The sequence below is a fragment of the Humulus lupulus genome, chromosome 3, assembly GCF_963169125.1.
Source record: "Humulus lupulus chromosome 3, drHumLupu1.1, whole genome shotgun sequence".
NCBI lineage: Eukaryota > Viridiplantae > Streptophyta > Magnoliopsida > Rosales > Cannabaceae > Humulus > Humulus lupulus.
Window position 1 is genome coordinate 140386518 of NC_084795.1, and position 72089 is coordinate 140458606.

The following is a 72089-nucleotide window of genomic DNA, read 5'->3' on the forward strand; positions in this document are numbered from 1 at the left end:
TTAGGTCGCAGAATATAAAGCCCGTTTTCCAAACATGCAATACACAATTATGATCCATTGAAAGAAATAGATATATTAAAACTTGTGAAAGTCATAACAAATCGTTCTAATTGCAACATGGAAACTGAAATTAAATTTCTACTAAAATCTGGAATAAAAAATACATCTTTTAAAATTAAAAATTTATTTCCGAACTTCAGACGAGCTCTTCCTCTAGCTTGGACCGCAACGAACGCTCCATTCCCAACTCTAAGCTTTAAGCCGCCTTCGTTCACTTCCTCCCACGATTCAAGAAGCTGTAAAGAGTTATGAACATGGTTAGTAGATCCAGAATCAATAATCCATACAGAGTTATCATTCTCTAAAACACATGTTTCTAAGATAAATGAACTATAATCATTACCTTTGTTTTTATCTGCTAGAAACTTGGGGCAATCTTGTTTCCAATGCCCCTTTTCTTTGCAATGAAAACATTTACCTTTACTTTTCTTGTTTTTCTTGTTTTTCCCCTTAGGCGTCTGTGCACTTGGTTGTGCACTCGCCTTTGCAGCTTTTGCAGGCTTGGGGATATTTTTTTGCCCACCTTTCCTCTTGTTTCCATCTTTTGAAGATGAAGCTTGGTTAGCTTCAGCCTTAGTTGGATCAACAGCAGTTGTAGTAGTTGTCTTCTTTTCTCCTCCCTTACTAGGTCCACCCATGATAGACTCAAAAGTCTGAAGCTCATTCATGAGCTGCATCAGACCATAGTTGAGTTTATTCAACACATAGTTGGTGGTGAATGGAAGGAAAGCTGGAGAAAGACTGTTGAGGATTAAGCCAACTTGAGTTTCCTCATCTATTATGGCTCCGTGCAGTTCAGCTTCTTGAAAGTAGTTTGTCATATTGATCAGGTGATCACGAACATGTTGAGAAGGTGCCATTCGAGCATTGGCATATTTCTTGGTGGCCTCAAAACGAGTCAGCGCTGACTTGGCACCAAACATGTCTTGGAGCTGATCCATGATTTCGTAGGCTGTCTCGACATTCTCCATCTTTGTCTTAAGAGTGTCGACCATACTAGTCAACATGTAGTACCGCGCCTTGTTGTTAGCCGCCTGCCAACGCTCATACTTGTCCCTCACAGACTTGGTAGCTCCTTCAGCTAGAACTTCCAGGGATTCCTCAGTCATGAAGAACTTGGAGTTGTCACCTATCAACACAATGTTGATGTTTTGCTTCCATTTAAGGAAGTTTTCTCCAGTGAGTTTCTCCATCGAAAGTTGAGAAAGGATGGGAGTAGACACAGCCATAACTCAAAACTACAAATTACCAATAAAATAGAAATCAATCACATTTGCTCAATAAAACTTGTATTCACACAAAGTTCAAGAAATAGCACAACATATACCAAAAATATGTAAGATATGAGAAAAAAATACCAAAAACTATCATATCTCTATTTCTTTAGGTTTTTAACTAATCTATGATATCCTTGTTCCGGTTGGCGAGAGTCAAAAATACCACTAGTTAAATAGAGTTGTAAACTCATTTAATAATGGACACCATTATTAACAACCTACTATTCGATCAAAATAAGAAAACAAAATCTCTTATTTTATGAGCTAGACCCACGGTTTCAATAATCATAGATTTAGTCCTAGTAGTCACCGTAGGGGTGAGTCTAGTAGAATTTGACCTATAATTATCTATCTTTCGAAATCTAACCTTGTCAAAATAACTAATGAACACCTTCCGTAGGGGGACGAATCAAAGCGCCTCGCGGCCCCATTAAGCTATTGACTATGTTAAACCAACGGTGGAGATCGAATAAAATTCTTAAAATAAGCTCATTATAAAATTAAAATTAGTATTTTTATTATTTATTTTTAGAAAATTAATGACTATGGTTTTCCAAAAAAAAATTAAACAAATTAAAATTTTTAAAACGAAAGTCCTATAATTTCTTATTAATTCTAAAGTGTCACATTGAAACAAATTCAATTAATTTAGAATTAATTTGTTGCTAATCAATATTTAGGTTTAACTAATATAATGAACCTATACAATTAAGTCCAACTCAGGTAAATGGGTCTTAACAATTGGGCTTATATGGAGAAGGGCTGGCTCCAGTATGTCGTTCCCACTACAAAGGCCCCCTATCTTCCCTACAAGGTCCAAAAGACAGGAATTTAAACCTTCGTTTTATTAATTGATTATGCCCATTATAGTCATTCATAGCAAATGGGCCTTCACAAGTGGAATCACCCACAAGAGAGGAATTTAAACTTTACATTTTCTAATGGACCCAAATAAAACCTATCATTTTATGAATATTTTATTTGGCAAAATACCATATATCTAACAAACATATGGGCCACTATATGCATCTAAGCCCAATTGCAAAAATACCAGATATAGTGCAAACAGACATGTTATAATTGGATGGGCCTAATCATGTTACTATATGAGCAATTCTATGAATTTATGCAAAAATACCACAATTTATTTCATTTGCAAAAATACCACAATTAATTATCTAGAATTTATCAAAAAAATTCAAATTAATTAAATTTTTACAAAAAATAAGTCAATTTAAATGAAATTTATCAACAATTAACAATAGTTAATTTAAATTTCATTTATCAACAATCAACTTGGTTTTAGGTTAATTTGAAAAAAAATATATTAATTTTATTTAAATAGGATTTATCAACAATTAACCAAAGTTAATTTAAATCCCATTTATTAAAAAATTTATTTTATTAATTGGCTGAAAAAAATGATATTTTTCAAAATTTAACGAATTTAAATTTTAAAATCAATATCTAAACTATTTTAAAAAAATATCTTGTGTTTTTACAACTATTATCTAATATTTTAACCATTTAAAAATAATAAAATACAAATAGTTTTAACAACCCTAAAATATCTCAAATAGTTAAACAAATTCAAATATCTATAAAAATATCTAACTAACAATATTCAAATTTTAAAAAATTTAAATATTAAAAACTATAGAATAAAAAGATATTTATATTTTCAAATAAAGATTTAATAAAACAAAATCAAGAATTTAAATGAAAATATCTTAAATATCTGATATCATAATTCTAATATTTTAATATATTAAAAGATTTAAAATTAAGTTGTTAGTCTAATTTTAAATTTGAATTTGAATCTTTGTAGAAAATATCTAATTATTTAAATCTCAACTAACCAAAATATCTTCTTTTAAAAAAAAAAAAATGATGAAACAAAAAAAATATTTTTGGTTTCAATTATAAATAATTTATTTCTACAAATTTTAATTTAAAATAAAATTTTGATGAATAGTACCCGTGGTATTGTTCAACGTGTGCATGCGTGCGGCTACGCGCGGGCGTGCGCGTGGTGGCGCGCGCGGGTGGTGCGGGTGACGCGGGGGCGCGCGCGCATGGGCAGCCAGGCTAAATTTTTTCCAAAAAAATTTTTTGAGCAATTTTTCAAACCAAAACCATTTTCTAATTAGTTTTTAACATGTTTTACACAAAATAAAGCATATATAAAAATTAATAGCATAGAAAACACAACAAAATAACCTAAAAATTGCTAAAATTCACATAAAATCAATATACTCATAAAAACATGAAATCCATCCAATTATTCAAACATATCAAATAATCCAATTTTAAACATGTTCATGCATGAAAATAAAGATTAACCTGTCTCTGAGGCTAGTTGTTGGAAAAACTTATACAGGATCTTTATTTATTTTCATGTATATCTAATATTAAACAAATTAATACGAGATAGCCTAAAACATGTTTCTAAAATTGAATTCAAAAAGAAACAAATAATATCATACTTACAATATACGCAGCGGAATTAAAGAGTCCTTCCTTCAGTTTCTCTAACTCTTGTATCCTTTCTGTCGCAGAGTATTATTAAGAAACTGAACCGATCTTCTATTTTCTTCACAATCTTCCAATGTATCCTTAGAACCACCTAGACTAGTGTGGGCAATTCTCAACACATGAGATAGATATAGAGAGAAGAAGAGAAAAAAATAACAAAGAGGCTTAGAAAATGACTTGTGTTTAGAGAGAATCTAAAACTATCAGAAAATCTGACTTAAGACTTATCAAACTTCTTTTTGACTTCTCTATAAGCACTCCTTTTATAGACTCAATTAGGCCATTTAATTTAATTAAAAAATCAATAAAATAATAGATATTTTGAAGCCCTAGGTCGAAATTATCATGGGCTATAGGCCCGTGAAATTTCTCATTTGATTATAAGCCCATTGAACTTAAAATCAAGGCCTGTATTATTTTCTATTGATTTAATTAATTAAATAATTATTTAAATTCTTTATCAAATTAATTATTTATAACTTGAACCTTGATTTAAACTTATTTATTAATTTAGATACCAATTTATCTTAATTAATAAATCTGCCATAATTTCTCTTTTCTTCTCAAAATTACACAACTCTGTGAAACTATCCAAAATTGACCTGGTCAACTTTGATAATTCTAATTGATGATTAAATCAATTAATTGAGACTATCTAGATGATTTTATCCAAGGTACAATGGGGACCATGGGCCTATGAAATCAAGCTCCAATAAGTTATCATAAATCTAACAAATAAATTTACTAACTTATTAATTCCTCGTGACTCCACTATAGACTTGGAATTCACTCTTGAATTCATAGAACGCTCTATAACAAATATAGATACGCTATTAATTATCCATTGTTACAACCATAATTGTCACTCAATCCTCTATAGACGGTCTACAATGAGATAGGACTAAAATACCGTTTTACCCCTCATTGTATTTTATCCTTAAAACACTTAGTTCCTTGTAAATGATATTTCAGTAAACTAATTTAATTACTAAAATGAGATCTCTATAATTTAACACCTTGAACCAAACTAAAAGGAAACCATCGTTTCACTTCTTCATCAGAAGCTATAGATGTTCATATATATGATTAACACTCCCACTCAATTATACTACCGAGTTCCCAAGATGTAAGTATGGGCTAGTCCGTAGGGTAAGCAGGTAACGAACAAGTCAAAGAACTCAAATAATACAATCAGTTAGAATACTAACCACTCAGAATTGAGATTGAATTGACCTATGGTCAACTATATGATATGACTAGAATAGATAATAACGGTATGTTTACTTATCTTATCAACTGTCAATATCAGTCCAGTCCGATGTAACAAATACATCTGATCTTATCTACTTTGCTAATGTTCTGGAAAGAACATAACACTGTAATGTGTAAGTAAATCATATCGTAGATTGGCAAGTCAGTGTAAATCATGTGCACTGACTAATCTTAGGACTAACTTATTTTGAACATATAATCATATTTATATTCCACTGTGATTACGTCACTATAAATAAGATTAGCTATATGCTCGAGATTTAATAGAAGTTTATATTAAACAAATAATCATGAAAATAAAACATGTGAGCAAAGTGATTGACCAAGTCAAAAAATGATTTCTATTCTTTTATTGATAATAAAATGAGATTACAAAGAATTTGGGTTTTAATTAGGGCATAAAACCCCAACAATATCCAAATATAATAAAATTATACATTTATTTAAATCAGTAAAAGGTCTTTACATGCTTTTAGGGCATTAATCCTAACAACGGAAGTCTTTCAAGCTACACAGGCTAAAGTGCCCTATCATAAGCCAAATCCTATTGGGAAAGATATAAGCAAGAGGGACACTAACAAGTTTTGTCGCTTCCATTACGATTATGGACATGACACCAACAACTGTAATCAACTCAAGGACAAAATTTAATTTTTCATTCGCCAAAATCGTCAGGTCATGAGAAAATATATTCATTGTCCTGTTGAACACATTCAGGTTGCAGGAACTTCTGATACACTAGCCCAACTACTACAACCAGTTCTGGTAGCTGGTCGACTAGATATGATTTGCAGAGGACCACACCTAGTTGGCAAAGGTAGAAAGGCCTTAGAGTGATTTGCCTGAACACTATGGCATGAACTAGGAGAAGAGGTGTTCGTCTTCGAGGAGCGTACTCCCAAAACACCTTGATACGAATGTAAACCTATTACATTCACCGAGGACAAAGTTGCACACGTCAAGTTCCCACACATTGATCCCTTGGAAATCGAAGCCCAAATTTCCAATTTGATTGTTGCACGAACTATGGTGGATCATGGTTCTTCAGTTAACATTCTTTTCAAGACCACTCTTGAAAGGCTGAAACTCTTTGTCCGAGACCTTGAGCTTTGCACTTAGACCTTGTATGGTTTTACTAGAAATAAATGACTTAAGTAGGGTCAGAAGTATGGACATGGCAGGCTAAGAAGACATCCAGCTCGAGGTACGAGCTTGAGTTGGCAGCTGTGACCCCTTATAAAGTCATCCACGCAATGTAAACGTGCATATATCAGACATCACATGTCTGATATATCCCTGAATTCTTGGACACGCAGCATAAACGTGCGTGTTCAAGCACCCACGACTGGGTTGGGCCGTGCGGCCCATTATCCCCCTTACCTATTGATTAGACAACACTTCATTTGTCAGGTTTTAGGAATTAATCATGAATGTCACAGAAGTGACATGATGGGTAAGAAGGTCACGGGATGGCCCCCCCTTGCCAACTCCCAGGTGCCCTCTCCTATAAATATGGAGACCCTGGGAGTTGCAAAGGGTTGGATTCTATGGTGTAGAGAAATACCCTGTAAAGAATACCAGAAAAACTAGCAATAATATTGGCTGGTGGAGTAGAAGGATTTTAACCTTCGAACCACCTAAAAAAGTATTCGTATCACCATTTTATTATAAGATCATTCATCTGTTACGGTTCATTACTTAGCACTAATCCCATTCTCTTATTATATTAATTACCTGTTGGCGAAGAACCGCATCAACAGTTTGGTGCTTTCGTTGAGAGCTTGTTAGATTGGTGCTATCGCAAATACCCAACCATGGTGGTCACTCGCTCAAGACACGGTAACGAGGCGGACCAACGTGATGGGCAGGAGGCCCATCATGCCGCCATCTCTGATAATCAGAACCCTGAGGTTCAACAGCGGCCGGGCAAGCAGCCAATAATGCCAAGATGACACTGGAAGTTCGGCTCCCCGGCCACCTAATCCGAACCCAGATTTCTACACGGCAGTGGATATGGAGAATGCACAGCTGAGGAGTCAGCTGGCGAAAGCTAACCAGCAGATTCAGGAGGTGTTGGCCTGACTACCCCTTCTTACAATCGACGCTAATGTCAGAAAGAGGCAAGGCGAAACTCATAAGTCCCGCCGAGGTAATCGGTCCAGGCCTAGCCAGTCGGCCATACCCCTGACGTCAAACTCTACTCCCTCATCACACCACCGAGAGACAACTTTTGAAGAACTACCCAGGGTCGAGCAACAGTACAGCCGATCGGTCCGAACTTTAACTCCCAGCTCACTTCCACCCTCGAGTGCGCCCAGGAGGGCCCGAGGGAATTTGCGAAGGAGATCCGGGGAGGGCTCACAACGACAGCCCGCCCCGATCAGCCGTCCTGCACCTCGCTCAGACTGCCAAATGCAAGACCCAGAGGTTGGCAGAGCCGAGCGACCCCGACCTAACCTAATCCGCCCTGACGGAACCAAGATTGCATCCCCGATCAGGCATCCTTCTTCACCGATAAGATATCCGTCTCCTCCTCAGCCAATTCGAGATATTCCAGCTCATGGGAGCAGTAGGAGAAATCCACCTTCCGCAGGGCCTTCCCATCGTAGCAGGGCGCTCAGAGAAGTCCCGGGTCCTCACCCCCAGAGGCGGGCTCCAAGCTTCTCAAATGGGAGCTATTGGACCGGAAGCCGCCAAAGTGACCTTTATGGCGGAGACCTACGCCAACGCTTGAGCTCGGCGCAAAGTCCTCAAGCCACCCCGAGGGACGACCTCCGAGATCGTCTAAACTCTCAAAGAGGAAACTCGGTAGGAAATGGTAGCCGTGCTTGCCCAAGGGAAGACCTATCCGAGGTACGCGATAGCAGGAACGTCCCATATAACCTATCTCAAGATAGGAGGGACAATAACCTGCCAAACGCGTACAATGGATCCGGAGCTGTGGAACAGCCCCAGAACAACCAAGGAAATTAGGACAAAACCCTTGAGCGCCTGGCTCAGATGGAGGAGATGATGAGGAAGCTCCTATCAGAAAAAGAAAAGGACGAATATGATTCTGGGGATGAACTCGAGCTCTTCGCCCCCAGCATAGTAGCAACGGCATATCCGCCCAGTTTCCGTATGCCACACTTGTCCAAATTCAACGGAGATGGAGATCCATCAGATCACCTGGGTATGTTCAATACCCTGATGATGGCCCACAACATTGGCCCCAAGCTAAGGTGTTTAATATTTCCCTCCACCTTGACTGGGCCGGCCAAACAGTGGTTCAAACAAAGTAAGAAACAGTCAATCATCTCGTGGAAAACTTTCTCTACGGACTTCAAGAGAGCATTCCGAGCTTCCCAGGCTGCCCGCGTCAAGGCCGACACCCTGGCCAACGTAAGGCAACAACCCGACGAGCCTCTGAAGGCTTACCTGAGCAGATTCACGAATATCGCTGCCTGGGCCAGAGACGCAAATGACAGCTCTAAGCTCATGGCTTTGAGAACTGGAATCCTCGTCGGAGGGGGACTCTGGAATGAGATACAAAGGAAGGGAGTCAGATCCGTAAACGAATTCCTAAATAGGGTTCAGGGGTGGATCAACCTGGAGGAGGCGCAAGCCTCTGCTGTGGGAACCAGCCAGGCCCCTGAGCAGCCCGCTGGAGTGGGAACAGAGGTCGTGAGAGCGACCCAGACCATTACACAGAATAACCTGTTTGGTGGAGGCAAGAGAAAGGGGAGCAGCGAGGCCAACCAACACGGCCCAAAGAAGAACAAGTCTATAGAAAAATTTAAGTCGGTCTACGTGACTTATACGGAGCTCACACACCCTAGGGAGAACATCTTCCTAGCAAATTCTGCTCACCTCCCCTGGAAGAAGTCGGAGCCGTTAAAGCACCAGAAGGGAAAGCGAGACCCTTCCAAGTTTTGTCGGTTCCACAACGGGGTTGGCCACAATTCCGATGACTGTAGACACCTGAAGGATGAGATCGAGACTCTCATCCGAGCCGGACCCTTGGCTCAGTATGTGCAAAATAGGGTTCCCGCAAGCCGTCCAGCTCTGGAAGTCCCGGTCAGTCAGCCCGAGTCTCGGATAGATCAGGACGTCCCTCCTCCAGTGATAGGAGGAGAGATCTCCACAATCTCCGGAGGTCCTCATTTGGCTGGCACGAGCAAAGGTGCCCAAAAGAGGTACGTCAACGAACTTAAGGCTCATAATGGAGTGGAGTTCGTCCTCGAGCAGCATCTTCCAAAGCAGCAACGATTGGAGAGGCAACCAATCATTTTTATTGAAGAAGATGCCAGCCACATCCAGTCCCCTCATAACGACCCTCTGGTCGTAGCAGTGCAGCTCGCTAATCGGAGGGTTAGGAGGGTGCTGGTCGATAATGGGAGCTCAGTAAACCTACTATTCTGATCCACACTGGAGAAGATGGGTTTGTCTGTCGCCGAGCTGAAAGCAACCTCCATGATGCTTTATGGTTTCTCTAGAGATGGATCGACGGCAATAGGGACGATCGAGCTGGTGATCACTTTAGGAGAGGTACCTCGGCCAGTCTCAAAACTCCTCGTGTTCGTGGTCATCGACTGTCCCGCCGCGTACAATGCCATTTTAGGTCGACCTACACTTATAAGGTTCGAAGCCGTTACCTCCATCTGCCACCTCGCACTGAAATTCCCCTCTTCCACGGGGATATGCACGGTCCGTGGTGATCAACTCGCTGCCAGGGAATGCTACAGCATTTCCATGAAGGGAAAATTAAAACCCGGGCAGTTAACGATGACCATCCAGGGTGGAAATGAGGAATCTCAGGAACCTTTGCCTAATCCTAAGATTGAAAAACCTCAAAGTATCGAAGGGGAAAATATCATCCTAAGTGACAATATTGATCCCAGAATAGGCGAGGATAAGTTCGAGCTCCAAGCTATTGAAGAGCTCGAGGAGGTAAATATCGATCCACAGAACCCCTCGCAGATGGTTAAGCTCGGGAAAAACCTCTGTGACGAGAGGAAGGCGGAGCTGATCAAATTCCTGCATGAGAACCTGGATGTGTTCGCATGGTCTCACGAAGACCTGGTGGGGATCAGCCCGAGTGTCATCATGCACACCCTCCATTTGGATAAGAGCGTGCCAGAGAAATCTCAGAAACAAAGGTGCCTCAGAACAACCGAGCTGAAGCCCTGGAAGAGAAAGTAGCCCAGCTCAAAAAGTACGGCTTTATCTGCGAAGCTAAGTTCCCGGTCTGGGTCGCTAATCCTGTGTTGGCCCCGAAGCCCAACGGGAAATGGCGGACCTGCATCAATTTCTCCAATCTGAACAAAGCTTGCCCCAAAGACAGTTTCCCCTTGCCGAGGATTGACCAATTGGTAGACGCCACAGCGAACCAGGAGCACACTAGCTTCATGACCCCAACTAACGTCTATTGTTACAAGGACATGCCGTTCGGGCTAAAGAACGCCAGTGCTACATACCAGAGATTGGTGAATAGGATGTTTTCCAACCATATCGGGAAGAACATGGAAGTGTACATTGACGACATGCTGGTCAAGTCAAAAACTACCGATAACCATGTTTCCGACCTGGAGGAATGCTTCAAGATACTAAGAGAATACGGCATGAGGCTTAACCCGCAGAAGTGCACTTTCGGGGTCGCATCTGGAAAATTCCTAGGTTTCATTGTCAACACTAGAGGAATCGAGGCGAACCCCGATAAGATCAGGTCGCTGCTCGAGCTGCCCTCACCTCAGTCACGAAAGGACGTTCAAGGCCTGACAGGAAGGGTGGTAGCCCTTAATCGGTTTATTTCTAAATCCACCGACAAGTGCCTGCCATTCTACAACCTAGTCCGGGGGAATAAGAAGTTCGAGTGGACAGAGGAATGCGAACGTGCCTTCCTCGACCTGAAAGCACATCTAGCCAAGCCGCCCATATTTTCCAAACCAACGGCAGGAGAGCCTATTTTCCTTTACCTAGCTGTCACAGAAGATGTAGCTAGTGCCGTATTGGTCCAAGAAGAAGACCGGGTTCAAAAACCAGTCTATTACATCAGCAAGAGGCTTCTCAGAGCTGAGTCCCGATACCCGTTGATGGAAAAGATGGCATTCTGTCTCATCACGGCCTCCCAAAAGCTCAGGTCATATTTCCAATCCCACTCAATACATGTCATAACCAATCAACCTTTAAGGCAGGTTTTGCAAACACCTGAAGCATCGGGACATCTGTTGAAGTAGGCTATTGAGCTCAGCCAGTTCGAGATTTTGTACACTCCGCGAACTGCAATAAAAAGCCAAGCCCTGGCTAATTTTGTGGCGGAATGCACAGGATTCTAGGAAGATCCTGTGGAAGGTTTGCCCCAGGCCACCTCGGTCAAGGCATCATGGAAGGTCTTCGTAGATGGCTCATCTAACGAGAACGGCTCCGGGGCTGGAATCATTTTGATATCCCCAGAAGGACATAGATTCCACTCGGCGCTGAGATTTGAATTCAAGGCTTCCAACAATGAGGCTGAATACGAAGCTCTACTGGCTGGGCAAAGGGTGGCCCAGGAGCTGAAGGCCAGCTCCGTTCAGTGTTTCAACGATTCCCAGCTCGTGGTAAACCTAGTGCTAGGTGAATACCAGGCACGGGGAATCAAGATGGCTGCTTATCTGGCCAAGGTAAAAGTAGAGTTGTTTTCATTTGAACGGGGCTCAATCGAGCAGATACCTCGGGAGCAGAACGCCAACGCAAACGCCTTCGCCAAGCTCGCTACCTCTGGGGAGAGGGAGACTTTGGGGTTAGTACCGGTAGAGTTCCTGGAGAAACCAAGCATAGAAGAAGTCAGGGCAGAGGTCGAGATGATCGACGCCAGACCAACCTGGATGACCCCCATCCTCGAATATCTCACCGAAGGAAAGTTACCTGAAGAAAGTAATGACGCAAGGCGGGTACTTTACCAAGCTCCAAGGTATACGGTGGTAGATGGTCTATTATACTAGCGTGGGCACTCCCTGGCTCTCCTGCAATGTGTTCTGCCAGGCGAAGCAAAGACCATTTTGCAAGAGGTGCATGAGGGTTTTTGCGGAGATCACACTGGGGGCAAAGTTTGGCCCTGAAGATCTTAAGGCAAGGATATTATTGGCCCACTCTGTCAAAGGACTCGATCTCTTACGTCAAGAAATGTGACAAGTGCCAGCGATTCGCCACAGTTTCCCGAGCTCCCCTAGTCGAGCTGAAGATGATCTCACCCCCATGGCCATTCGCGGTCTGGGGAATCGACCTGGTTGGCGCCCTCCCTACTAGAATGGGAGGGGTCTGTTACGCGGTGGTGGCTATCGACTACTTCACCAAGTGGGCTGAGGCATAACCCTTGGCAACAATCACTTCCAAGAGAGTCCTCGACTTCATGGTCAAAAGCATTATCTGCCGATTCGGGCTGCCAAAGAAAATCGTATCCGACAATGGGACGCAGTTCGACAGCGACCTCTTCACCAAATTCTGTGAAAGGTTCGGCATTGTGAAAAGCTTCTCCTCCGTGGCCTACCCCCAGGCAAATGGGCAGGTCGAGGCCGTCAATAAGACACTAAAGGCGAGCCTTAAGAAGAGACTGGACAAAGCCAAGGGAGTCTGGCCAGAACAGCTCCCCCAGGTACTGTGGGCATACCGGACCTCGCATCGAACTCCTATGGGTCATACTCCTTTCTCCCTAGCTTTTGGGAGTGAGGCAGTCCTTCCTGTCGAGATAAAGGTATCTTCGTATAGAGTCCAGGCGTATGACCAGGACCGCAATCACGAACTGCTTTGCGCGTCCCTCAACCTGATTGATGAAAGATAAGAAGATTCGCAGCTCCAGCTCGCGCATTACCAGCAAAAAATCACTCGTTATTTCAACTCAAAGGTCAGAAAACGCGCCTTTAGCATTGGCGACCTGGTCCTCAGGAGAGTCTTTTAAGCCAGTAAGGACCCCAAAGACGGAGTATTGGGACCGAACTAGGAAGGGCCATACCAAGTAATCGAGGTCATAAAGGAAGGAACCTACAAGTTAGCTCGGCTTAATGGAGAAGCAGTCCAACGAACTTGGAACGCCATCCATTTGAAGAAATATTATCAGTAATACCCTTGTAAGGCTTACTCAAAAAGGCCATTTTTTGTTTATTAAGCAATGAGAATTAAATCTTTTTTCATTATTGTGTATATTTGCGAATGTAATCTCAAGTAACCACGAAAGACCCTTTCCTAATTACTTGGGGGGCATATGGTGCCTGGATACAACCAGGTCGCCCTAAAGACTTAGAAGTTAATTCAAATTGATCGATCGTTGTTTTTCTTAAAAAACACGAGATATTGATAAAGGATTAACGCGAACTAAGTCGTATCCTGGATATAACCAGGTCGTCCTAAAAAACTTAGAAGGTAATTCAAATCGATTGATCGTCGTTTTTCTTAAAAAGCACGAGATATTGATAAAAATTAACGCCAACTAAGTTTTCAAATTAACGTCCTGGATGTAACCAAGAGGCTCCAGGGGAAATTTAAAGCATGCATAAGCGGAGAACTTACATAATTTTTTATTGTGAGGAGGCTGAAAGGGTCGTCTGGGTTGGAGTCCTGCTAAAATTGCTGATGCCAAAGCCTCAAAGGAACTCTCGCGCCTGAACTTCTGGAACACTGGGAACAGTAACCGGAAGTAAGGGAGGGATTTTTGAGACTGAGAAGGAAGGAGAAAATAAGAAAATTTCCAAATGAACGGGTGGCCCATGCGTAAGGTGGCCACCCCTTTTATATACGTAAGAGGCCAAGTGAGGAGGGTCATTTGATTGCCTTGATGTAGGATACGAGGATCACTACTCGAAAGGCGAAACGACGGCCGAGTATAGGCTAGGCCATTTAATGCAGTTCTCAGAAGACGTACCATCACCAACCACGATGCTCCACATACTTGACGCCTGCATAATGGGCGGAACGTGAAGAGTCCACAAGGAAGCCTAAAAGCCCCCACTGTGGCCCCTGGTGACGTCAGGTGCCACGAGCAGAGGCTTGGGGGGAAAATGTACGCCCTACTTCTCCACGGGCTATTAGCGAGCTGAGGTATGGCATAATTATATATCAGCCACGTGGGTGACATGTATCCGGAGCTGCTGTTACCAGGTCCCACCTCTTTAGCTCGAGGTAACCAAAGGCTTGCTAAGGTTACTAAGGAGTCGGGTCAGAAGTATGGACACCGCAGGCTAAGAAGACATCCAGCTCTAGGTACGAGCTTGAGTTGGTAGCTGTGACCCCTTATAAAGTCATCCACGCAATGTAAACGTGCATATATCAGACTTCACATGTCTGATATATCCCTGAATTCTCGGACACGCAGCATAAACGTGCGTGTTCAGGCACCCACGACTGGGCTGGGCCGTGCGGCCCATTATCCCCCTTACCTATTGATTAGACCACACTTCATTTGTCAGGTTTTAGGAATTAATCATGAATGTCACAGAAGTGAAATGATGGGTAAGAAGGTCACGGGATGGCCCCCCTTGCTAACTCCCAGGTGCCCTCTCCTATAAATATGGAGACCCTGGGAGTTGCAAAGGGTTGGATTCTATGGTGTAGAGAAATACCCTGTAAAGAATACCAGAAAACTAGCAATAATATTGGCTGGTGGAGTAGAAGGATTTTAACCTTCGAACCACCTAAAAAAGTATTCGTATCACCATTTTATTATAAGATCATTCATTTGTTATGGTTCATTACTTAGCACTAATCCCATTCTCTTATTCTATTAATTACCTGTTGGCGAAGAACCGCGTCAACAATTTCATACCTTGGAGTTAGATGCAGAAAGTCAATATCTCTGAATTATGTTGATTGGAGACGTGTCCCATAACATTTGAAAGACAATATTTTGAATGAGGTATATGTAAGTTAATCTATGGAATGTATAACGCTTCGGTTTCCATTTGAATTTAATGTCTAAACTTAATTGAATGTTTTTCTTTATATCTTTTAGGGTGGTTATAACATTCCAAAGTCAGGGAAGAAAGAGTGTCGGAAAATTGTTGGAAGTATGATGAAGGATTTTAAGACTTATATCACTACCAAATACATCTACTGTAACAACCCAAAATCACTATTAAGGCTTAAGGGCCTTGATTAGCGTGTCAAGAGAGCATAATTGGTTTATGTGTGATTTAAATGATTAAATGCATGATTATGTGATAAGCATGCTTATATGATTATATGGATGTATGAAATGCATGTTTATGAGTACTAATAAGCATGTGAAACCTGTTTAGTTTGTAAGGGCATATTTGTAATTTTGGCCCGTTGAGGGCATAAATGTGATTATTTGTGGTAACTTTTGAGACCACATTATTGTGTGGATATATTTGCGCATATGGCTCGAGGCGATCCTAGTGAGTGGTTTTGCAAAATAGTCACAACGGGAATTTATACCCGGCTCGGGGGAGCCTGGGGGTATTTCTAGGAATTTGGGAGATATATTGAAGATTTTTAGACTTTGGGGAAAATAATTGGTGGTTAATTAGATGATGGGATTTAAGTGGTAAATATTAGGGACACTTGAGGAATTAGCGGGAATTGGGAGCAAATGACCAAAACACCCCTGGATTGATTAATAGGCTTGGATTTAATTGGGAGGGTAAAAGAGTCTTTTGCTCATTAAGGGGGATAATTGATACTAAGTTTTCCTTAGACAATAGTAGAAGGTGTTAGAAATTGAAGGAAAAAAAAAGGGAAACAGAGCACTCAACTTATCTCTCTCTCACCCACATGATTCAGTCTCTCTCTCACCCTTTCTTGTGGATTTTGAAGCTGAGAACTCAAAGAAAGTTTAAGCTAAATCTTGGGACTTTGATCCTTGGAGTGGCTAAGGAGTTCAACTGGAAGTAGTTTCCAAATTAAGGTAAGGTTTGAGGTTTGTTTGAGATTTCAAAATTTTGTTGAGCTTGATCTTCTAATTTGGGTTTTGGATGGGAATTTAAGGACCGAAGGTTGGGGATTGGAGGAACTAAAGTTTGGAAGGGCATTAAAGGCAACCTAGGGTCGGATTCACTCAGCTGAGGTAACAATTCCTGATTTTGATTATCTAGGTTTTCTTGTTTTCAGATGAAGTTCTTAAGCTTCAAGATCAATTTTTGGTTTTCTGTGTTTGATGATGCTATTAGCTAAGTTTTTGATGTTTTTAGGTTATGTTGGATGAGATATAGTGGGTTGTGGATTCAATTTCAGTTTGGTTGATGATTGGAGTGGGTTTTTGGAGCTTTGGCTCGGGAAAGTTCAAAGGAAAAACCCAGAAATTTTGCATGTTCTGGTTGTAGCGCTAGGATAGGAGCGCTACAGCGCTATGCTTCGTTTTCTAGGGGGCTGGGTTTCTGATTGTAGCGTTGTAGCGCCCCTCTTGTGGTGCTATAGCACTACCTTTCCTCCATAACTCGGTTTTTGGGATTTCTTTTAGGGTTTTCGCTTGGGGGCTTAAGGGTCGATTCCACCACCCCATTTGGTTGAATTGGGCTTCCCGAGAGCTTGGGATTGGTTCCGAAGTTGGGTTATGGAATTGAATTTTAATGAGGGATCTATTTTACGGTTGTGACTAGGTGTACGCTAGGGCTCGGACGGGATCGTGCTTGAGGGTCATCTCAATTAGCCAAAGCACTCGGAATCAAAGGTAAGAAAACTACACCCGTGTGTGATTGTTGGGACTAAGGGCTCCCTATATTTGAATGTGATTGTTGTATGATCATGATATGCCATGTGAGCATGAATTAAACAACCTAAGGGTGTCAGAGTTGATATTTGCGCACAGGACGCGGCTCGACCATTGGTAGCTGAGGTTAATTAAATAGTCATTTGGCTCGGCCTAAGTGAGCCGGAGACAGTGGGATAAATAGAGGGTGAGGCCTAATGGTGCCGACCCTGAGTATTGTATGATGGATATTGATATGTTATTATTTTTGTCTGATGATTATAACTTCTTTAATACTGGGATGATTAGTTTATGAATGATTGTTTGACCTCTCTAAGTAAATGACTGTTATGGCATGCTGATTACCTGGTTAACAACCTTGTGGATTATTTGTTTGTTTGTATCATTTATGCTCTGCATTATGGTTTTCTTGCTGGGCCTCGGCTCACAGGTGCTATGTGGTGCAGGGAAAGGCAAGGGCAAGGTGGACTAGTCCTGAGTTGGAGAGCTCTGTGGCAGAATGTACATAGTCTGCTGATTGGCCGCCACAGCCGAGGGATGGTACAGGGAGAGGAGAACCTAAAGTTCTTATTTTGCCATTAGAGTGGCTTGTGGTTGTACATAAACTTTGAAATTTTGTAAACTGTCCTTTAAAACCTATTTTGGGCCCATGTATTAAATGTTTATTTTAATGAGAAATTTCCTATTTATGACCAAAATATTTTTAACCCTAACCTAATTACGAATTTAGGGTCACGTTTTCAACTATATGACTTGATTAGCATGTTTTGCACCTTTATAATCACATAGTGTAACGACCTTAGTTATCCTGGGTGTTACAACTTTGTATCAGAGCGTCCTAGGTTTAAGGGTTCCTGAAGACTGGCTGGACATGTACATTTGCCTCTAAAGACAAGCTCGACTCAAGGTTTGGTAATTGTGTATACATGTTTATATGCTTAAGTGATTGGAAAGAACTATGATTGCGGTTAACTGTTTGATTAATAGGGAGCATGAGATACTGATAGTGCCTGACCCTTGATTGTTGTGTGATGATATTGAGGCGTGCTTATTAGCATTGATGTTGTATGTGAATGAATATTTGGATAAACTGTTATATCTTGATTGCTTATGATTGGTTGTGTTCCAATGGTGGATTATGGAAGGATTATTAACCTGTCATCATAATCTGATCGTCGAGTCATTGATTGCAGATTAACTTGGATAGTTATGCATCCAAGATGATCTACATGACAATTTGGCACTAGGTTTGAGACTAGATATGATGACCAGGGCCAGAACCCTCCGCTAGTCTTTGAGAACTGGCAGCAGATTATGGTAGACATGCAAGCCCGACTTCAGAGCCAGGAAGAGCAGATCCGTCTACTGAGGCAGGAAATTCAGTCGGGGAGTGCTGCCCCTATTGTGCCACCTGCAGTGGCACCAGTTGTCCAGCCATTAGAAGTTGGGAAGTGATGGGAGCCATTGTATGAGCGGTTCAGGAGACAGAATCCTCCAACTTTTGAGGGGGGACCAGATCCACTGAAGCCCGAACAGTGGATGAGTATGATTACCGCTATCCTGGACTTCATGAGGGTAGAGGGTCATGACTGGATGGCATGTGCCACATATATGCTGAGAGAAGATGTCCGCATCTGGTGGGAAGTGGCCTCACAGACTAGAGATGTTGCTACTATGGGTTGGGGCGGATTCAAGGACCTATTTAGTCAGAAGTATTATAATTTTGCCGTCAGGGTAGCGAAAGTAAATGAATTTGTGGGGTTGGTACAGGGCAGTATGACAGTTACAGAATATGCCTTGAAGTTTGATTGACTTGCAAAGTTCGCACCAGACCTTGTGCCTAGTAATGCAGCTAGGCAGGACAGATTCATCAAAGGGCTTAATGCTATGACAGCCCGAAATGTGAGAATTACAACAGTACCTGGGGGGACGACTTATGCCCAGGCTGTTAAGAAGGCCCTTGCCGCTGAGGAAGCGAAGAACAAGATCTGGAGGGAGAATTCTGCAAGACGGGAGGGTTGTAGAGCGATGCCTCCATATTCCGGGTCTGGTAGGGGCGAAGGCCTCAGTGATTTGAAGAGAAGGATCCTTGACGCTTCAACCGCTGCTGGTCTTGATAGGAGGGGTCGGGGTGTTCAGGGTTGCTGTCAGGGAGGCGGTAACACGTGGAAGAGTTACCCAGAGTGGATGAGGTGCAGAAGACGCCATCCGGGCGAATTTCAGGCCAAGGCTTGTTACGTGTGTGGGGTGGTGGGACACCTCAAGAAGGATTTCCCAACAATGAAGAACGGGGAAGCAGGGAAGGTGGACAGCTTGACTCCAGCTCGAGTGTTCACCTTGACGCAGGCAAAGGCCAAGGCTAGTCCCTCAGTGGTGACAGGTCAACTTTCTAGCGCTGGCTCTCCTTTTACTGTATTGATTGACTCTGGTGCTACACATTCATTTGTTTCTAGTAAGGTGATTGATAGACTGTGTAGACCTAGTGAGTACTGTACTGCAGGGTTTGGGACTATATTGCCTACAGGGGAACTGGTAGTTTCTAGAAGGTGGATTAGAGCACTGCCAGTGATGGTTGATGGTAGGGAGTTATTAGTAGACTTGATTGAGTTGGGTATGGAGGACTTTGATATGATTTTGGGCATGGATTGGCTAGTTAGATACGGAGCTACTATTGATTGTAGGAAGAAGATGGTGACCTTTGAGCCGGAGGGAGAGGATCCTTTTGTTTTCGTGGGTGCGGTATGTGGACCCCACATACCCATGATATCAGTGCTGAGAGCCAGGGACTTATTACAGGGAGGGTGTATAGGTTTCCTAGCTAGTGTGGTGGATACTACTAGAGTGTTGCCAGCAGGGCCGGAAAATACCTGATTAGTTCGTGAATTCTTGGATGTGTTCCCTGTGGATTTACTAGAGCTACCACTGCACAGGGAGATTCAATTCGTCATTGAGTTGGCACCGGGGACAGAGCCAATGTCAAGGGCATCATATAGAATGGCACCGGCAGAACTGAAGGAATTGAAGATACAGTTACAGGAGCTTCTAGATTTGGGATTCATCAGGCCTAGTTTTTCGCCATGGGGTGCCCCAGTTTTGTTTGTGAAGAAGAAGGACGGGACTCTAAGAATCTGTATAGACTATAGAGAGTTGAACAAGTTGACCATCAAGAATAAGTACCATCTACCAAGGATCGATGACTTGTTCGATCAGCTGTAGGGAAAGATGGTATTCTCGAAGATTGATCTTCGATCTGGTTATCACCAACTGAGGATCAAGGACAAGGATATACCGAAGACGGCCTTCCATATGAGGTGTGGGCACTATGAGTTTTTGGTCATGTTATTTGGTTTGACCAATGCCCCAGTAGCCTTCATGGACTTAATGAACTGAGTATTCAAGGATTTCTGGATCAGTTTGTGATTGTCTTCATCGATGACATCTTAGTGTAATCCAGTTCAGAGGCAGAGCACGAGCTACATCGTCGACAGGTTTTGCAGAGATTAAGAGAGCATCGACTGTACGCCAAGTTTAAGAAGTGTGAGTTTTGGTTACCAGAAGTGACATTCCTTGGACACATAGTTGGTGAAGATGGGATTAAGGTGGATCCATCTAAGGTGAAGGCAGTGAGAGATAGGCTGAGGCCAAGGAATGCCTCAGAAATTCAGAGTTTCCTCGGGTTAGTAGGTTACTACAGACGAATTTGGGGAAGGGTTCTCAAAGATTGCTGCACCGATGACATAATTGACACAGAAGAATTTGAAGTTCGTCTGGTCAGACAGGTGTGAGAACATTTTTCAAGAATTGAAGCGACGACTTATTACTGCACCTGTGCTGAGTCTTCCTTCGGAGGAAGGAAAGTTTGTGGTTTATTGCGACGCGTCGAGGTTGGGTTTGGGTTGTGTGTTGATGCAGAACGGGAAGGTTATAGCCTATACATCACAACAGCTGAAGGAGTATGAGCAGCAGTATCCTACCCATGATTTGGAATTAGCAGCGGTGGTATTCGCACTGAAGGTTTGGCGGCAATATCTATATGGGGAGAAGTGCGAGATATACACCGATCATAAGAGTTTGAAGTACTTCTTCACCCAGAAGGACCTGGACATGAGACAGAGGCATTGGCTAGAGATGGTAAAGGACTATGATTATGATATTCTTTACCACCCAGGAAAAGGTAACGTAGTGGCAGATGTGTTGAGCCGAAGGGGCCTGGGGCAGTTGTTTAGTTCCACTCAAATATTGAGAGAGTTGGCTGATGAGATGTCCAAAGCGAGGGTGGAGCTGGTGGTGGGCCAGTTGGCCAACATTACTTTGCAATCGACCCTGCTAGAGCGGATTTAGGAGGGTTAGCTGGTGGATGCACAATTACTAGAGGTTAGAGAGAATTTTTTAGCGGGAGCAGCTAAGGATTATTCTATTTCTGAGGTTGGTTTACTACGGTATCAAGGTCGGATTTGTGTTCTGAGTGATGTGGGGATCAGACATGAGATACTGGATGAATCGCATACCACGTCGTACTCACTTCATCCAGGAACCACAAAGATGTATCAGGATCTACATACATTGTATTGGTGGCCTGGGATCAAGAAGGATGTAGTGGAGTACATGGCCAGATGTTTAACCTGTTAGCAGGTGAAAGTTGAGCATCAGCGACCAGCAGGGTTGCTTCAGCCGTTGGATATTCTCGGGTGGAAATGGGAGAATATTACGATGGACTTTGTGGGAGGTTTACCCAGGACAGTGGGGCTTCATTACTGGGTGTGGGTGATAGTGGACAGATACACCAAGTCAGCTCATTTTCTTCCAGTGAAGATGACTTATACGGTGGATCAGTATGCAGAGTTGTATGTGAGGGAGATCGTACGTCTCCACAGGGTTCCTAAGTCTATTGTGTCAGACCGGGATCCTATCTTTACCTCCAAGTTTTGGGGTAGTTTGCAGAAGGCTATGGGGACTCAGCTCAAGTTCAGCACAGCCTTTCATCCTCAGCCTGATGGACAGCCTGAGAGGATGATTCAGGTGTTGGAGGATATGCTTAGGGCATGCCTGATCGACTTTGAGGGATCGTGGAGTAAGTATCTCCCGTTGATTGATTTTTCTTACAACAACAGTTATCAATCAACGATTGGAGTGGCTCCATATGAGATGTTATATGGGAGGAGATGTAGATCACCCATTCATTGGGATGAGATGGGCGAGAGGAAGTATTTGGGATCGGACATGGTTCAGAAGACAAATGAAGCTATTGAGAAGATTCAAGCTAGAATGCTTGCTTCACAGAGTAGATAGAAAAGCTACGCTGATCCTAAGCGTAGGGAAGTGGAGTTCCAGGTTGGGGACCACGCGTTTCTCCGAGTTTCACCACTGTGAGGGGTGAGCAGGTTTGGAAAGAAAGGCAAGCTGAGCCCTAGGCTCATTGGACCTTTTGAGATCCTAGAAAGGGTGGAACAGGTGGCTTACAGGTTAGCCTTGCCACCATCGTTGTCGGGAGTTCATGACGTATTCCATGTTTCTTTGCTTCGAAAGTACATCTCAAATACGACACATGTGTTGAAGTATGAAGACTTGGAATTGCAGACGGGCTTGTCTTATGAGGAGCGACTAGCTAAGATCTTAGACAGGAAAGATAAGGTTCTACGGAACAAGACGATTCCTCTGGTTAAAGTATTGCAGAGGAATAGTAGGGCCGAGGAAGCGACCTGGGAGCTTGAGTCAGCAATGTGGGATCAGTATCCCTAGTTATTCAGGTAAAATTTCGAGGACGAAAGTCTCAGAAGGAGGGGATAGTTGTAACGACCCAAAATCACTATTAAGGCTTAAGGGTCTTGATTAGCGTGCCAGGAGGGCATAATTGGTTTATGTGTGATTTAAATGATTAAATGCATGATTATATGGTAAGCATGCTTATATGATTATATGGATGTATGAAATGCATGTTTATGAGTATTAATAAGCATGTGGGCCCTATTTAGCTTATAAGGGCATATTTGTAATTTTGGCCCATTGAGGGCATAAATGTTGATTATTTGTGGTAATTGTTGAGACCACATTATTATGTGGATATATTTGCAGCATATGGCTCGAGGCGATCCTAGTCAGCGGTTTAGAGAAATAGTCACGGTGGGAATTTATACCCAGCTCGGGGGAGCCTGGGGTATTTCTGGGAATTTGGGAGATATATTGGAGATTTTTAGACTTTGGAGAAAATAATTGGTGGTTAATTAGATGATGGGATTTAAGTTGTAAATATTAGTGACACTTGAGGAATTAGCGAAAATTAGGAGAAAATGACCAAAACACCCCTGGACTAATTAAAAGGCTTGGATTTAATTGGGAGGGTAAAAGAGTCTTTTGCTCATTAAGGGGGATAATTGATACTAATTTTTCCTTAGTCAATTCCACCACCCCGTTTGGGGGAATTAGGCTTCCCGAGAGCTTGGGATTGGTTCCGAAGTTGGGTTAATTGAATTTAATGAGGATTCTATTTTACGGTTGTGACTAGGTGTACGCTAGGGCTCGGACGGGATCATGCTCGAGGGTCGTCTCAATTAGCCAAAGCACTCAGAATCAAAGGTAAGAAAACCGCACCCGTGTGTGATTGTTGGGATTAAGGGCTCCCTATATTTGAATGTGATTGTTGTATGATCATGATATGCCATGTGAGCATGACTTAAACAGCCTAAGGGTGTCAGAGTTGATATTTGCGCACAGGACGCGGCTCGGCCATTGGTAGCTGAGGTTAATTAAATAATCACTGGGCTCGGCCTAAGTGAGCCGGAGACAGTGGGATAAATAAAGGGTGCGGCCTAAGGGCGCCGACCCTGAGTATTGTATGATGAATATTGATATGTTATTTTTCTGATGATTATAACTTGCTTAATACTGGGATGATTAGTTTATGAATGATTGTTTGACCTCTCTGAGTAAATTATTGTTAATGCATGTTGATTACCTGGTTAACAGCCTTGTGGATTATTTGTTTGTCTGTATTGCTTATTGCTTATTCTCTGCATTATGGTTTTCTTGTTGGGCCTTGGCTCACGGGTGCTACGTGGTTCAGGTAAAGGCAAGGGAAAGGTGGATCAGTCCTGAGTTGGAGAGCTCTGTGGAAGAATGTACGTAGTCAGTTAATCGGTCACCACGGCCGAGGGATGGTATAGGGACAGGAGAACCTAAAGTGCCTATTTTTCCATTACAGTGGCTTGTGGTTGTACATAAACTTTGAAATTTTGTAAACTGTCCCTTAAATCCTATTTTGGGATCCCATGTATTAAACATTTATTTTAATGAGAAATTTCTTGTTTATGACCAAAATATTTTAACCCTAACCTAATTACGACTTTAGGGTCACGTTTTCAACCATATGACTTGATTAGCAAGTTTTGCACCTTTATAATCACACAGTGTAATGACCTTGGTTATCCAAGGTGTTACATCTACCCTTTGCCAAAAGTGAACATGATGGAACAACTCAAACATGTCCCATCAGCGTATCCCGAAATCAACCACGTGGACTGGCTAGAGTTTGTCTAGCATCGTCTATCTCCAAAGTTCAGGTACTCTTTTCTATGCAAACTTATTTTCGAAGTATGAGTAAGTATTGAATAACTTAAATTTAATTATTTCTTTGTAGGAATTAAAGAAATCATAAACAAAAGGAGCTCTACAAAATACATCAAGGCATCACACATCTCGTAGAGGCATGGTGCATATTATAGAGGATTTGGTAAGTAATTCACATTAATGTTTTAGCATATATTGATTATCACTAAATAACTTCAATTATCTTGTATGTTGTAGAAAAAATAACGAGGTGTGCAAAATGTAGAATGCAATGAAGTTTGGCTAAGAGCTCGTGAAAAAAAAAAGTTCTTGTCACAAAATTGGACAGACAAATTCAAGAGAAGATAATAAGTGATCTAAAGTAATGTAACAATGATTAAACTAATTCAATTTGTATAAATTATATTTTATTGATTAATGGTATGTTGAATATGAGGAATTGAAAGAAAAAGTTAGTTCTGGTGAAATTGTAGCTAAGGGTCGAGATGACATCTTGACTCAAGCGTTAGGGACACCTGAGCACCCAGGTCTTGTTCGAGATGTTGGGTATGATACTTCTTAATTTGTGTTAACTTTGTATTTACTTAACTGAAATGATTAACTGGGCTGATTAGTTTGTAGGTTTAGTGCAAAAATGTCTGCATTATTTGGAAGAAAACAAAGGGAAGTTCCTAATGTTGTCTCTCAAAAAGAAAAGGAGATTGCTAGACTCACAACAAAAATTGAAGAGTTGAAGAGGAAAAGAGCTAGACAATCAGAGGAGAATGAGAATATTGAAGAAGAATACAATAGTGAAGATGACGTTGAAGAACAATTCTACAATGAACAAGAGAATGAGAAAATTGAAGAACAATTTCAACTTGTTGTATATCAGTTCCCTCCACAACATAACAACGTTGTGAAACTGTGTTCAGATAATTTATTCACAACGTAGTGGCAAAGGGTGTCATCATTGATTTGAAGGGCCCTGTCACTATTTATATAGTTCAACGGGATGATTCAGTCGCACGAGTTTTGTTCACCAATTTTATACAAGAGGATGCTGAAATCCCGATTCCAGTTGTTGAAGTACGATATATTCGTGATACATCTGATACATTCCTTCCTTGGCCCAAGCATTTAATTATGACTCATCAAGTATAATTATTTCTTTTCATTCATTCGTTATATAAGTATAAGCTATAAATTGATTGTTAACAAGTTTTGGTAGTCCTATTTATAGGGAAAACTCTGCCAGATTTTTTTAAGAAAATATTTAATACTAGAGAATTTTTTACAGATGCATTTGGGAGAGCCTTTACGAAAATACAAGTGTCTATTTTGAGTTTTTTGATATTGAGCTTTTTAGTACTAACAATGCACAAGATGTGGAGCGCACAACTTCAATTATAGCCAATTGGTTGATAACAATGTATATTCCATGACAAATGTATTTTATTCCTTGCAAGGTGAGGTAAGAACTACCTAAAACTACTTTAACTACTCTTTTCATTTAATCATTCAATTAATTCAACTTAATTATTGTTCTAGTAAGTATTGGATGCTAGTGATCGCTATGCCACAAGGAAATATTGGATTTCTGGACTCATTGAAAGTACATGAACGACCTCCACAAATTGATGCAATGATAATGAAGTAAATTTTATTTTTAAAATTATGTTTCTTAAATTTTAAAGTTTAAGTTATTGAATTTTTTACATTTTTAATTTCTTAATAAAGTGCATACGAAAAGATTTTTTCAAATTCCATGGTTGGGAAGTTTACAAACATCTTCAATATTCATCGCCCAAAACAGCCAAAGAGTCATGAATGTGGTTTTTCTATATTAAAATACATCTGAGATCTTGTAAGGGCAACAAATGCGCTCGTGTACCTGAAAAATAAAGGATTTCATACTGGCACACGAGTGGATATTCAAACCCTTTAACTTCGTTTATTACATAAAAACTGAAGTTAAATAGTATGAATAGACTTCGATTTCTATGAAATAACCAAAATTTATTCTTATTTTTTAACTTCAGTTTTTGTTAGACTTTTAACTTCACATGGATAGACTCCGCTTCTAATTTCAGTAAGAATCAAAGTCTATTAGCCTAAAAAGCTAAAGTTAAAGCGTATTTTTGTAGTGATATTTTCGTTTAATGTTATAATCATATTTAAACAACACGTACGCGATTTCTTCTTCTTCTTTTATTATTATTATTTTTTTTTAATTTTGTTTTAGGAAGAAAAGATATAAAATGGGATTTGCAAACAGGGATCATACAAGCACACAATATAATACCTTTTTGCCAACTAGATTAAGAAGAAAGACAAAAACATATAAAAGATATTTCAGAAATATACATATCTAATTGTATAGTAAACTAGTAATGTGAATGTAACTTGGTGGTTGAAACTGAGAGGTATGAAACAGCAAAAGCTGCATGTACTGCTGCCCCAATGGGAAGCACATCTTCATCTACAATAAAGTATGGGCTATGTGGTAAATAAACAGCTCCTATCTTTTCGTTTTTAATGCCTAAAAACAAGAAAGAACCAGCAACTTTTTCCAAGTAGAAAGCAAAATCTTCACTTCCCATAAAGGTATGGGATAATATTGTGTTCTCTTCTCCCACTATTTCACTCGAAATTCGCATAACATGTTCATAAACTCTCTCATCATTTACAGTTGGTGGAATACTAGTTTGACCCTCCCCAAAGAAGTCAATCCCAGCAGAACATCGATGTACAGCTGCTTGACCCTTGATGACCTACACCCAGAAATTGTATATTAGATTTGATTTTAGAAAGTTCAATCTTTTCCCAAGTTAATTCTTCTAGTCTTTTCCTTGGATCATTTGTAAAGGGTAAAAGTACGTTACCTCTTCTATTCTTTCCCTTAGAGCATTGAAGCTTTTCTTGCTGAAAGCTCTGAAAGTACCGGCTATTGTAGCTGAGTCAGGGATAACATTAAAGGTGGTCCCTGCTTGAAACATAGCCACAGACACTACCTACACAATTTATATGTCATCTATAAACCACATTATAAAGATTCAATGAATGCAAGATAGGATTACAATTCACATATCCCCTGCCTCAACATGGTTTCAAGAGTACTTAATTACAATACCTGTGAATCTAAAGGGTCTATCTCTCTAGAGACTATGCTTTGCAAGCTAATTACTGAAGTTGAAGCTGCCAAAATTGGATCAATAGATTGTTGTGGAATAGCGGCGTGACCGCCTTTACCGCTAATTGTTGCTTTGAAGCTACCGCAGCCAGCTAGAAACTCTCTAGGCCTTGCTGCAACAGAACCTGTTGGAAAGGAAGTTGATATGTGTAAGCCAAGGATGGCCTCTACTTTATCCAGTACCCCTTCATTCATCATGTCCTTGGCACCCACTCCTCGTTCCTCAGCTGGTTGGAATATAAGAACTACAGTCCCCTGCAATCAACGAAAAAACTTAATAACTGATAGGTTAATAATCTGAAGAGAAGTTAAAGAATATTTGAAAATCGAAAAGCTTGGAGTAATTCGACTTCACCTGTAAAACATGTTGAAGTTGTTTAAGTATCTTTGCAGCACCAAGGAGCATGGTGACATGAGCATCGTGGCCACAGGCGTGCATTTTGCCATCCTTTTTGCTTTTGTGCTTCCATTCCACCAATTCCTACTCAAATCAAACCACAATCCAAAGTCAAGTTCACTTGAGAAAAATATCACTTGATTAGCTTTTGCTTTTAAAATGCTTTATTAGAAATCCCTTATTCATACCCTGTTCCGTCCAAAATCCAATATTCTAGTTGCTAAATTACCAAGGTTCTTCGAGTTATGTCTCCTCTGACTGGAATAATCTTGTCAAATTTCATCATTAACACTTTTCTATATCTATCAAGACAATCAAAATTACTATTCATACCCTGAGATTTTCATCCTTGTAATCTTCAAATTTTTTTTTTTGTCTGGAACACGTGATGAAGACTCAAATGTAACAGAAAACTCCAAAAAAATAATCAACGACAGCTTTGGCAACACGATTAATGATCATAGTTGCCTAACATACAGTACAATGAGAAAAAGAAAATCAACAGAAGTTTAACATTAAAATATAAATTGCTGAATATAATGATTAATCCGATTAGAACATAAAAAATTGCTAACTAAACAAGAAAGTAATATAGGCCCATGAACAGAATATACCTGAAGAGGCAAGGCATCCATGTCTGCTCTAAGAGCAACAAAGGGTGGAGAACCAGACCCAATAGTAGCAACCACGCCAATTCGAGCCACGGGCCATCGGTACGGTATGCCAAGTAGGTCAAGCTCATGCCTAATGAGCTCACTAGTTTGAACCTCTTCATAGGCAAGTTCTGGGTTCTCATGGATTCTTCTCCTTATGCTCTTCATCCATTTAACCGTTCTGGGATCATTAGCCAACCCCACAATCTGGTCTCTCAACAGATTATCATAACATGGTTTTGACGAATTCAAGCCTTTTTCAGCAGAACAAGTTTGGAGAATCAAAAAGAGGCTTAAAGATATGGTAACGGAGGTTAGGAATATGAGTTGATGAAACACCATGTGGCCCAACTGGTAGGTGTAAGTAACACAGAGGTGTATATATATATATATGTGCCCCGAAACATACAAGAGAAAGACAAACAATTGCAAAGAATCAATTTCTTTCTCTGTACATTAGATCATATTATGTATATTTATAGGAAAGAAGTTAATTTTACGGGATTCATGGTTCGGTATTCCTTCTCTTTATATTTTGTATACTCGTTTTAAAATGTGTCAACATGACAGTATTTTAAGTGAAAGGGAACAAAGTCAAGCACATCATCCACAAGAAATAGAATAATGACATGTGATTTTTTTTCTTTTTCCTAAAAGCAAATAGACATTAAAAAGACATAATGTGAATTATTGGAAAGAGTAATAAAACGAAGGAAAGTGATATAGATTAATGTGATGGATTGAGGAGAGTGAAACAAATTGAGGATATAATTGCCAGTTGCCAAGAGTGACCAGTTGATGGAGTGGGACCCTTGTGTACTATAAGAGAAATTGTAAAAGAACAAGAAAATAATAATAATAATAAAAGCCCATGTGCTGAAATGGGTTGAGTGGACAAGTAGAATACTGCGCGTGAAGGGTGAACCATTTCTGCAGTTGTAGCCATGCACCGTCAGAAAAAAAAAAATCAAAGAGACGTACAAAAAGGGGAACAAAACCCAGGACTTTTTTTTATTTTATTTTTTGCTATAATCGTTTGTCAAACATTTATTATTATTATTATTATATTATGGGACTGATATTTAATTTTTTTAAAGCTTAGAAATTATTAATGATTTTAATTTTATTTTTGGTATTTTTTAATTTTTGGGTAAAAAAGAATTTTAAAAATAAAAATACACATTTATTAATATAAAAATAAATTAAGTTTGAATTAATATTTCTATAATTTTATTGTAATATATTTTATTATCTAGAAATATTTAATTTTGATTTGATTTTATAGGAAATTGTGTATTTTTATAAAGAAAATAAAATATAAGAAATCTGAACTAGTGCGAGATAGAATTGGAGTTGAAATTTTACTAGTGATTTTGAGATTGTTCCAGCCATATTTTGGAAATTATTTAAGAAATATAAGTTGTAGATATTTTTCTAAGTTTTCTAAAACATGTTGAACCATCCAATTCGAAAATGAATCGAGGGAGATATGGCCAAAATACGATTAGTTGCGTGGAAAAATTCAGTTTTTTAAGGAATACGAAAATATCATATTTAGACTCTAATTTTGCAACCAACAAGCAGATGTTTTTACTCCAAATTCGAAAATGTGAGATATCACAATAATATTAAAAGAGAATTAATATATATTAGTTTTAGTTTAATTTAAAATTTAAAATTTTATTTTGATTAGTTTTAGTTGTATGAGACTACTATAAATAGATGTTTGTCTCTATTTGAAAACACGCTATTTATTCTCTATTTTAGAGAGACATTCTCTTCTATTATTTTTCTTTTAGTAAATTTAGTTTTTATTTATTGTTGTGCTTATTGTTAAGGGTGATTTTAAAGCCCTAAATAGTATTTATTGGTTTTAATAATTTTCATTGATCTTCTATTCCCTTATATTAAATTGCTACTATTTTTCTAATTGAATGATATGAATCTTGTGAGATCTTGTTAGGTGGCCAACTAATTAGGAGTTTGCATTATTATATTATCATTTTAGGATTGTTATTCATCTAATAGTTTAGGATTCTAAGTAGAGTGATAAATTACAATTAAGGTATTGTGACGGGTATCTTGATTGTGATGAAAAATAGAACATTGGTTAAATGAATTGCATCCTTAATGAATTTGCTGCCTAGATTAACCTATTTCCACAAAATGTAATGTTTTTCCTATGTTAAATCACATGCTTAATGGGTTTATTGCATGGTAAAAAATATTAATTAAGAGCTCTTAGCTTTAATTAATTATAATAGAAAAACTAAGATAATTGACTGCTTAAGTATTATCTACGGGGTTAATAGTTTAATTGGGAATATAAATCAATGTTATTTTTAAAATGTTTGAATGAATATTTAGTGGTGGAGAATGACCTCTTAACTATTTTAACTATTAACTTTATTTTTATTGCTAATTTATTTTTATTTTCAAAAACCCCTTATTTATTAATAACATTTTATCATATGAATGATAAATTGAATAGTAGTCCTCGTGGGTTCAATCCTCATTTACTGATATACTGAAGTAGTTATTATAAGTGATTAAAATTAATAATGAAATTTGACACGACACCCATCAAATTTTTAGCATCGTCGCCGGGGATTAGTTTATTCAATTTGTTAATTTTATTTTTATTTTCACTAACTATGTATATTACTTGTGGTTTATGTTTTCAGGATTTTCATATAATTTAGTTGGAGACAGGGCGATGTACTGTCCCACAACAAACAAATAGATATGACCCAACATAATAACCACATGAGCAAAACTTGGTCGAGCTAACGACATTAAACAAAGCATTTGTGAGAGTTTTTCTTACCCTTATTTTTTTATTTTGCATTGATTTTTATTTAATTTGTGCCTTGAGGACAATGTTTATATTAAGTTGGGGGGGACTGTCGTATTCTATCTTTTTTTTTTTTTTTGCTTTTAGTTTTTTTTTTTTTTATTAGTTTTGAAAAAGCATGGTTGAGTTGAAAGTAATTAGTCAATAATAAGATTTTTAGATGTGATTAATATGATTTTAGGAGAATGATAAATTTTGCATGAATTGTGTACTTGACTTTTGGTTTGATTACTGCTTAGATTTGATTCTTAATTGCTAGTACTTAGAGCGATTTATGCATGCTAAGATAATATTTTTGTTTAGTCTCTATCACTCTAGAACTTATTAGAAGATCATCTGAGGCGAAGTTTATAAGTTACATATGATTAAGGACATGATTTAGGAAATTTCTTTGGATTGGTTGAGCCTTTCAAATCTACCTTATTTATTTATTCCCTAATTACCAATTTTGAGTATTATTTATATCCTTTTATTTTTCTTATTTTACCCTTATACATGAGCCTTGTGAAAAAAATAATAATATATCCTTATTTTTAAACTTATAACACCATAGATTTAGTGTTTGATTGTTTATTTGTTATGGACGAGTTGTAAAGAGGGAAAGTATTGAGATTAAGGTTTTGTATTGGGGTTGTACTTTAAATGTACAAAATATCCTATTCCTCTAGAAAAAAAAGTTTTCAAGATGAAAAATATATATTCAATGAAAAAAAGAAAGAAAGAAAAAATACTTGCAACAATTCAAGTGTGGGGGAAATAGTGAGATTTATGTTTGAAAAAAAAAGTAAACATTTTGTAAATTGTTCAAGAATATTTGTAAGGGTTGAAAGTAGAAGAAATTGTATGCTATGGTATGATTTGAATCTAAATTATCTTTCTCATGTATTATTAACATTAGCCATACATTACAAGTCTAATAAGTCATATTGATGATTTGATTATGTGTACTTACATTAGTGGGAATGATTTGACAATAAGCCTATGGAGTGGATATTCTTAATAATAAATATATATATGTATATTTGAGACACTTTTAATTATTTTTTGCATGTATAAATTAATTTAGGTGCAAGTGATATAGTGAATTTAATGGTGCACACGCATACAAGAATTGGGTTTAAGAGGTAGTCATATTTAAGTTTAAATTCTAAGGATTCGAAATCTAGATTTTTTTTTGGAATTATATATTTGTGCAATCTTTGAGAAGATTATTATTTTTGACAAGACCATGACTTTATATTTTTATTGTTTATGTGTTTAGTTTAGCTTTAGTTTTTGTGTTTGCTAAGGGATTAGAAAAATCTAAGTGTGGGGGAATTTGATAAGTTCAATTTTTGATCATATATTTTTAATTTCCTTAGACTTAGAAATTGTTACTTTTTAGTTATTTTAATGATTTTAATTTTGTTTTTGGTATTTTGTGATTTTTGGGTATGAAAGATTTTTAAGAGTAAAAATACACATTTATTAATGTAAAAATAAATTAAGTTTGAATTAATATTCCTATAACTTTAATTTAATATATTCTTTTATTTGGAAATATTTAATTTTGATTTGATTTATTGGGTTTTATAGGAAATTGTGTATTTTTATGAAGAAAATAAAATATAGAATTCTGAACTAGAGTGTAAGACAGAGCTGAAGCTTAAACTTCATAAGTGATTTTTAGACTGTTCCAGCCATATTTTGAAAATTATTCCAGAAATAGAAGTTGTAGATATTTTTCTAAGCTTTCTAAAACATATTGAACTGTCCAGTTCGAAGTATATTGATGGAGTTATGGCCAAAATACGATTAGCTGCATGGGGAAATTCAGTTTCTTGAGAAATACGAAAATATCATATTCAAACTCTAATTTTGCACCAACAAGCAGATATTTTTACTCCGAATTTGAAAATTGATGATATCACAATAATATTAAAAGAAAATTAATATCTATTAGTTTTAGTTTTAGTTTAATACAAAAATATTAGTTTTAGCTGTTATAAGTGATTAAAATTAATAATTAAATTTGACACGACGCGCTACACCTGTCATAAACAATTTTAGTAAAATTAAAACTACCCCTCGGATTCTCCAACTTATCTGTGGTAATTAATCCTCCTAAAGATCAACCCTCTACCCAACTCAACCCAAAACAGAAAGTTGGTTAGAAGTATGTTACCGAGTCTTGTTTTGGCTATAATCTATAAATAGCTTTAGACCCATACTTTTCATTCTGCAACTTGTAATAAAAACTTGAGAGAGACAGAGTTTAGAAAAGCGTGTTAGAGAGAGAGAATTATGTTCTTTGTGATTAAGAACTTTGGATGTGCTCGGGGTTTGAGGAAGAACTGAGACTGTTCTTCCATTTTTGAGTGTTGTGAGCTTGAGAGATTCTCTGTCATTGGTGTTTGTACAAGTCCTGATTCTTCATAGTGGATTCGAGATGATGATTCTCAACTAGAGTATGGCCAGGGATCAAATTGATCCCTAGGACCGGAACCAGGATAAAATATGTGTTGTTCTTTCATTGAATTCTAGTTTTATATCCTTCAAGATTGATCTGCTGGTGCCATTCTATATGGTGCCCTTGACACTGGCTCTGTCCCTGACACCAACTCAATGACAAACTGAATCTCCCTACGCAGCGGCAGTCCAGGTAAGTTCTCAAGAAACACATCTAAGAACTCGCAAACCAATCTGGTCTCCTCCTGTCTCGTTGGTGAAACCCTAGTGGTATCTACCACACTAGCCAGAAAACCTATACATCCTCCTTGTAACAGATCTCTGGCTCTCAATGCTGATATCATGGGTATACGGGGTCCATGCACCACTCCCACAAAGACAAAGGGATCCTCGCCCTCCGGCTCAAAGGTCACCATCTTCTTTCTACAATCAATAGTAGCTCCGTATCTAACTAGCCAATGCATGCCTAAAATCATATCAAGTCCTCCATACTCAACTCAATCAAGTCTACTGACAATTCCCTACCATCAACCATCACTGGCAGTGCTCTAATCCACCTCCTAGAAACTACCAGTTCTCCTGTAGGCAAAATAGTCCCAAATCCTGAAGTACAATACTCACTAGGTCTACATAGTCTATCAATTACCTTACTAGAAACAAACGAATGTGTAGCACCAGAGTCAATCAATACAGTAAAAGGAGAGTCGGCGCTAGAAAGCTGACCTTTCACTACCGAGGGACTAGCCTCGACCTCCACCTGCGTCAGGGTGAACACTCGAGCTGGAGTCAAGCTGTCCACCTTCCCTGCATCTCCTTTCTTCACTGTCAGGCAGTCTTTCTTGAGGTGTCCCACCACCCCATACACGTAACAGGCCTTAGCCCGACACTCGCCCGGATGGCGTCTTCTACACCTTGTGCACTCAGGATAGGTTCTCCATGTATCACCGCTTCCCTGACGGCCACCCTGAGTACCCCGCCCTCTCCTATCAGAACCAGGAGTGGTCGAAGCATCAGGGGTCTTTCTCTTCAGATCCCTGGGGCCTCCGCCCCTACAAGAATCAGAATATGGAGGCACCGCCCTGCGGCCTTCCCGCCTCGCTGCACTTTCCCTTCATATCTTATTTTCCTCTTCCTCAGCGGTAAAAGCCTTCTCAACAACCTGGGTATAAGTTGTTCCCCCAGGAACTGTTGTAATCCTCACATCTCAGGCTATCATAGCATTAATCCCTCTGATAAATCTGTCTTGCCTAGCTGCATCAATAGGCACAAGATCTGGTGCGAACTTCACAAGTCTGTCAAACTTCAGGGCATACTCTGTAACTGTCATGCTTCCCTGAACCAGCCCCATAAACTCATTTACTTTCGCTACCCTGATGGCAACATTATAGTACTTCTGACTGAATAGGTCATTGAATCCTTCCCAACTCAATGTAGTAACATCTCTGGTCTGTGATGCCACTTCCCACCAGATACGGCGTCCTCTCTCAGTATATATGTGGCACAGGGCACTCTGTCTTGTCCCTCTACCCTCATGAAATCCAGGATAGTAGTAATCATTGTCATCCACTGTTCAACCTTCAGTGGATCAGGTCCTCCCTCAAAGATCGAGGGCTGCTGTTTCTTGAACCGCTCATACAACGACTCCCATCTATTCCCAACCTCTACTGGCTGTACAACTGGTACCACTGCAGGTGGCACAATAGGTGCAGCACTCCCTAATGGAGCCTGCTATCGCATAATGCGGATCTACTTATCCTGGCTCTGTAGGCGAGCTTGCATATCAGCCATAAGTTGCTGCCAGTTCTCAGGGACTGGCGGAGGGGTTTGGCCCTGGTCATCATCTCTGGTCTCATACCAGGTGCCAGCTAGTCGCGTAGATTTTCTTGGACGCATAATTATCCAAGTCAATCTGCAATCAACGACTCGGAGATCAGACTATGATGACAGGGTAATAATCCTTCCATGATCCATCATTAGAACTCAAACATTCACAAGCAATCAAAATATAACAATTTTTCCAAGTGTTCATCCATTTATTCATTCACATGCATAGCAATGCTAATAAGCATGCCTTAATATCATCACATATTAGTCAAGGGCCAGGCCCTATCAGTATCCCATGCTCTCTATTAATCAAACAAATATTAACAATTATATTCCATTCTAATCATTTAAGCATATAATCATGTATACACAATTACCAAACCCTGAGTCTAGCTTGTCTTTAACGGCGAATGTACATGTCCAGCCAGTCTTCAGGAACCCTTAAACCTAGGACGCTCTGATACCAAGTTGTAATGCCCTGGATAGCCAAGACCGCTACACTGTGTGCTTATAATGGTGCAAGACTTGCTAATCAAGTCATTTAGTTAGAAACGTGTTACTGAAACTACAATTGAACTAGGGTTAAAAGATTTTGGGTCACAAAAGTTTCATTTAGTCATAATCATCATACAAGCAACCAGATAACCCATACAGTATAATCATATACTGAACATTCCAAGTATTCACAATAATCAAGTATTCAGCATACCAAGTTCATCATTTCATAATAATAATCAATCCACATATGATAACCAGGGTCAACACTCTTAGGCCGCACCCTCTATTTATCCCACTGACTCCGGCCCGCTTAAACCGAGCTCAGTGATTGCTAAGCTATCCTCAGCTACCAGTGGCCGAGCCACGCCCTGTGTGCAAATATTGATTACGACACCCTTAGGCCATTTATCACATGTCCCATGGCATAATACCATCGATGACATTATACAAACATAGGGAGCTCTTAGTCCCAACACAAACACATAACTGGGTGCAGTTTTCTTACCTTTAGATTCTGATAGCTTTGTTCAATTCAATCCTCAAGCACGATCCCGTCTGAGCCTTAGCGCACACCTAGTAACGGTTACAAGTTAGAACCAACTCAAAACTTCAATTCCAAAACCTAGCCTCGGGACCAATCCCGAGCCCTCAGGAAGCCCTAATTCCACCAAATGGGGTGGTGGAATCAAACCCCGAGCCCCCGGGCAAAAACCCTAAGAAATAACCCAAAAATCCCCTTCTGGGAATAGGGTAGTGCTACAGTGCCTTAAAGTGGGCGCTACAGCGCTACAACCAGAGCCAAAAATGCCCCAGACCACAAGGGCTAGCGCTACAGCGCTAGTCATAGCACAGCCAACCCTGTTTTTTCTTTCTTCGATTTTCCCCGAGCCAAACCTTTCCAAAACTCTTCCAAACTTCAACCAAACATCAAAACATGCCTACCAACATCTCCAACTCACCCCAAATTACCTAACCATATGAAATTCAATCACATGCACCCCAAAATTCAGAAATCACCATGGCTGAGCTTAGAGCTCAAAAACTCAACTGAAACCACAAAATTATAGTGACCAAGTTCATAACTTCTTACCTTCAACAGAGAAATTCAACCTTAGCCTATCCTCCACACTTCCTTAGCTTTCACTCCTCAAAACTTCAGCCTTAATTCCCTAAAATTTCCATCAAAACTTAGCTCAAAATCCATATTAACACCAAGAACCAGAAATTGAGTAACAACCTCAAAACCTTACCTTAATTGGATGCCTAACCCCTGTTGAATTCTCAAACTTGATCAAGGTCTCAAGTACAAAGCCTTAGCCAAGATCTCATCTAAATTTTAGCTCCAAAAGACCCCAAGGATTGAAGAAGAAATCCCAAACCGTGAGAGAGAGAAGACTCCTACTTTTTTCTTCTTTCCTTTTTCTTCTTCTTTTCTTTTCTTCAGACTTCTAAAGCTTTCTACTCATTCCACTAAGTCATAAAGCATTATAATACTTATCCCTGCTTTTAACTCAAATGACCAATTTGTCTTGCCATTTAAAACTAAGCTTTTAAACCTCCAAAGGGCATTTTAGTCATTACACTCAATTCCCGCTAATTCCTCGAATGTCTCTAACATTTACCGCTTACTTCCCGACACCTAACTAATCACCAATTATAATCCTCAATGTCTAAATAGACTCCAATATATTTCCTAAATTCCCATAAATACCCCCAGGCTCGCCCCGAGCCGGATATAAATCCCCACCGTGACTTTTTCACTAAACCGCTCACTAGGATCGCCTCGAGTCACAAGCTACAAATATATCCACATAATAATGTGGTCTCAACATTTTGTCACAAATATTTACAGTTATGCCCTCAACGGGCCAAAATTACGAATATGCCATTCTAACCTAATCAGGGCCTGCATGCATACTAACACACATAATAATGCATCACAGATATCCAAATAATCATATAACATGCTTTTAATAATTTAAATCACATATAATCCAGTTATGCCCTCCCGACACACTAATGAAGGCTCTTAAGCCTTATTAGTAAATTTGGGTCGTTACAAATTAATATCCAACAAATCAGAGCCATGTTTGTGATCCGCAAGAAGGGACAAAGATTCATTCAAGATTGATCTGTTTTCAAAGATGAGCACATCAACAAGGTTCGAACTTGAGAAGTTTGATGGAACAGGAGACTTTGGTCTTTGGAGGGAAAGTTTGAAGGGAATTCTTGTTATTCAGAATATTGCCAAAGCAGTCAAGCCAAAGGAGGAACTTTATGAGAAATTGAAGAAAGAGGAGATTGAAGACATGGAAGAGCTTGCCTACTATACCATCATAATGTATCTTTCCAATACAGTAAGAAGGAAGGTTCAAAGCTTAAAGATAGCCAGAGAGTTATGGGATAAACTCGAAAAAATTTATATGAAACCTTCATTAACTAAAAAAATTAATCTGTTAGAATCTTTATATGGTTTTAAAATGGTTTCTAATCTATCTTTAGATGATAATCTTGATGCACTTAATCAAATTATTATTGGATTGGCTAATCTGAAGTACACTATAGAAGAAGAGAGTCAAGCTGTTATTTTACTTCGATCCTTACCAGCAGCATATCAAGAACTGAGAGCAGTGATCAAATATGGAAGGGATACACTTACCCTTGAAGATGTTCTTGGAGATCTTAAATCAAAAGAACAAGAGTTGAATAAAGACAGGGTGAAGGATGAAGTTTACTTGGCTAGAGGAAGATATCAAACCAGAAGAGATCCATCCAGAGGACATCACAGATCTCATTCAAGATCAAAATCTAGGGGAAAATATCACAAAGACAGAAAGTGTTATTTTTGTGGTAAACTTGGTCACAATAGAAGGTTATTCATTGAGTTTAAGAACAAACTCGAGGAAGACAAGGAAAAGAAGCAAGATTTTGTGTCTGTTGCTGAAGATGCAGACCAGTGTTCCTCTGATGGTGACCTGTACATGGTTTCAGATCATAGAATCACTAAAGAATGGATTCTTGATTCTAGTTACAGATTTCATATGTGTCCAACCCTTGAAAAAAAATTTGATTACCAAAAAGTTAATTGTGGCACTATACTAATGGGTAATGACAATTCTTGCAGGGTTATTGTAACGCCCTGGATAGCCAGGACCGCTACACTGTGTGTTTATAAAGTGCCAGACTCGCTAATCAAGTCATTAAAGTAAAAACGTGTTATTGAAATAGTAGAGGAACTAGGGTTAAAAACGTTTTGGTCTCAAAAGATACATTTTCATTGCTAAACATTGTTTATGTACATGGGATCCCAAAAATGACAGTTTTAAAGCCATTTACAGAAGTTACAAAGTTTATATACATTAACAGCCATACTAAGGCAAAATGAGCAGTTAGGTAATCTCTGTCCTGACACACTCCTCGATCATGGTGATCGAACGGCTGGCTATGTACATTACACTTCGGAGCTCTCCACCTCAGGCCTGGTCCAGCTTGCCCTTGCCTTTACCTGCACCACGTAGCACCCGTGAGCCAAGGCCCAGCAAGAACACATATCAATAATAGAACATGCACATTTAGCTGTCAAGTCAATCTCACATATGGCATCTCATAAACTTCAAGTATATCAATAGTCAAGTATTTCATACACAAAGCATATCAGCTCATATAACACAATGCACAGATGATAACCAGGGCTAGCGCTCTCAAGCTGCTCCCTTTGTTATCTTTTCGTTTCTGGCTCCCAGTGGCCAATTCGCGCTCCATGCGCTAAATTTATGAACGGTACTCTTAGACCGCTTACACGTGTCCCTTGGCATAATACCAACGATGACACAAAACAATTCTCGGGAGCACTTAGTCCCATCACAATCATATATTTCGGGTGCAGTGTTCTTACCTTTCAATTCGCTGGTTTCCGATATCACGTAGCCACAAGCACGGTCCTCTATCCCGAGCTTCTCCAAAGTCCTAATCAAACACAAATATAATATTCCTTGTCATTAACCAATCCAAGACTACCTTCCCGGTACCTAATCCACACTCTCGGAACCCCCAAAACCCTAGAACAACATCCCGGAGACATCCCCCGAACCCCCGGAGCAAAGGTCAAAAATTGCAAAATATCACTCCCTGAAATTTGCCTTGTGCCGCGGCACCACATTCCTTGTGCCGCGGCACCCACCTCCAGAGACCCCTAGGCCGCGGCAAGCAAAAGTCGTGCCGCGGCACACCATCGCAGACCCAGATTTCTGGGTTTTCCTTCGCATTTTCCCGAGCTCCAACCTCACCAATTCACCCCAAACTCTATCCTAAGTCCCAAAACCAACTCTAAACCCCTAACAAACCTCACAACAACCCAAAGACATCATGCCTAAGCTCACTCACACCTTCAATCCTAAAATTCACTTTTGAATTCCCACTTGACAACTCAAACTAGAAAAGTTATGCACAGCTTGAATTCAAGCACGACCCACACTTCAAACTCCCTAAACCTTAACAAAACAAATCTAATAAACATACAGAGACCTTACCTTAAGTGATAGGTTCAACCTCCAGCTCTTGACCTTCTTCCCCCTTGGTTTCCAAATTCTGAAATTACATAAAACCAGCCACCAACTTATCTCAATTCACCTTCCTTAACTAAAATTCAGACTTAAAACTTGGATATAGCATAATCAAAATCTTACCTCTGAGTTTTCTTGGCCTAAACTTGGTTGATAACTTCAGACATCCCTTGATTCTCCTTCCAAGAGTCTAGATTTCTGCTTCTCCTTTCTATCTCCTTTTTGTTCTAATTCTAGGTTTCCACCATTCAGCATAAACCCCTCTCCAAAATATTATACGTATATGTTATTCCCTCAGCTCAAACTCATCTATTTACTACCAAATTACCATTTTAACCCTCCATTAATATCACTTACTAACTAGACCTCAAGGGCTTATTTGTCCTTTCCCTAACTTTGCAATTCTACCACTTTCCCAAAGAAACCTGTTACTTTCTATAATTACTAATGGTTACACAGGTTACCAAGTCACCAGTTACCTTTATCTAGTTTCCTAGGACCGCCTTGGCACGTGCATCACGTTTGTATCACAGCACCCACACAGTACAATTCACATATCATAATTATCACATAATATAATTCACATAGTCATATAACATGCTTAAAATCATAATCATACATCTTAATCATAATAATCACACATAATTCCCATCATGCCCTCCCGGCATACTAATCAAGGCCCTTAAGCCTTATTAGTGAATTTGGGTCGTTACAGTTATTGTCATAGGAAAAGTGGCAATCAAGCACTTTGATGGTACTATTCGAATGCTGAACAATGTTAGACACATCACGGAGTTAAGGAGGAATCTCGTGTCACTTGGTGTCTTGGAAGATGAAGGCTTCAGCTATAAGTCAATTAATGGCTTGATGAAAATCTCAAAGGGGTCTCTCACTATGAGGAAGGGTGAGAAGAAGAATGGATTGTACATTCTGCAAGGTGAAACAATCCTGTCATCAGAAGCAGACACAGTGAAGCACCAGGAATCGGAAATGGAGGTTTGGCATAAGAGAATGGGGCACATGAGTGAACAAGGGATTAAGGAATTAAACAAGCAAGGCTTGCTGAGAAGTTTCAAATCAAGCTCTTTACCATTCTGTGAAGCATGCATACTGGGAAAGCATCACAGATTAAAGTTCACCGCTGCAACAGATGATTCAAAGAGACCTTTGGAATATGTACATACTGACTTGTGGGGATCTCACAAGGTTGGAACTCATTCAGGTAAACATTTTTTTTCTGTCTATAGTTGATGACTTTAGTAGATATGTTTGGATATATTTGCTTAAGAAAAAAGATGAATGTTTGCTAAAATTTAAAGAATGGAAAACTGAGGTGGAAAATCAATATGATCGAAAATTGAAAGTGTTAAGAACTAATAATGGCCTAGTATTCATTAACACTTAATTTAACTTGTTGTGTTCTGAGTATGGTATTGTTAGACACAGAACTGTTAAGCACACATGTCAGCAAAATGATGTTGCTGGGAGAATGAATAGGACTTGGTTAAATAAAGTCAGATGCTTGTTGATTAGTTCTGGATTGGAGAAAAGTTTTTGGGAAAAGGCTTTAATTATTGCTTGCTACTTAATAAATAGAAGTCCTAGCAGGGTTCTGAAATTGAAAACACCTTATGAAATGTTACTTGGTAAAGCACCAAGTCTTAGGCACTTAAGAATATTTGGCTGCACTGCTTATGCTCACCAAAACCAAGATAAACTAGATCCTAGAGCTATGAAATGTATTTTTCTTGGCTATCCAACTGGTGTGAAAGGGTATAGACTGTGTACAATTGAAAATGGAAGACCTAAGATTGTTATCTCTAGAGATGTAGTTTTTAATGAACATGAGTATATTCACTTGAAAGTCGAGAAGGGTGTGTTTTCTGATTGTGCAGGAAATAGCAAGGATAGGAAAGATCTGGCTGAATTTGAAATTGAGTTTGGAATGCTAACATCAACATCAGATGATCAAGCTACTACACAAAATGATGGACCTGAAATAGAGGAACCAAAACCTGAAATTGAGGTGGAACAATAAGAAACTGATCAGTTAGATCAAATAGAGTTGGGAGACTATCAGTTGGCTTGGGACAAGACTAGAAGAGAGATAAGGCCCCTAAAAAGATATGCTGAAGCAGACCTCATTGCCTATGCTTTAGCTACTGTTCAACCAAAAGAAATACCATAACCAACAACTTATGAAGAAGCCTTTGCAAGTAAATCTAGGAAGGAATGGCTAGCTGTTATGAATGAAGAGATGGATTCCTTGAGGAAGAACAAGACCTGGGAACTGGTGCCAAGGCCATATGACAAGAAGATAGTGTCATGTAGATGGATCTTTAAGATCAAGGAAGGTGTGACAGCAAGTGAGCCAGCTAGATTCAAGGCTAGACTAGTGGCAAAAGGCTTCACACAGGTTGAGGGAATGGACTACACTAATATATTCTCGCCTGTGGTAAAATACAAGACTATAAGAATGATGCGTGTTGTTGCTGCACATCAGGATCTTGAAGTTGACCAGTTATATGTTAAGACTGCCTTCTTGAATGGTTTTCTAGATGAAGTCATTTACATGGAGCAGCCACCTGGTTTTTAGGTGGAAAACAGTAAAACAAAAATGGTTTGTTTACTTAAAAGGTCACTATATGGGTTAAAGCAATCACCAAGACAATGGAACAAGAGGTTTAATCTCTTTGCCTAAGAAATTGGCTTTATCAGGTCAAAATTTGATTCTTGTCAGTACTATAAGGAACTGGAAACATCAAGCACAATTTTTCTATTGTTATATGTTGATGATATGATGATCATCAGCAAAGATAAAACCAAGACCAAATTTATTTAGGACAAACTCAAGTCTGAGTTTGAAATGAAAGACCTTGGGCTAGTGAAAAAGATTCTAGGCATTGAGGTAGTGAGAAATAGGAAAGAAGGCAAGATGGTTCTAACTCAAAGTAGCTACATTACAAAGGTAATTAAGAAGTTCATTTTGGATAATTCTAAGGCTAGTGCAGTACCTCTGGCTGGTCACTTCAAGCTGTCTAATGACCAATGTCCAAAAAATGAAGCCGAGAAAAGGGAAATGGAGAAGGTTCCTTATGCTGTGGCTGTAGGTTGTTTGAGGTACATTATGGTCAGCACCAGACCAGATATTGCACACTCTTTGAGTGTGTTGAGCAGGTACATGTCTAATCCTGGTACTAAGAATTGGAATGCTCTGAAATGGTTACTGAGATACTTGAAGGGAACTTCCAAGTATGGTTTGATATATGAAAGAGATCCAGCAAAATTGTTTCTAAATGGCTATGTAGATGTTGATTATTCATCTAATAGGGACAATAGAAGGTCCACTACAACTTATGTATTCGTCCTAAGCAACAGCTGCATCAGTTGGAAGTCTCAACAGCAACAAGTGGTGGCTTTATCCACAACAGAATCAGAATTTATGGCCACCACTGAGGCTTTTAAAGAAGCAATTTGGATACAAGGGATTCTACAAGAGTTGAAGCTTTTGAAGGATAAATGAACTATTTTTTCTGACAGCCAATCATCAATTCACTTGTGTAAAAATCCTGTTTATCATGAGAAGAGTAAACACATTGATATCAGGATGTATTGGTTAAGAGAAAATATAGAAGATAGAGTACTAGAATTGGAGAAAGTTCACACAAGTGACAATCCTGCAGACATGGGAACTAAGGTTCTCACTTTCAGCAAGTTGAAACATTGTCTCAGCTTGCTGAACATTGGAGTTTGTTGAAACACTTAGAGTATATCATCATCTTTGAAAATCAATCTTGGGACTGTTAATCTTTAGAGGATCAAGGTGGAATTTGTGGTAATTAATCCTCCTAAAGATCAACCCTTTACCCAACTCAGCCCCAAACAGAAAGCTTGTTAGAAGTCTATTACCGAGTCTTGTTTTGGCTATGATCTATAAATAGCTTTAGTCCCTTACTTTTCATTATACAACTTGTAATAAAAACTTGAGAGAAATAGAGTTTAGAAAAGTGTGTTAGACAGAGAATTAAGTTCTTTGTGATTAAGAACTTTGGGTGTACTCGGGGTTTGGGGAAAAACTGAGACTGTTCTTCCATTTTTTAGTGTTGTGAGCTTGAGAGATTATGTGTCATTGGTGTTTGTACAAGTTCAGTTTCTTCATAGTGGATTCGAGATGATGATTCTCAGCTGGAGTATGGCCAAGGATCAAATTGATCCCTAGGACCAGAACCAGGAAAAAATATGTGTTGTTATTTCATTGAATTCTAGTTTTATATCCTGCAAGATTGATTAGTTTAAGTTTCATTAATCTTGTCTTTGATGTGTTTTGATAAATCAAGTATTTAGGTGAATCTGTTTGTTGAATTAATATCCAACATTATCTTTGGGCTGTGTTGATATCCTTCACGTCATATATATTTATACCTACCTAATACCCTTTTGAGGTTGTGAAACTAAATAATAATAATTAGTTATTGTTTATGTAAAATGAGTAAATAATTAGTCTACATATGCTTTTACCAAGTTTTTAATACAATGATAACAAATAATTCTACAAGATGAGGATACTTTCCATTTCTTTTTTTTTTTAAGGGATATTTTCCATTTCTGATATGTGCATCAAGACGGAAGCAACACTATGGGTCCCATTTACAATCTTATTTTCTCTATTCAATATGTTGTTTTGGGTCAAAATCTTCCCCGTAAATGTTTTCTCTGATTTTGTTTAACTATAAAATCAATGCATCTCACTTTGTTGATGAAGATGGCCTAAATTGCACACATTTCGTTTGCATGGCCAAAAAGAATGAATGTGTTTTTCGTTAGAATGAATAAAGAGAACAAATGGGGTGTATCTGCAAAAAAACACTCTAATTCTAAAGTCAACACAATTCTCTCTCTCTCTTCATTCACAATCTATTCGGAATATTTCTGAACTAAAGTCCAAGATCCCAAAATCTCGCCTCTCTTCCAATATTTATAGAAAACATGATAAAGAAGAAAGTTATAAAAGTTATCAAGATTTCTCCACATGGCCGACTTCACTCACTTTCTTCCCGTCTTTTTCTCTCATTCATATTATGAGCTCAAATGCTCATCGATCATGTCGCTCAGCTTCGACCTTAAGCTCTTCGTGCAGTTCATCTACTTTGAGCATAGAGCTCATCAATCTATTCAATCACTTTGAGCTCAAAGTTCTTCAATCTATTCAATCACTTTGAACCCAGAGCTCAACAATCTGTGCAATCACATCGAGCTTAGATGTCATCAATCTATGCAATCACACTAGGCTCAGAGCTCATCAATCTGTGCAATCACACTGGGCTCAGAGCTCACCAATCTATGCAATCACATTGATCTCAAATCTCATCAATCTATGCAATCACATTGAGCTCTGAGCTCATCAATCTTTACAAGCTCTGTCAAATTCTTCTCTTCAAATAAGCTCCTGCTAGCTCTTCTCTTTTATGAGTTTATTCTGGGCTCTGCACTTCTATAAGCTCATTCCGAGCTCGTGCTTTTTGATGCGCTCATTTGGAATGTTGCCCTGTGATATGAGCTCACTCAGGGCTCTTCTTTCTTTTCAATCCGCTTTTCTTAAACTATTAAATAAAAAAAATGCATTTTACTTAATTTATATTTCCTACTTTTTTGGGGAAAATCATTCCTGTACATTTACTTATATTAAAATAAACATTCCCTATAAGTTAATACCATCTCTGTTATAAATATTATATATGTGGATATTTATAATAATGAAGAACCACTAACTTATCAAAGTAAAATAGCAGATTGTATTTAAAGCAGTTACCTGATTTCCTTAAGGCTTGTTTATCTGTATAAATATGAGTCATTCTCCTATTGAAATAATGCATACAAGAGTTTCACTCTCTCTTTACATCTCTCGGTTCTCTCTTTACATCTCTCGGTTATTCTATCTATTTTTTTTCTTTATACAATAACAATCTCCACTTTATTCATATTTGAATTATTTTTATTTATTTTTGTGATTCAACTGTGTTTTATAATCTCAACTGTAATTTTTCATCACCGCACACAATTATTAGACATAAACCAAAATAGAATATTCTTTTTTTTTGTTTTTTGAGAAAGGTAAAAATTAAGAAATTCTCTCATATTTTCTAAATGTCTATACAAGAATTTCTGGGCACATAACTTTCCATTTCATTAGTTTGTGAATTTTTGAAAACCCTCAAAATTAAGACAAATAATGTTTACACGCCTCTTATAAAATAAAAGTATAAGTGGCCCCTTGCTACACACTCCACTACCACCGTCCTAGCCTAACTACTAAAAGTGGAACCATAAGATGCAACAAAAATCCCTCGTTTTTGATAGATAAATTAACAAAAAGTTTTTTTTTTTTAATTTGATGAAAATCACATATAAGGAAAGCGAAAAATGTACACTGTGTGGTTCTCATTTTCCACCTCGTTTTCCTTGTTCTGAAATATCTCCAACAAATTACAAAGAACAGCACATAGTTTTTTCTAGTGTTTTAAGTTGCCTATGTGAATACACTAATTATCGAACCATGACACGTTTTTAAAAGAACGATTTTTAGCCATTTTTAAACAGTTTAATTGTAAATGATAACAGTGATTTTTTTGGGTCAAAATTTATTACTAGATTGCTAACACTTTCTTTGAAACTTCACTTTCCCAAGACAAATTTAGTAGGAGAAATGACGGACCTAAAAGTAAAAGAGTTTATTCCAATTTATCTTCTGTGATTTGGCTAAATACTCATTTACACTTGTTATTTTTCTAAAATATCATATTATGTCCATTGTTTTTTTTTTAAATGTATAAAAAATATCCCTCAGCTATTTTTTGGTCAAATTTTATTTTGAAAAGACAAAAATCCCTTACTAAAATTATTTAAAATTCTATTTGATTTGTTATTAATTATAACAAATATTAAAGAGAAATTAATAAAATTTTAAATTGAAGAGATTTCCCATTCTCTTTCCATAACTATGCAATCATCCAACACTTTCAAAATATTTTCCATTTTCTTGTCTCGTCACAACCTTCCAAACCATTATTATTTGGTGCCTAATCATACACTTCTTCGATTTGTTAGAAATAGAACATCATAGACTATATGAAACAAAGATTCACATAGCACAAAATCAAATTGAAAATTGTTGAGCATAAAATAAAAGTACCTACAAAAGACACTCCGATGCTTAAGTCAGCACAATCATCAATGCTATCTCTCTTCATTCACAATCTATTTAGACTTTTTCTGAACCAAAATCCAAGGTCCCAAAATCTAGTCCCACTTCCACTATTTATAGAAAAAATAACAAAAAATAAAGTTAGAGAAGCTTATCGGGATTTGTTCACGTGGCCAGCTTCACTCACTTTCTTCCCACCTTTTTCTCTTATTCATATTATGAGCTCAAATGCTCATCGATCATGTCGCTCAGCTTCGACTTTAAGCTCTTCGCGTAGTTCATCTACTTTGAGCTCAGAGCTCATCAATCTATTCAATCACTTTGAGCTCAGAGCTCATCAATCTCTGCAATCACACTTAGCTCAGAGCTCATCAATCTGTGCAATCACACTTAGCTCGGAGCTCACCAATCTATGCAATCACACTAAGCTTAGACCTCATCAATCTTTGCTATCACATTGAGCTCATCAGAGCATCAATTTGTACAAGCTTTGTTGAACTCTTCTCTTCAAATAAGCTCCTGCTAGCTCTTCTCTTTTATGAGTTTATTCCGGGCTCTGTCCTTCTATGACCTCATTTCGAGCTCTTGCTTTTTGATGTTCTCATTTGGAACTCTACCTTGCGATGAGCTCACTCGGAGCTATTCTCTCTTTATAATCCAACTTTTCTCGAACTATTAAATAAAACAATGCGTTTTACTTAATTTATATCTTCTACTTTTTTTGGGAAAAATCATTCCCCAACAATTGCCCCTCGCCTTTTTTCATTTGTATTATTCAATAACTGATAAAGGCGGTTTTCATTGTGCTTGATTTGTTTTGCTCAATACTTTATCCCAAGAGATGCACATGCTTAGATTTCTACCAAGCATTTATTACCAGTCCCATCTTTCAAATTCCAAGTCCATCACGCGGGAAAAAATTTCTATCTCATATAACCGCCTTGTCCTTTAACCTTCCCTTCTACTTCCAAAACTTCTACCATTTTTGTAACGTCCCAAAAATGCTAATAAGTCTTAGTGCCTTGATTAGCGTGCCGGGGGTCATAATTGGATATATGTGTGTGATTAATTGATTAAATGCGTAACTACATGGCATGCATGATTTATATGATAATAAGAATATAAATGTATGTTTATGAGTATTAAATATGCATGTAGGTCCATTCTTGTTAATAAGGGCATATATGTACTTTTGGCCAGTTGAGGGCGTAAATGTGGTTATATGTGTTAGATGATTGAGACAACATTACTATGTGGATATATTTGCAGTATTCGGCTCGAGGTGATCCTAGTGAGAGGATTAGCAAAATACTCACAACAGGGTTTAATACCTAGCTCGGGGCGAGCCTATGGGTATTTCGGAAATTTAGCGTATATTTAGGATTTATCGATTAGCTGGTAAGTATTTGGTAATTAGTTGGGCATGTCGGGATTAATTTGGAATTTTTAGGAAGACTCGAGGAATTAGCGGGAAATGACCAGTTAATAATAGAAATCTCTCAACTCTCCCACTCTCACGTTCTCTCTCTCCCTCTCTTTGGGTTCATGGAATTTGTTGAGTTTTGAGGCTAAGAAATTAAGGGTTAAAGGCTTGTTGTGTTTGGGAATCAGCTCAGGGAGTGGGGATATCACTGAGGTAAGGATTTTAAGTTGTTAATTATGTTGAATTCTACTAGAACTTTAAGCATGCATGGAAGTGGATTATAAGTTTGGTTTTGAGTGTTTGGAGAGGGTATGTAATTGTTTCTGAATTGATGTGATGTTTAGGCCGTGTGAATGAGGATTCCAGGCTTAATTCTTAGTTTGGTTGGTGTTTGGAGTGTGAATTATTGATTTAGGCTAAGGGAAAATGCAGTAGAAAGCTTGATTTCTGGGTTTCAAGGGCTCGCGCCGCGGCCCTATTCATCAGATGCCGCGACTTGCTTAAATTTCGAGGTTTGGGAGCCTCAGGTTTTTAGCCCAGGTGCTGCAGGGTATAGAACATCATGACCTGTGTCCTTCAGCAGAGAGGGTTTTTCCCTCTGAATTGAGCGTGGTGCAGCCCTTAAGGGCTATGCCGCTGCTCAAATGTGAAATATTGGATGTTTGAGAGTTTTAAGCTCAGGAACCCAAATGTTAGGGCTCGGGAAGGATTCTACCACCCGGGTTTGTAAAATTCAAGGACCCGGAGGCTAGATTAATATTCCAAAGTTCATATTTGGTTTAGGGATTGATGGATGGTTATTGTGAATGCGTTGTAACTAGGTTATACTGCTAAGGCTCGAGATTGAGGATCGTGCTCAGGACCACTCTACATCCTTAGCTCGGGACTCGAGGTAAGAAAACTGCACCAGAGTTGTGAATGGGGCTGAGATCCCTTGTAAATGATCATATGTGAGATTATAAATGTATTTTTGATGGGAGATATCTAGATAGGCATGTTTGTCTGTGATGCTTTCGATTGTGTGTTTCACAACCTATTTATTTGTTATGTTTGATGTGAAAGTCCGACCTAAGGGAGTCGGGGCTGATGTTAAGCGTGCGGAACGCAGCTCGGCCTAAGCTATCTAGGATCAACTAAATAACTAGAGGGCTCGACCTAAGGGCGCCTACACCTAAATAATTGTATTTAGATTGAATTATATGTTTGGATTAAACTATTTACTGTTGCCTAGCTTATTGCTTGTATTCTGCTATTGATTTAGCTAGTTGATCTAAGTTTACTATGCAAATTCGGTTGTTATCTATGCTTGTTGAGTTTAGTTTTCTTGCTGGGCCCTGGCTCACAGGTGCTACGTGGTGCAGGTAAAGGCAAGGGAAAGTTGGACCAGCCATGAGTTGGAGAGCTCTGGGGGCATTGTGTACATCTCCAGCTGCTCGACCGATACGATCGAGGGATTTACAGGGACTAGAGGCAAAAAAAAAAATTTCCATTTAGGCTGGCTTCAGATGTAATTTACTTTTGAGGGTTGTAACCGCCATGAAAACATTACTCTTGGGATCCCATGTACCAAACTCTTATTTTAATGAAAGTCAACTTTTTTACGGTCAAACTCTTTTAACCCTAACCAGTCAGTTGACTTTAGAAACACATTTATGTCCAAATGACTTGATTAACACGTCTTGCACTATTTAAAATACACAGTGTAATGGTCTTGGTTACCCAGGGCGTTACAATTTTCTCTAAAATTCTAGCTTTCTTTTCGTCATCAGCATGCCCTTCTCCGTCTGATCCAAATTTGAGTAGATATTTTCTGCTTCCATATTTTTTCCCTTCTAAATCCTCTTTTCCTCTTATTAATCGTTCAATCATGGCTTCTAAGCGTCCAATCAAAGGTTCATCTAAAGTTTCATCATCTTCCTTCGCCATCAGTCCTGAGAAGAGTCTGAAAACTCTAAAGAAAATAATGATGAGGTGTTTGTTAAATTGAAACGTAAATGCACTTTCCCTCCGAACATCACGATCTGGTGAGTAAGCGAGGAAGAACTCAAAAAATGGCATTTTAAAGACATATGTACCCCTGGCAAAAATGTTATCGAGCCTAAGCATCTTGAATTTCTCTAGCTCCCAATTCCTTCCCTTCTGGTGCATGTACTTGCAATTACCCAAATTCACTTAATGCAACTCATCCTGAATGCAATCTGATTAATCTGTGGAGTTGCTATGATTGGGCCATTGTACAAGATGATTATCATTGTCCAAGATATCTCCTATTGTTTCTCCCATACTAAGCACAATCGTATTCAGGATGAGAGCCCATTCAACACTTACTATCTCTCCCCCAGAAAGAAGCATTTTATGTTCAAAGAACGTTTGATGACTAACAAGCAATAGAATGATCTCCCTTTTGTAATCGGAGGCGATTGGTACTCATCTTATGTGCCTCATGAAATTTTCTCCTTACCTCGATTATTTCAAAAAGGCTAGTTACTTCTCTTCTTCTATCTCACTATTAATCATTCATCTTTTTTTTTTTTTTGCTTCATTCGAGTTTTATATTTTCTCTCTCTTCCAGAGATTCAATGTCCTACGAATGTTAAATGGAATGAACATTGTGAATCTCAACTCTGGTCCTTTAAGTTTATTCACGATCATAAGGATGATCCAACCCCCATTGGAGTTCTTTTCAATGATCTACTGAAGAGTTATATGACAAGGCTCAGCTTCCCCCATTACATCATCCACCATGCAACATTCCTTCTTGAAGGTTGTGACAACAAGCGAGAACAACAATTCTATGATGAATACCTGTCGTGTGTATCATCTTACACTTGCAACATTGATTCTGTTCATTATTCCTCTTTTCAGTGAATGTTCTTACCATGATTCAGACCATGATCTCCACAGGTTCTGTGCATTCTGATTCCAAAGGTGGCTCTGATGTTGGCCCTGCTCAGAATCCATGCTCTCCTTCCCAATCCCGTTCATTGGACGAAGATGGCGATACTGCATCAGCCTCTACATCTTTTGACACCTAGTCATCATTCCATCTAGCGCTGATCCCTAAATCTCTATTGTGTCAAGCATTTCCTCTCATCCTGATGTTGAAGATTCTACAATTTCCCATTCTCATCCCATCCGTCGATCCAAAAGAAAAATGCTTTCTCATAAAGATAAGCATGCTAAAACATTAAGTTTGAATCTGAACAAGAGTAAGTGATCATCTAAATCATCTGCTCAAGTTGATGCATCAGAGCTTCCTCCTGCCCCCAAGGGCCTTAAACTTCCCGCCATCTCAGAAAATGTGGTTGACTCTTCCCTTCCGCTTCCTCAACTGGCTTTTTACCTCCTATCCTTACCAGTTCTCCATCTCCAAAATTACCTCCCTCAACTTCTCTCTTGCTGTGCTCTAATAAAGAGAGGCAAGACAACCCCAAACTTCACGACATGTTAGTTAGGGTTAAGAACATTATTGTTTACCATATTGGGTTAAGTTCTCTACATCCTCATCCTACGAGCTCTGTTCCGCTTCCATTACAAGGTTCAAGCTCAATTTATGCATCAGACTCTATTATCATTCCCACTCTATTATCATCCCCATACTTCTCTTGTCGCAATCCCCTCTACCTCTTATCTATCATGAGCTTCTTTACAATTCAACTCATTTGTAGACTCCATCGTTGCTTCGAAACTTCCTTCACGTGCAAAGCATATTCGCTCTTATCAACCTGCCCCTTCAATTCCTATAGAATTCTCTACACCTCTGAGTGCTCTTGAAAAACATTTGGGTTCTGTCCTCCTCAATACTCCTAGTTTTCTTCCACTTACATCTAGTGAAAGCCCTGGAGTTTTAACCATGGAAGACTTCCAATACTTGTAGCTCTCCCAAGATTTCCCTGATCTCTACAATTCCTCCAATGCCACCTCGACTGTGTGTGAGTCATTGCTTCCCATAATTTTTGCTGCACATCCACTTGGGAACGTTGTTCTTGCCCTAGTCCAAAGTGGTGCTATCATTGTCGGCTCTTTTGGTAATTTTCTTCGTGTTAGCTCTGCTGAAAGTGCTACCAGTGTAGCCATGATTTCTAATGTTAACGTATCTTGTCCTGCTCCTCCTCCAAGTGCATCGTTTGCGCAGATTGAAATTGACGCAATTTTGAATATAGCCCATGGGAGCACTGAGCAGACTTGAATCCCACCATCTTCTACACAATTTGTGACAATGGAAACAGCAGGAATACTATCAAGCGGTCCATTTGATGAAATAAAAATTTTGGATCTCCCGCGAGCGCAGTTCACAGCTACAACGCTCAGAATGGGGAGTTCGCCATCCTTCATTCAAGAGAAGTTGGACCCTCACTTGACCATGGTAAGAATCTACATTATCTTTTATTAATCTTTTATTAGTTAAGACATTGCATTGATCATGTGAACTAACATCCTTTGAAAACTGTTGAACTAAACAGGCTAAAACTGTTGGGGTTTATGCCTTAATTAAAACCCGATTTCTTTGTAATCTCATTTATTATCAATAAAAGAATAGAAGTCATTTTTTGACTTGGTCAATCACTTTTCTCACATGTTTTATTTTCATGATTATTTGTTTAATATAAACTTCTATTAAATCCCGAGCATATAGCTAATCGTATTTATAGTGATGTAATCACAGTGGAATAAAAATATGATTATATGTTCAAAATAAGTTAGTGATAAGATGAGTCAGTGCACAGGATTTACACTAACTTGCCAATCTACGATATGATCTACTTACACATTGTAGTGTTATGTTCTTTCTAAAACATTAGCAAAGTATATAAGATCGGATGTATTTGTTACATCAGACTGGACCGATATTGACAATAGATAGGATAAGTACACATACCGTTATTATCTATTCTAGTCATATCATATAGTTGAACATAGGTTAATTCAATCTCAATTCTGAGTGGTTAGCATTCTAACTGATTGTATTATTTGAGTTCTTTGACTTGTCCATTACCAGCTTACCCTACGGACTAGCTCATACTTACATCTTGGGAACTCAGTAGTATAATTGAGTAGGAGTGTTAATCATAGATATGAACATCTATAGCTTCTAATGAAGAAGTGAAATGATGGTTTCCTTTTAGTTTGGTTCAAGGTGCTAAATGATAGAGATCTCATTTCAGAAACTAATATTAGTTTACTGAAATATCAATTACAAGGAACTAAGTGTTTTAAGGATAAAACACAATGAGGGGTAAAACGGTATTTTAGTCTCATCTCATTGTAGACCGTCTATAGAGGATTGAGTGACAATTATGGTTGTAACAATGGATAATTAATAACATATCTATATTGCTTATAGAGCATTCTATGAATTCAAGAGTGCAATTCCAAGTCTTTAGTGGAGTCACGAGGAATTAATAAGTTAGTAAATTTATTTGTTAGATTTATGATAACTTATTGGAGCTTGATTTCATAGGCCCACAGTCCCCACTGTACCTTGGATAAAATTATCTAGATAGTCTCAATTAATTTATTTAATTATCAATTAGAATTATAAAAGTTGACCAGGTTAATTTTGGATAGTTTCACTGAGTTATGTAATTTAGAGAAGAAAAGAGAAATTAAGACAGATTTATTAATTAAGATAAATTGGTATCTAAATTAATAAATAAGTTTAAATCATTGTTCAAATTATAAATAATTAATTTGATAAAGGATTTAAAATAATTATTTAATTAATTAAATAGAAAATAATACATGCCTTGATTTTAAGTCCAATGGACTTACAATCAAATGGAAAATTTCACAGGCCTAAAGCCCATGATAATTTCGACCTAGGGCTGTTAATTGGATATTATTTTATTGATTTTTTAATTAAATAAATGACCTAATTGAGTCTATAAAAGGAATGTTAAGTGAGAGTTGAAATGAGATGACAGACACTGGTTTTCTAATAGGTTTTAGATTCTCTCTAAAATAAGTCATTTTCTAAGCCTTATTGTTCTTTTCTATTATTCTCTATGTATCTATCTCATGTGTTGAGAATTTCCCACTCTAGTGTAGGTGATCCTAAGGATACTTTGGAAGGTTGTGAAGAAAATTGAAGATCAGTTTAGTTTCTTGGTAATACTCTGCGACAGAAAGTATACAAGGTTAGAGAAACTGAAGGAAGGACTCTATTATTCCGTTGCGTATAATGTAAGTATTCTTATCATTATTTCTCTTTGAATTCAAATTTAGAAACATGTTCTAGGTTGTCTCATATTAACTTGTTTAATATTAGATCTACATGAAAATAAATAAAGATCTTGTATAAGTTTTCCTAACAAAAACTACAAAGAGTTGCGCAAGTCGCATCGTGATGTTGATGTAGCTGCCCTGTGCTAGCGTTATGATATGGATATTGCGTTGCATAGGTCATCCATCAAAACTCTGTTACACCATGTAGGCAGCAGTAAGTAGGCTCTGTTTGAGTCGCAAATGAATCTGAACTGAGCTGAGAAGGTAACGCAGAGCTTTAGTGTAGTGCAATCTCTCTCTACTGAGTTGGGGCCAAGTGCCAAGAGTTGGAGACGAAGCTAGCATCCAATGAGGATTTGCATAAAAAACATGCGAAGCTTTCCATAGAACACAAAAAGTTGAGAACTTAAATACAACAGTCCAAGGAAGCTCATACAATTGTTGTGAATAACCTACTTGATGCTTGCAACGACAAGAAGTATTTGTTTGAAAGTCTCCAATCATTGAAGGCGACGCTTGAAAAGGAAAAAACTATCAAGAACAAAGAGAAACCTTATAATTCCGCTTCAACCATATTGGAAAAAGCTCTTGAAGATGCGAACTAACTTTGTACTAATCATGCAGCTGAAACCTCATGCTTAAATAACGAGGTCACACTGTTGAATGTAAAAATTTAATGTTTAGAAAAGGTAACAATAGAAATTATGCTAACAGTTGTCTGTTATCTATAGGGTCAATAGTTGCATTTTCTATACTAATGATATAACTTGACTAACTATGCAAGAATTGAAAAAGATCTGCCTTGATTGAACAAAAGCTCACATTTTTTACAAGTATTGTGCGGAACAGAAAATAAGCATTCTGGGCAGAACCGACGTAGCCTATTATATAGACTTCTTGATTCATTGCGACAACCAAAGTTTAAAAGATAAGCAAAACCTTCTGCAAACATACTGCAATGACCATGACTTGATTGTTGGACAATACATCGCCGGCACTTATATAGAAAAATTGGGTGACCTCGAGATTCATTACCCAACTGAGCACATTCAATTGCTTAGGGAAATTGGAGACCTTCTTGGGTTTATTTACGACGTAAATGGTGACCCCTATCATGGTGGCATTGTGGAAGCACCACAATCCTCTGTGCAATGTGATGTTTACGTTGTTAGTAGACACAATCGAGGATGTTGATACAAGCAGTTGGGGTCTTACAACCGAGGCTGAGCTGAAATAACTCCCATCAACCAACACTGCGCCAGTTGATTATTCGAAAGCCCCTCCCCTAGAAATAGTGACAGCTCAAAGGAATGATGGTAGATAGAATTAAATTCATTAATTTGTAACTTTAGATTTTGGTCGTCTTTCCTTTTTCTTATCATAACCAAATTTGTTCCAGCTGCTTTGAAATTCATCTAAGATGAATTATTATGATTACTAGATTATTTGAACAACGTTTTAGCTACCCTTCTCTGCACAGTCTCAACTTAATGTTGTTTTTTTTTACGTTTATGTTGTTTGTGTTTAGGCCATTTTCCCCTGGCAACACTCATGAGCGATACTGTTGGTGGGAATCTTTTACATGTAATTATTTCTCTCTACTCTCAGTGCATTCCTCCCTTCATAATAATTTCAATGAACTAAATCACGATAACACGCTGTCAGATGAGGCGCATCAATCTTGGTATTCTTCTCGTAGGTTGAGTAGAATATTCTATACAAGTCATTGGCTTGAGTCCTCGCAAGCTTTGCAATGCATATTGTATACCCAGTCTATGCTACTAGCTGGGTTCTGAAGCCTTGCGATAGGCTCTCTTTGAGTACACGTGCAAAACTGCTCAACGACTCACTTAGCTTGCGCATTTCCATAGACGTCACTAACTAATTGAATGGAACTATCTTTGCCAACATGTACTTGTAATATTTTTGTATTGCTCGGTAGCCGTTCATGTTGTCAAACAACCAAAACTGTGTTTCTTGTAAAGAAATAAAAATAGATAGTCACAAAATTAAAAAAGTGTTTTAACCACTTGTGCAAATTCGACGTCTTCTTTTACGTTGCGCCACTTTATTTGTCTTGAGTACAATAGATGCAGTAGGTTCTTTTAATGTAGTTCGAAGTCAATGCTAATTTTAAATCCGAAGTGTCAATCTTTTATTAAATAAATCTTTCTACGAAATTAGTTTTCTTGCTAAATCGTGGGCTTTGCTGTGCTAAGTTGTAGATTACACACAACTTGTTGTTGTTCCTATTTCTAATTTCTGTGTAGCAACAATTACTCGTAAGCTTTTGTTGTGAGTTTATGGTCGTGCAACTGAATGTATTTGAGCAATTAAGTGTGTGATTATTAAAGTAAACAAACATCATCAAATTAACCAATTGAATATTCTAGTATCCAATTGCTTTGATAAATTTTCTTTGTTTGTTCGTTTGCTCATTTATGCATGCTCAAATCATTAAAAGACAAATTCTGAAATTATACTATGCATTGAGTTATGAACTATCGAACTATTACATCTCATTCTACAATTCTGCGCAACAAATATTCTAATACACAAATGTGCTCAATTTATCAGTTTTGCATAATGGTGATGATTTCTGCTCCCTAAACGTTTCTTGCTTGGCTTGTCTCTGCTACCCAAAATTTTCTTCGTTTGGGTAGTAAGGGCTTATGCTATTGTTCTTTCTTCTTGGAAAAATAAGATGAGCCTTAGGGCATGACTGCCTGCCATTTGTGGTATAATGGTTTTAAGCTACTGTAGAATGGAGGCACCACTTGTCTGAGCTAAGCCATTGGAGATTTCACTATTTTCACTTGAGCATCCCAAAAGTAGTCACTAGGGGTGTACTAGCTTGCGAGTATTACAAAATGGAACAACTATGAGGTTGAGCCCAACTGCTGGAGATTTCTCATTTTAATTCTGACACCCCATGAAAGTTAATTTTCACATGACAGAGTCAATGGAGAGATCACTCTGTCATCCTCAGCTTTCCATTCTTTCCATGCCTCATTTGGCAGCCACACCAACTCTCTAGCACTGTAGATTTCCTCTTGCTCAATAGTGGCTCCCCTTGCTGGTAGCATTTCCTGAGTAGGAGGGCGCTCTCTTCCTAAACACTTGCTCCCAACTGAGCAGCGCCTCTCGCTCAAGAAGTGCATCCTAGGTGGAAATGTGGGAGGGTGTGGGCGGCCAGGATGGGTGTGTACTTACTGTACATGCTCAGACTTGATTGGTCTTCGCATGTACAGGGCGAACACAAATCCATGTTTGCTCAGATCTGATTTTTCCTCATGGACGGGTCATTGCTGTGCTCGCCATCATTTTCTCCGTCGCTGATCCTTCTTCCATAGTTCAACCATGATTGGTACTAACCTCACTTGTTGATGAATCAATCGTTGGTTTACACGAAAATATAACTAGATCCACTTGCCATAGTTACTCATGGTTCTTGGTTTGTTTTGAAACAAATAATAACGTCAAAATGTAAAAGATTAGGCTAACAATTTTCACGTTAAAAACTGTGTGGTAACTTATGATTTTCCTTTGATCTGAGCCTGGCTATTTATAGGCAGAATAAATTGTTTGTTCCATCAGATCCGTCTTTAATCGCCATAATGACCCTCAAGTTACTTGGTCAATGGTATCATTATTGATGTAATTGTTACTGATATTTCTTGATTTTCCCAGATTTTGAATTGTTTCAATTGAGTGCTTTCCTTATTGACAAGACTCGTTCGTATGCTGGTGAGGTGTACTTTATTTTTTGATGCTCGTTCTGCATGGGATCATGTTATTATCATTTTATTCCTCACAGTAATTAGTGTTGCGTTTGGCTCATTTTTCTTGCAAAACAAAGTTATGGTTCCTAACAAACGTGTTCGAGTTTTTGATTTGAGAAAAAAAAATGTCTTAATTGTTAAATCAATACGGTAACACATTTTCCACAAGTGTTCTTTTTTGATGATCACATATAACTGCACAAGTCTAACGCTTCTACAATCTTTAACTGTCCTTCCCAGTCAGGTTCTAATTTCTTTCGATTGTTAGTGAATCGCCTGAGCACCCATTCTCCCTCCTGAACTCTATGGGATTAACTCATTTTTTGTATTGCAGCTCAGCCAATATCTTGTACTTCATATTATGAAGATGGGCCACCTGTCTAAATTCGTCAAGAAAATCTAGATTATGAGCAAGTTGTGTGTCATTGAGGGTTGAAGAGTCTGCTATCTTTGTGCGCAAGGTTGGTAGGCCTATTTCCATTGGGATCACCGCCTCTATCCTGTATATCAGTGTGTATGAGGATTCCCTAGTGGAAGTTATAGTCGACAGAGGCTCGGCCTCAACCCACTTAGTAATATAGTCAATTGCAACAACTGTGTAGTGAACTCCTCCTTTTCTAGTAGGCAACGAGCCGATTAAGTCAATCCCCCATATAGCAAATGGCTAAGGCGAGGAAATCATAGTTAGCTCCATGGGTGCCGCTCAGGCAATGGTGGAAAAATGTTGGCACCTGTCACACTTGAGGACATATGAGGCCAAGTCCTTTTTCAGTGTGGCCCAGAAATAAGCTTGCCTTAGTACCTTTAGAGCCACGTTTTTCCCCCCAACGTCCCCACAAAATCCTTCATGGATTTCTCAGAGGTTGGCCTACACTTCCTCAGGAACAATGCACCTTAGGAAGGCCAAAGAATGACCTCTCCTGTAGAGAATTCCTTCGACCATAACGTACCTCGGGACCTAATACAACATTTTTCGTGCATTTTTTTTTTATTTTCTAACAGCTTTTCGGTTGTGATGTATTCAACTATGGGAGTCATCCAGGTCGGTTCTTCACAAATCACTCTGACCTCTACTGGCTCTTGATTGATAAATTGGTTTATCCAAGAATTATACTGGGACCACATTTAATTTTTTCGCTTCTTTGGTTGTGGCGATTCATGCTAAAGCATCTCCATTTGTATTCTGCTCGTGGAGGACCTGTTCGATGGAATAAAACTAAAATTTTGACAGTTCACCTTTAACCTTAGCAAGATAAGCTGCCATTTTGATTCTTCGAGCTTGGTATTCTCCTAATACATGATTAACCACAAGCTGAGAATTAATAAATCATTGAATTTCCCTTGCTTTCAGCTCTTTTTCCACCCGAACTCCAACTAATAATGCCTCGTACTCTGCTTCGTTGTTGGAAGCATTGAAACCAAATCTGAGAACCGTATGGAAGCGATGTCCTTTGGGTGAGATTAGGATTATTCCAGCTCCAGAACCATTCCCGTTTGACGATCCGTCAACGAAGAGTTTCCACAATTCTTGTACTGGTTCCCACACTGGTTCGTCTTGGAACCCCGTACAGCTCCAGAACCATTCCCGTTTGACGATCCGTCAACGAAGAGTTTCCACAATTCTTGTACTGGTTCCCACACTGGTTCGTCTTGGAACCCCGTACATTCAGCCACAAAGTCAGCGAGGGCTTGGTCTTTAATTGATGTTCGTGGTTTATATAGTATCTCGAGCTGACTGAGTTCGATGGCCCACTTTAATAAACATCTTGATGTCTCAGGCTTTTGCAAGACCTGCCTTAAAGGTTAATCAGTTAAGACGTGTACAGTGTGGGATTTGAAATACAGCCTGAGCTTTCTCGAGGTCACAATCAAATAGAACGCGAGTTTTTCAAATAGAGGGTATCTAGATTCAGCTCAATAAGCATATTACTCACATAATACACCGGTTTCTGTGTTCAATTTTCTTCTTGAACTCACATAGTGTTGACCACATTTTCTGTTACAGCTAGGTAAAAGTACAAACATTCCCCAACAACTGGTTTCGATAACACGGGGGCTCAGCCAGATGAGTCTTTAGATCCTGAAATGCCTGTTTGCATTCGTTTGTCCATTCAAACTGTCTACTTCCCCTGAACAACTTTTAGAAGGGAAGACACTTGTCTGTGGACTTTGATACGAACCAGTTTAAGGCTGCAACCTTTCCAGTTAGGCTCTGCACTTCTTTTCGCGACCTAGGTGAAGACATTTCTAATAGCGACCTCTTCTATGGGTTTGTTTTGATCCACCTTGTGTTGAATATGAAGCCTAAGAACTTCCCTGATGAAACCCCAAAGGTACATTTCTAAGATTTAAGCTTCATGTCGTACTTTCTCAGCACGCCAAAATATTCTTCCAGATTGAACACATGGTTATTGGCAATCTTTGACTTGATGAGCATGTCGTCGACATACACCTCCATGTTCTTCCCGATCTGGTTGTTGAACATCTTATTGATCAACCTTTGATATGTTTGTTGGTATTAAATGATCAAATCAAAGGTATGCAGCAGAATATATGGACCCATTTTAATAAATATTAATACCAGCCAGGATTATACACATATATAAATATTAAATCACATACAAACAGATCAGGGTTTACCTCTTGTAGCCTATCAAGTATCCTTGAGCCTTTGTGTATATATCAACAATCTTTCTATCTAGTGTTTTGAGATCTCTCACCCTGATCTTCCAGACAATTCCTCAAACACACAAGGACGTTTGTGGGCACATAGGATTCAAAAGGTTGATTTATGTGACTCCCTAGATGTACTCAACACATGAGATCTAGAGAGTTTTGACAGAGAGAAGGTTTTGAATAGTTTTCAGGTTTAGCAAAAACTATCGCTTTTTATAGAGAGTGTTTACCCAAAAATGGTTGTTGATGACGTGGCAGAGTTGAAGTGAAAAGGTGTTGTTCGGCTATCGACCAGATGCACATTGCTTCATTAAGACTCACTATTAGGTACGACCAGGCTGGTCACATGATTCGATTTATTTCCTTATAAGATTATGATCTTGTAATAATTATATTTATTATTTCATCTTTATTACCTTGACACACGAATATTAATGAGAGTTAAGGCCCAATGACCCATGTAACCCCCCTTGGGCCTATAAATATGTATGAAATAGCTCAAGGAAGGGACTTTTGATCTTTGAACCTTTTTCCTGAAGATTGAGATAGAGAATCTATAGTGCGATTATCCATCGTCTTATTGTAATTCTCCCAAAGTTTGTGAAACTCAAGAACCCTAGTTCTTTGATCACGGCTTTGAGACTCAATTTTAATAATAGCACTAAGTGGATGTAGGTCATTACCATTCTTTGGGGCCGAACCACTATAAATCGTTAGTGTTTTCTTTTTTTCCATTAGATTAAACTCTTAATTGTCGTTTCATTTCCTGTTGTATATTTGACTCCGCGTCGTTGGCCAAATCAAGGGTCAACATTCTGGTGCTTTCATTGAGAGCTTGATAAAAAACTGTAAGAAAATCTAATGGCGAAGACATCCAAGAAGGCTGGACAGACCGCTGGTGCTGCATCATCCCAACCTCCTCCCCCAAATGTAGCTGAGAATGAACAACATTTGGAGTTTGAAGAGGAGGAGTTAGATTCTGAAACACTGAGGGCAACACTGGGAGTGTGGCAGGACGAGTTGGCTAATCCGAGGCCCAATCAGGAGAATGCTACAGAGACAATGGCAATGCAGTAGAGGGAAATTGAACGCAAATGCCAGGAGCTGAGTGAGCAGTAGGAGGACATGGACCGTCGGCAGAGGGATGCCATGGCCGCTCTCGAAGTAGCCATCCAATTGGCTCGAAGCTAGGCTGCGCCAGCCTCTCAACCATATTAGTCGCCGAATGCGCTGCCTCAGAGAGGTCCCAATCCTAGCCCTCTGCTCCAACCAGCAAGCCCTCAAAGGCCAGAGCAGCCGCCTATGGCTGAGGATGATGTCCCAGCTAGGGATCCTGAGCAGCAGCCTCCTGTTGGATTAGCTTATACAGGATCTTTATTTATTTTCATGTATATCTAATATTAAACAAATTAATACAAGATAGCCTAAAACATGTTTCTAAAATTTAAATCAAAGATAAACAAAGAATAGAATACTTACAGTATACGCAGCGGAATTAAAGAGTCCTTCCTTCAATTTCACTAACTCTTGTATCCTCTCTGTCACATAGTATTATCAAGAAACTGAACCGATCTTCTATTTTCTTCACAATCTTCCAATGTATCCTTAGAACCACCTAGACTAGTGTGGGAAATTCTCAACACATGAGATAGATATAGAGAGAAGAAGAGAAAATAACAAAGAGGCTTAGAAAAGGACTTGTGTTTAGAGAGAATCTAAACTATCAGAAAATCTGACTTTTGACTTATCAAACTTATGTTTTGACTTCTCTCTAAGCACTCCTTTTATAGACTCAATTAGGCCATTTAATTTAATTAAAAAATCAATAAAATAATAGCCATTTTGAAGCCCTAGGTCGAAATTATCGTGGGCTATAGGCCTGTGAAATTTCCCATTTGATTGTAAGCCCATTGGACTTAAAATCAAGGCCTGTATTATTTTCTATTGATTTAATTAATTAAATAGTTATTTAAATCCTTTATCAAATTAATTATTTGACAATAAGTTATTATAAATCTAACAAATAAATTTACTAACTTATTAATTCCTCGTGACTCCACTATAGACTTGGAATTGCACTCTTAAATTCATAGAACGCTTTATAACAAATATAGATACGCTATTAATTATCCATTGTTACAATCATAATTGTCACTCAATCCTCTATAAACGGTCTACAATGAGATAGGACTAAAATACCGTTTTACCCCTCATTGTATTTTATCCTTAAAACACTTAGTTCCTTGTAAATGATATTTCAGTAAACTAATTTAATTACTGAAATGAGATCTCTATCATTTAACACCTTGAACCAAACTAAAAGGAAACCATCGTTTCACTTCTTCATTAGAAGCTATAGATGTTCATATCTATGATTAACACTCCCACTCAATTATACTACTGAGTTCCCAAGATGTAAGTATGGGCTAGTCCGTAGGGTAAGCTGGTAACAAACAAGTCAAAGAAATCAAATAATACAATCAATTAGAATACTAACCACTCAGAATTGAGATTGAATTGACCTATGGTCAACTATATAGTATGACTAGAATAGATAATAACGATATATTTACTTATCCTATCAACTGTCAATTTCGGTCCAGTCCCATGTAACAAATACATCCGATCTTATCTACTTTGTTAATGTTTTGGAAAGAACATAACACTACAATGTGTAAGTAGATCATATCGTAGATTGGCAAGCTAGTGTAAATCCTGTGCACTGACTAATCTTAGGACTAACTTATATTTGAACATATAATCATATTTATATTCCACTGTGATTACGTCACTATAAATACGATTTGCTATATGCTCAGGATTTAATAGAAGTTTATATTAAACAAATAATCATGAAAATAAAACATGTGAGCAAAGTGATTGACCAAGTCAAAAAATGATTTATATTCTTTTATTGATAATAAATGAGATTACAAAGAAATTGGGTTTTAATTAGGACATAAAACCCCAACAAACTCCCACTTGCACTAATTGAAACTAATGCCTTAATTCTACTAATCCCATTTCCTTGATATGCTTATCAAATGTAGCTTCTGGTAGTGTCTTTGTAAACGGATCTGCAAGATTGTCTTCAGTTGCAATATTCATAACCTTCACATCTCCCCTGGCCACATATTCTCGAATAATGTGGTACTTCCTTTCTATATGCTTACTCCTCTTGTGACTTCGAGGTTCTTTTGAGCTGGCTATCGCTCCTGTATTGTCACAAAACAACACAAGCGATTTATCCATTTATGGAATAACACCAAGATCCAAATACAACTTCTTTAGCCAGACTATTTCCTTAGCTACTTCTGACGCGGCTATGTACTCAGCCTCCATGGTGGAATATGAGATTGCAGACTGCTTTACGCTTCTCCAAATCACAGCTCCACCCCCAAGAGTAAACACCATTCCAGAAGTAGACTTTCTGTCATCGACATCAGTCTGAAAATCTGAATCGGTGTAGCCTACAGGGTTCAGAACACCACCCTTGTAGACTAACATATTATCCCTAATCCGTCTCAAATACTTCAGGATATGCTTAACTGCTATCCAATGTTTCGGTCCTGGGTTTGACTGATACCTTCTCACTACTCCCACTGCATAGCAGATATATGGTCTAGTACACAACATGGCATACATCAGACTTCCAACTGCAGATGCGTAAGGAACTTTTCTCATTGCATCTTCCTCTTCAGGAGTCTGGGGAGACTGCTTCTTTGAAAGATGAATTCCATGGCGGGACGGTAGACGCCCTTTCTTGGAATTTGTCATTGAGAAACGTTCAAGCACTTTATCAATGTAAGCTGCTTGAGATAGAGCTAAAAGTTTGTTCTTTCTATCCCTGATGATCTGGATACCTAGAACATAACTTGCTTCACCCAAATCCTTCATCTGGAATTGAGTGCTCAGCCAATTCTTCACATCTGATAATTTCTTAACATTGTTTCCAATGAGTAAGATATCATCTACATAAAGAACCAGGAATACAACTATTTGATTTGCCTTCAGTTGGTAAACACAGGGCTCATCAATATTTTGTTCAAAGCCATAGGTTTTGATTATTTCATCAAACCTAAGATTCCAGGAACGAGAAGCTTGCTTAAGTCCATAGATGGACCTATTTAACTTACAAACTTTTCCTTCTTTTCCAGATACTTTAAATCCTTCTGGCTTATCCATATAAATGACCTCGTCAAGTTTTCCATTAAGAAAAGTTGTCTTGACGTCCATTTGCCAGATCTCATAGTTGAGAGCAGCTGCTATGGATAGGACGATGCGAATGGATTTGAGCATGGCTACCGGACTAAAAGTTTCCTCATAGTCCACACCTTCTCTTTGGGTACCCTTTGCCACTAATCGAGCTTTATAAGTCTCGATATTTCCATCAAAACCTCGTTTCTTCTTGTAGATCCACTTGCACCCAATGGCCCTAAAGTCACTAGGTGCTTCCACAAGATCCCAGACGGAATTTTAGTACATGGACTCAATTTCCTGTTTCATGGCTTCGAGCCATAGTTCTTTTTCAGGGCTAGCCATAGCCTGTTTGAAAGACAATGGATCATCATCACTAGTGTCACCAACAACCATATTGGTTTCACCATCCAAACCATAGAGAACTAGGTTCCTAGAAACCATCCCACTACGACGAGGTTCCGTGACTGATTGCTCAGGAATAGTGGTACTTTCTTCATTTAAACCGACTTGTGTCGGTTGGCCGTGAAGAGTGGGAATTTCATCATCAACTCACATTGATGACGATGGAACATTGGTTGGAGTAAATTCTTTAACCATCTCCTCTAAAACTACTTTGTTGCGAGGTTTATAGTTCTGGACATAGTCATTTTCCAGAAAAGTAGCATTTATAGAAGTAAACACTTTCTTTTCTAAATGACTACAGAAAAGTTCACCATGAGTACCTTTAGGATAGCCAACAAACATGCAAACTTCAGTTCGCGATTCTAGCTTTCCCTCCTTTTTCCTCAAGACGTGAGCGGGACACCCCCAGATTCTATAATGGCATAAACTAGGTTCACGATCATTCCAGTGTTCTAAAGGTATTTTGGGGATTGATTTTGACGGCACGACATTGAGAATGTCATTCGCGGTGTCAATTGCATGTCCCTAGAACGAAGTTGGTAGAGTTTAGTAACTAAGCATGCATCTAACCATTTCCAATAAAGTTCTGTTCCGACGTTCCACTACACCATTTTGTTGCTGAGTACCTGGGGTAGTAAGTTGTGATAAAATCCCAAGTTCAGTTAAATGATCTTGGAACTGCATATCCAAATATTCTCCACCCCTATCAGATCGCAAGATCTTTAATGTTTTACCTAATTAGTTCTGAGCCATTGCTAGGAATTCCTGAAACTTTGAAAATGTTTCTGATTTCTTATGCATTAGGTAAAGACATGAGTATCTAGAGTAATCGTCAATGAAAGTGACGAAATACTCAAAACCACCCCTGGCTTGTACATTCAAAGGTCCACAAACATCTGAATGCACAAGACCAAGTGGTTCTTTGGCCCTATCACCCTTTGTAGAGAATGGACGCTTGGTCAGTTTGCCTTCTAGACAAGATTCATAGACAGGTAATTCACCTAAGGTGAGTTCCCTCTAAGGTCCGTCCTTTGTAAGTCTTTGAATCCTATCATAGCCAATGTGACCTAGTCTCAAGTGCCATAAATACATCATATTATTGTTATCAGTCTTTTGACGTTTATTGGTCCTAGGTTTAGCTACTTAGAATAAATCATTATTAAGAGCGACGGGTTCATTAGGTCACAGAATATAATGCTCGTTTTCCAAACATGCAATACACAATTGTGATCCATTGAAAGAAATAGATATATTAAAACTTGTGAAGGTCATAACAAATCGTTCTAACTGCAACATGGAAACTGAAATTAAATTTCTACTAAAATCCAGAATAAAAAAATACATCTTTTAAAATTAAAAATTTATTTCTGAACTTCAGACGAGCTCTTCCTCTAGCTTGGACCGCAATGAACGCTCCGTTCCCAAATCTAAGCTTTAAGCCGCCTTCGTTCACTTCCTCCCACGATTCAAGAAGCTTTGTTTTTCGCTGCTAGAACTTAGGGAAATCTCGTTTCCAATGCCCCTTCTCTTTGCAGTGAATGCACTTATCTTTACCTTTCTTGTTCTTCCCCTTAGGCGCCTGTGCACTTGTCTTTGCAGCCTTTGCAGGCTTGGGGTTGTTTATTTGTCCACCTTTCCTCTTGTTTCTAGCTTTCGAAGACGAAGCTTGGTTAGCTTCATCCTTAGCTAGATGAGCAGCAACATCAGTAGTCTTATTTTCACCTCCTTTACTAGGTCCACCCATGACAGGTTCAATAATCTAAAGCTCGTTCATGAGCTGCGTCAGACCATAGTTGAGTTGAGCACGAACATGCAGACACGATGCCATCCAAGAATTTATGGTGCCATCACGAACGTGCAGAGACGGTGCTATCCAAGCATTTACGGTACCATCACGAGCATTGAGGGTGCCATCACTAATGTGCGGACACAGTGCTCGTTCTGGGAATTCCTCAATCATGACGAATTCAGAGTTGTCACCTATCAACACAATGTTGATGTTCTGCTTCCAATTAAGGAAGTTTTCTCCAGTGAGTTTCTCCATCGAAAGTTGAGAAAGGATGGGAATAGACATAGACACTACTTAGCTTAAAACTACAAATTATCAATAAAATAGAAATCAATCACATTTGCTCAATAAAACTTCTATTCACACAAATTTCAAGAAATAGCACAACATATACCAAAAATATGTAAGATATGAGAAAAAATACCAAAAACAATCATATATCTATTTCTTTAGGTTTTTAACTAATCTATGATATCCTTGTCCCGGTTGGCGAGAGTCAAAAATACCACTAGTTAAATAGAGTTGTAAACTCATTAACTAATGGACACCACTATTAACAACCTACTATTCGATCAAAATAAGAAAATAAAATCTCTTATTTTATAAGCTAGACCCACGGTTTCAATAATCATAGATTTAGTCCTAGTAGTCACCGTAGGGGTGAGTCTAGTAGAATTTGACCTATAATTATCTATCTTTCGAAATCTAACCTTGTCAAAATAGCTAATGAACACCTTCCATAGGGGGACGAATCAAAGCGCCCCCGAGGCCCCATTAAACTATTGACTATGTTAAACCAACGGTGGAGATCGAATAAAATTCTTAAAATAAGCTCATTATAAAATTAAAAATAGTATTTTTATTATTTATTTTTAGAAAATTAATGACTATGGTTTTCCCAAAAATAAATTAAACAGATTAAAATTTTTAAAACCAAACTCCTATAATTTCTTTTTAATTCTAAAGTGTCACATTGAAACAAATTCAATTAATTTAGAATTAATTTATTGCTAATCAATATTTAGGTTTAACTAATATAATGAACCTATACAATTAAGTCCAACTCAGGTAAATGGGCCTTAACAATTGGGCTTATATGGAGGAGGGTTGGGTCCAGTATGTCATTCTCACTACAAAGGCCCCCTATCTTCCATACAAGGCCCAAAAGACAGGAATTTAAACATTCGTTTTATTAATTGTTATTAATTGATTAGGCCCACTATAGTCATGCAAAGCAAATGGGCCTTCACAAGTGGAATCACCCACTAGAGAGGAATTTAAACTTTACATTTTCTAATGGGCCCAAATAAAACCTATCATTTTATGAATATTTTATTTGGCAAAATACCATATATCTAACAAACATATGGGCCACTATATGCATCTAAGCCCAATTGCAAAAATACCACATATAGTGCAAACAAACATGTTATAATTGGATGGGCCTAATCATGTTACTATATGAGCAATTCTATGAATTTATGCAAAAATACCACAATTTATTTCATTTGCAAAAATACCACAATTAATTATATAGAATTTATCAAAAAATTCAAATTAATTAAATTTTTACAAAAAACTAAGTCAATTTAAATTAAATTTATCAACAATTAACAATAGTTAATTTAAATTTCATTTATCAACAATTAACTTGGTTTTAGGTTAATTTGAAAAAAAAAATATTAATTTAATTTAAATAAGATTTATCAACAATTAACTAAAGTTAATTTAAATCCCATTTATTAAAAAAATATTTTATTAATTGGCTGAAAAACATGATATTTTTCAAAATTTAACCAATTTTAAATTTTAAAATCAATATCTAAACTATTTTCCAAAAATATCTTGTGTTGTTACAACTATTATCTAATATTTTAACCATTTAAAAATAATAAAATACAAATAGTTATAACAACCCTAAAATATCTCAAATAGTTAAACAAATTCAAATATCCATAAAAATATCTAACTAACAATATTCAAATTTCAAATAATTTAAATATTAAAACTATAGAATAAAAAGATATTTATATTTTCAAATAAAGATTTAATAAAAATATCAAGAATTTAAATGAAAATATCTTAAATATCTGATATCATAATTATAATATTTTAATATATTAAAATATTTAAAATTAATTTGTTAGTCTATTTTTAAATTTGAATTTGAATACTTGTAGAAAATATCTAATTATTTAAATCTCAACTAACAAAAATATTTTATTTTTAAAAAAAAAATTAAATGATAAAACAAAAAAGATATTTTTTGGTTTTGATTATAAATAATTTATTTCAACAAATTTTATTAATTTTTTTTAAATTTTCAAAAAAAAAATTGGATGAATAGTACCCGAGGTACCGTTCACTGGTACTGTTCACGCGTGCATGCGGGCGGCTGCGCGCGGGCGTGCTGGTGACGCGGGTGGCGTGGGTGCCCGCGCAAGGCCCGCAGGCGTGCGCGCACGCATGGGCAGCCAGGCCAAAATTTTTGAGCAATTTTTCAAACCAAAAAAATTTTCTAATTAATTTTTACCATGTTTTACACAAAATAAAGCATATATAAAAATTAATAGCATAGAAAACACAACAAAATAACCTTAAAATGTCTAAAATTCACATAAAATCAATATGTTCATAAAAACATGTAAAATCATCAAATTATTCAAACATATCATATAATCCAATTTTAAACATGTTCATGCATGAAAATAAAGATTACCAAAGACTTTGAGGCCAGTTGTTGGATTAGCTTATACAGGATCTTTATTTATTTTCATGTATATCTAATATTAAACAAATTAATACAAGATAGCCTAAAACATGTTTCTAAAATTTAATTCAAAGATAAACAAAGAATAGAATACTTACAGTATACGCAGCGGAATTAAAGAGTCCTTCCTTCAGTTTTTCTAACTCTTGTATCCTCTCTGTCGCAGAGTATTATCAAGAAACTGAACCGATCTTCTATTTTCTTCACAATCTTCCAATGTATCCTTAGAACCACCTAGACTAGTTTGGGCAATTCTCAACACATGAGATAGATATAGAGAGAAGAAGAGAAAATAACAAAGAGGCTTAGAAAAGGACTTGTGTTTAGAGAGAATCTAAAACTATCAGAAAATCTGACTTTTGACTTATCAAACTTATGTTTTGACTTCTCTCTAAGCACTCCTTTTATAGACTCAATTAGGCCATTTAATTTAATTAAAAAATCAATAAAATAATAGCCATTTTGAAGACCTAGGTCGAAATTATCGTGGGCTATAGGCCCGTGAAATTTCCCATTTGATTATAAGCCCATTGGACTTAAAATCAAGGCCTGTATTATTTTCTATTGATTTAATTAATTAAATAATTATTTAAATCCTTTATCAAATTAATTATTTCTAATTTGAACCTTGATTTAAATTTATTTATTAATTTAGATACAAATTTATCTTAATTAATAAATCTGCCATAATTTCTCTTTTCTTCTCAAAATTACACAACTCTGTGAAACTATCCAAAATTGACCTGGTCAACTTTGATAATTCTAATTGATGATTAAATCAATTAATTGAGACTATCTAGATGATTTTATCCAAGGTACAATGGGGACC

At 38.1% G+C, this 72089-nt stretch overlaps 2 protein-coding genes and 1 long non-coding RNA gene across 3 annotated transcripts; 1 reads left to right on the forward strand and 2 right to left on the reverse strand.

The window, feature by feature from the left end:
• Positions 1-26647: 26647 nt before the first annotated feature.
• LOC133823185 (IAA-amino acid hydrolase ILR1-like 1) lies at positions 26648-29134 on the reverse strand. Its single transcript, XM_062255807.1, has 5 exons — positions 28568-29134; positions 27912-28037; positions 27497-27811; positions 27249-27377; positions 26648-27137 (listed from the first exon to the last, which is right to left on the reverse strand). Exons 1-5 carry the CDS (start codon positions 28946-28948, stop codon positions 26751-26753), a joined length of 1338 nt encoding a protein of 445 aa, XP_062111791.1. The 5' UTR covers positions 28949-29134; the 3' UTR covers positions 26648-26750.
• Positions 28100-28561, reverse strand: LOC133823187 (uncharacterized). Its single transcript, XR_009888171.1, has 2 exons — positions 28287-28561; positions 28100-28211 (listed from the first exon to the last, which is right to left on the reverse strand). It is a non-coding gene; the product is annotated as an uncharacterized LOC133823187 (long non-coding RNA).
• A 14524-nt stretch (positions 29135-43658) lies between the features above and the next one.
• LOC133825100 (secreted RxLR effector protein 161-like) lies at positions 43659-44315 on the forward strand. Its single transcript, XM_062258090.1, has one exon. The coding sequence runs from the start codon at positions 43659-43661 to the stop codon at positions 44313-44315; it is 657 nt and encodes a 218-aa protein (XP_062114074.1).
• The last annotated feature ends 27774 nt before the right edge of the window (positions 44316-72089 follow it).

Coding starts and splice junctions, on each gene's coding strand:
- LOC133823185 (XM_062255807.1), bottom strand. CDS start 28,948: ATGGTGTTTCATCAACTCATATTCCTAACCTCCGTTACCATATCTTTA. Junction 28,038..28,567: donor TGGATGCCTTGCCTCTTCAG/GTATATTCTGTT, acceptor TGATTTGAGTAG/GAATTGGTGGAATGGAAGCA. Junction 27,138..27,248: donor TAAGGGAAAGAATAGAAGAG/GTAACGTACTTT, acceptor TTCTGGGTGTAG/GTCATCAAGGGTCAAGCAGC.
- LOC133825100 (XM_062258090.1), top strand. CDS start 43,659: ATGAAAGACCTTGGGCTAGTGAAAAAGATTCTAGGCATTGAGGTAGTG.